This window comes from Excalfactoria chinensis, chromosome 18, assembly GCF_039878825.1.
Source record: "Excalfactoria chinensis isolate bCotChi1 chromosome 18, bCotChi1.hap2, whole genome shotgun sequence".
NCBI lineage: Eukaryota > Metazoa > Chordata > Aves > Galliformes > Phasianidae > Excalfactoria > Excalfactoria chinensis.
The window spans coordinates 2,622,919-2,695,007 of NC_092842.1; positions in this window are offsets into that span (position 1 = coordinate 2,622,919).

A 72,089-nucleotide genomic window follows, 5' to 3' on the forward strand; every position below is an offset into this window, starting at 1 on the left:
GCTTGGCAAGCAGGCCCCTGACTTCTGCTTTCTGTAAACATCCGATCTTGAAGGACTCACTGTCCTTCCTCCTCCTCTTCACCCCTCTCACCCCCTTTCCCCCCCGCCTTCCTCCGCACACCTTATCTATTATGGCTGTAAATCCTTTGCAGCCAACCCCGCTGTCTCTCTGTTTGCACAGCACCTTGTGCAGCGGGTCTTACAGGTGCTGCTGGAATATCAACAGCAATACAACTTTAATTATAAACCCTGCCAGGAGATGGACAGCACAAGCGTCCAGGTTTGTGTCTCAATCAAGAGACTCCACAGGGGCCACCTTCTCGGTGCAACCCCATTTTAGTGTCTCAATCGGGCAGCTGGTAAGAGTGGCTGGTTATGCTCCTCTCTTTCTGCTGTCAGTAATTATAGGTCTCCCAGGAAAACTGGCCTGAGAGTGGAAATTTCATAAAGGTTTTAAAAGATTTTATTAGGAGGGATTTGGTTCCTGTGCAATTATTAGTTTAACAAGGCACTTTGCTCACCTTCTGCGATAGAACTGTTATTGATCACACTGCAAAAGGAAGACCTAGTGCAAAATCACAGAGAGAGAAGCATGCTCTCTATATAGATGAGAGGTATAGCAGTCTGTATTTATAGATAGTCACTGGAAATGACCTGAATGTTTGCACAGATATACCCAGCTCTATATGCACATACACACATACATACCATGAGTGGAAAAAACTAATAGGTATTGATTATATTGATGTGTCTGTCCTATTGGGATATATTCATCTTATTCACTGTCAGCAATTAATAACATGGGCTGATAATCTGAGGATCGAAGGTACCTGCAGGCATCAGACAGCCTGGAAACCAACAGCTTTCTACTGCTTTCTGTCCTTTTTGCACTTTTCAGCCACCTAAAAAGACCGAGTGGCACAGTGTGGGCTTAGGGCTGCGGTCATGTAGAAAGGGAGGCTCACATTCATGGTCAGAGGCTGCTGTGAACCCAGAGGCAGGGAGAGCAGAGCTGCAGAGAGTCAGAGGGTGAGGTGCTTGAAGTCTTCCCATGACAAATGTCACGTACAGAAATTATGATTATTCCTTTTCATTTGCAAATTTTGCTGATGCTCGTGATCCAGAATTTGATCAGAAAGGATTCTGGAGGAAGGGTTTGGTAGGGCCTGGAAAACAGCTGCAAACATCTGACTCTCTTCAGAACCCCTTCTTGCTTTAGCTGCAAATTCCTGCTCTGATTTCCTGACCTGGGCTGTCCCTTCTGTGTACCTTCCCCATCCAGCAAGTGCCTGGTGCTCCCAGCTCCACATCTTTCCCCTCTGGATGGCAGCCTGGTACCAGCAGCCCTCTGCAAAGGCTCTGACTCATGGCTGTGCTGAGCACCTGCTTGGTAAAGGCAGGAGGGGATAAAGCAACTTAGAAAGGAAGAGATAGAAATCTTTGCTGCTTGCTGATGCTAAACTAGCTCCATTTGCAGAACAGCAGGACTGGGTCCAGGTAGGCTGTATCAGTCTTATGGTCTTTCTCACGTGAAAACTGGAGTAATGGAAAGATAGAAGAAGCAAAATGCTATTGAAAACTGTGCTGGTACAGAGGGGAGGGGATGGCTGCAGCTGCTGCCCAGCCTGATATCCATGCCCATGTATCCCAGCAGGCAATGCCTCATGACATGTGGGGATGGAGGCAGTTCTTTGGCCAGCAAATCCATCCCCACTCATTCCCATGGCACTGGGCTTTTCCCCTTTCACCTGAGCCTTTTTTCCTCCCTGCTCCTGCACATCTCTCCTGCAGCAAACAACTCAGTCTGTTTACAGAGCAGGAAAGCTAATAGAAACCAGGCAGAATTCGAGCCTCCCTGGGACTGCTTTACACACTGACAAAATCATTCTTTCCTCCCTGCGTTAAATATTCATGGCACTCAGATTTTTAGATATAAGGTACATTTTGTTTCTAAATGCATTCATCCAAAATAGGCTCCTCAGCACTGAAGTTTTCCACCCACCTTCAGAGAAGAAAAAATAATAGGGTTTGTGCCCCAAAAGTAATACAGTCTGACTTCATTTCCATCATGTCTCTTTTGGGGGTTGTTTTGATCTGGGAGCAATTTTGCTGTGATATTTATGGCCTGAACTGCTATTTGTACAATGTCAGCTTCTGTGTACACGTGAGTGTGTGTCCCTTGTACAAATAACACGTCAACATCTCCATGCTTCCCAGCCCGTAGTTAAACCCATAAAACAAGATGCTTGAACAAAAGCCCCATATATTGCTGCCATTCCGAATATTTGTAATTTTGAGACAATATTTACATAGACTGTTCAGGCTAAGCTCCTGGGCCCACTGACAGATCACAGGCAGCTGAAAGCACGATCTGTGTGCTGCATTTTAGTACTAAGCAGGGAAAGAAAAGGTGGGGAAAAAAAAAAAAGCCAAAAATACAAGCCAGATGAAAAAGAGCAGGATTATGTATTAACAGACACATAAAGCAAACAGCAGAGAGAGAACCGAGTGAAAAACCATTTTATACAAAGCCATGCTGGAAGAGAACTGCATTTAGGCAGGAGATTCCAGGGAGGTGTTTGCAAGTGGGGCATCATCTGTGTCCATATCCCCACCTTTTTATTGCAAAGTAATGGCTAGATTTTTCAAAGACCTCAACTCCAGAGCTGAGATATGATCAATTCCTCCTTCATGAAAACGTCAATAACAAACTATCAGAAATGTGGCGCTCTGCTCAGATTTGCTGTTCATTGTGGTCTTGTTGTTGTTTAAAAGCCCGGCAATGTTACGAGTTCACGTTGGTTTCATTCTCTGGAATTGATCTGTGCGTACACAGTGGACAAATTGAGATATTGCAAAAATCTGGGGGGGCAGAAAAAAAGACATCCAACCACTGCTCTTTGCTTTTGGAAGAAGAAAGCGGTTTGGAACTACAGCTATGGCTCAGGAAAGCTGACAGTATCGCATGGTGCCAGCCTTGTCTTAGCCTGCCCATGTTCTTGTCTCATCCACCTCTACTTCTAATGTATCAAACAAGGGTGGCATGAGGGCTGGGAGATAATCTCCTGTGCTGACAAACAACTAGGGAAGTTCCCACCTCTTGCTCCTTGCAGACATCTCCTTCTGTGGCTCTGAGCAGAGGGGCTGGTTCCCATGGCAGGAGCCTTAGTCAGTGTACAAAACCAGGAAGAACAATGTGATTGTGATTTCAGGGTTTGGATACAGAAGCAAAGAGGGAAGAGATGTCAACCCGAGCACCTTAAGAACTAGGCTATCCAGCAGCTGGGTCCAAACAAAACAACAGGAGAAATTTGGTGGTGTCTCTGCCCACTGGGCAAGATCCATCAAATTGCAATGCAGGATCAGTGGGGTATAAAAAGTCATCATGATCCATACCACAGCAACCACAATCAAATTAGCACTAATTGTAAATTGCAGCTGAGAGACCTAAGACTGACTGGGGCATGAAGACTGTACTCCACGTTCTCCTCAGGGCTCTCAAATCAGCACTAAAATAACTTACATTAAAAAGAGAGTAACTCTTCTCTCCAAGTTCTTCCATATTTTAAAATCCGAGAGGCAGTCGTATCACACCCCCATGCAGGGAATGGTGTTTCATCAATATTATGCATCTGCAGTGTTAGAAAGCCCCAGCCTGAAGTCTCACTGAAGTAGGTGCTGTACGAAGTCATCATTTCTTTCCAAATAAGCTCACAGCCCACACACAGAACCAACTGCACCACGCATCAGCGGTGTTTCTTTTTGACTTTTCATGGTTTTCATCAGATTTGGTTTAAAGCAAAATGCTCCCGGTGTGCAAGGCCACAAAAGGAGTTGTGTAGCTTCCAGTACATCTGACCTCCTCCTCGTAGTCCCCAAGCTTATAAAAGGAGGGAATGACCCCTATTAAAGACACATCATTCCAGAGACAAAAGGCTTTGGAGGACAAGGCAATTTGATTTAAGCTTGCTTCCTGTTCAGGGCAGTCCTCACCATTTTCCTGGGTTATTTACTGGCAGTAAACCATCACCTGGTGTTTGATGCCTATCTTCCATGAGGCTCTGAGTCCTGCTGTGATTTCCACCTACGCATCCCTTCATTGGAAGCCACTCAGTATTTCCTTTCAGTGGGCTGACATCACCGGCAAATAAAGTGGATCTTATTTCTACTTTGAGTTTCTCTGCTCTGTCTCCTAACCCTTTGTTCTCTGTGTACCTTTTTTTTGTGACAACAAGGAGGTTGGCCAGTTACCAGACTGGATTTGCTCCCTATGACGATGCTCACACACTAAAATCTACAATTCCACTTCCTTCATGTTTCAGATCATCCTCGTAGGAGGCCAAATCCCCTCTAATGTGTACAGCTTTTATGGCCCTCATCCCAGGCTATTTGTCTACCTTTCCTCTAATGCCAACTCATCTCAAACATTGGGAAAGGTTGCCTATTTCCTTTCTTCCCTGGTTCTGCAATAGCACCACACTCACTCTTCTGCTGGATACCCTGCTGGCACTCTCATGGTGTGGAATCTGCCTTATATACTAATGTAAAACCTGCTAAGCTCCAAGTTACACTCATGGACATCATTGATGTGTCTGTTTCCAGAGGGAAAAGCCGTAGGTCTGTTCTAACTTACAGAGATAGCAATGAAACTGGCTTCTATATGAGGCAGGTTTCACCGTAAGAGGGAGCAGAGGCAAAATGAACTCATTACTGCTTTCACCAGTGCTGGGCATTAAAAGAATTTAACTGTTTTAGTGCAATTGGCCTTTTTCGTTATGTATACAGCCTCCATGATGGACGAGTCGTTAAAAAATAAATACAGAAGTAATGATGGTAGCAATCACAGAAAGCAATTTTCAGATATAATAAAGAGTCTCCTGGATGCGTACAGCCTGTGCTGCGCTATTGATTTCTTCTTTTCTTTATTGCACTTCACTCCTCTCAGTTCACCGAAGCCCCAACCCTGGTGCTGCCTCGCCTGCCCGCCAACAGCTCTGACGAGCAGCCATGAATTATTAACATGCAGGAGCCCTTTAATTGGATGAGCTGTAATTAATAATTTATTGGAGGTGCTTGTAGAGGGAAGGAGGGAGGGAAAATGAGGAAGATGCTGTTGCTGAAAGTCGGGCCTGGGAGCAAGTGAGAAGCGGAGATATTCTAGTTGCGGTTCCCAGGGTGATCGCTGTGTGCTTGCTTGCAAGAAAACTGAGGATCAGTTAGCAAAGATCAGCCCAGGAGAATGTGACAGGCTTGGGGAAGTGTGACCCAAAACTTGCAGTGCTCTCAACCTGTGGAATATATGGCACCATGTCTGGAGCTTGCAGCATGGGGAGCTCACAGCAGGGCAGAGCTCCACAATGTGCCTATCTCCTCCTGTGTTCTCAGCCCTGGCACCTCCTTCCTGCTGTGACTTCCCTCCCTGTGAAGGATACTGGAGCAAAGAGGAGTAAGCATGAGGGAGTGAAACTGCTGGGCTCCCATACTACCTCTCATACAGCTTTCGGGACTCAACAACAAATGAATACCATTCTGCTGTGTACTGCCTTGCTGGCTTCCAGCTGACAGGCAAGGCCACAGACCATTAATGTTAATTAATATTTACATTACGGTTGTGCCTGGAGGGCTCAATCAGATTCAGGTCCCCAATGTGTGACACATCCTACAAACATATTGAGGATCGGGTCCCCTCTTGTGCTTCTTGCTACACAAGCATATACAAAGACACATTCCTCTGCCTATAAAGAATCTTTGGCTTTTCATACCTTGTGTTTTTATGGCTTCACTAAAGAAGGTTGGAAAGCTATTAAAAAACAAAACAATGTGAAAAAAATAGGAAATGCAAAGCAAGATTGGGCGCACTGGGAGTTGCAGGAATTTCTGATCATTTTCTTTACTGAGCCCCTAATGTGCAGATAAAACAAGCATAACAACCCCGGCACACAGAGACCCTTGCTGGATGTGAGGCAGGGACAGGTTACTGGGTCATTTAGCCACTTCAGAATACACATGATTGACAAATTGCTCATGACTGTCCCTGCTGTGACCCTATAAAGTATGTGACCAAAACTGCTCTTCCTGAAACTCATCCCATGCCTTCATGATTTCAGGATGCCCAAAGACCTGAAAATCTGCCACACCATTTGTGGAGAACGAGGCTGTTTTGCCCTCTGTGACTCATTGACACCCTTTCTTTGGGAAAGAACACACAAAGAGTTCATCAAATTTGTGCCAGTTTTCCCATATGTAGGAAGCCGTGGGACCAACCAGCATCGACAGTGCCCGTTCTAATTTCATAGGCTCCTAGAATCACATAGAGCTTTGGCCTGGAAGGGACCTTGAAGGAGCACCCACCACAGGCATGGACACACAGCCCCACATCAGCTTGCTCTGCTCCATACTTGGATGCTGTGCTTTCCCTCTCAGAAATAAAACAGCCAAGCTGGTGCGTGGTGTCAGTTTTCTCTCCCCACATCCACCTGGGACATCTTTCCTCAGCATTTGCCACACCACTCTTGCTTCATCCAATCTGTGCATCTTCCACCTACTCTCCCGTGTCTTTAATTAACCTATATTGTACCTCTAAGCACAGGCTTGGAGCCAGAGTAATAAGTAATTTGCATAGCCTTGTGAGTGTAGATCTGCTCTAAATCTCAAACCTCCTTCTCCTCCAGGTTTCCTCTGTGAAATAAAGGTAAGCATGGCAACATCTGTATTCTGGCTCAGCTGCTTCCATTAGCAAGCTGGGCAGGTGGGGCCAGGCTTTCACCCTCTCCCATCTGCTACAGGGATGTAACAAGGCTTTGATTCACTGAAGGGCTCGTTCTCCAATGAAAAATACCTGAAAGTTAGCACATCTACCAGGAGCCTTAAAGATAAACAGGGCCTTAAATCCTTTGCTGAACTAAAGCGTAAACAAATGCGTGGACCTCCAGGCTCTAAGGATCAGGTCTGGCAGAGAGGTTCGAGGGAGATTAGTTCTTATCTGTCCCAAACGGTCTAAGTAATAATACAGCTCTTATATTATAAGCTGCTCCCAAGGGTAGGCCAGCCAATATTACATGAATGCAAGACACGAGCAATACCTTGCTCTTTCATTGCCTCTGATTTTCCCGCACCTCCAAATATCATTGCATCAAAAGATACTCTCATTTTATTTGTTCTAGAATTATTGACCACACAGATTAACAATTTGGCTGGAAGAGATCCAAGTTCTTTAAAGTTTCCCAATTCTGTGTTGTTGTTTTGGTTTTTATTGTGTTTGTTTTTTGAAGGTTTAATCCCACAGATTCCACTGTGGGGGAAACCTGACTGAGATTTGAACAAGGGGCTGAGGGTGAGGAATCTGAGTTGGATTCCATCTTCGCAGTGGGAGTCCGAACCTTAATGAAGAGGTTCCATGCCCTGCAAATGAGAACCACTATACGGCCACTCAGAGCCTTAATGTTATTATTGGAATACCAGGGGGACCAGTTCAGATCAGAGTATCATCTTTAAGAGAGTGATGTGGAATCCCTCTGCTCCTGCAGGTTAACAGCTGACCTTTTAATGCTACATCTGCACAGTTTGATGCAGTGCAAATGTGTTGATCATTTAATATGGTAAACACAGGATGAGTTTGGTAGAAAATGATGTTCTTTTAGCTGTGACCCAATGTCTATTCCCCTCCTTTCCTTTTTAGCAGTAAGCAGGCTCAGGCTATGCAAGGCTGGGTTAAGGATTCCCCTGAGCCAAAAGTGTGGCCACACAAACACTTTCTCCTGTGTAAAAGCTAATTAAAAAACTCTTGCCTCTGGCTGCCCTCTGGTTGCAACTCTTCACCCCCTCACCTGTACATTTATCTGGGGGTTACACTGCAAACCACTTCACAGAAACGATCCCTGCTTAAAAACCACCAAACCTCCATCACTCACACTCTGGTTGTTTCAGGAAAGAAACCCTTTGTAAAAAGGACATTGCCAATGCACAGCATGGATCTAAATGCTCTCGTCTAGAGTCCTGCCTGCCCCTTGTTCTGCTATTGGTTGGGAAATGTGCCCAGACAAAGCAGATCTTCTTGATATTTGTGTGCAGATAGGCAGCTCGCCTCCAGAAGTAAATTTCAGACTGCTCATGCAAAAAGAAGTTCCTGCAGGCATCTGCAAATGAACAGCAGGAGATGAATGCCCCAGGAGTGCTTCTGCTTTGCGGGGTGATATGTAATCCATTACACAGGCTTCTTTCATGGACATTTTCCCCATCCACATACAGTGTTGATGTTACTCGGTAGCTTATGGCAACGAGGGATGCACTAGCTGATAAAAGATAGAGTTTTCCTCCAGGTGATGATGTACAGGATCTATTCCTCCTTTCATAAGATAGGAGCTATAATGAATGGGTTTGGCATGGCTGATCCATCACTGGGCAGAGTGTGACACTAGCTCTGGGGCAGCAGTCAGTCTGACACAGGAGAGTCTGTGTGGCTCTGGGCCCTGTTGCTGCCCACTGGGACAGGTCTCATCAGTTACATTCAGCTTGGGAATGGGAGATCACCAGTGATGTCCACAGCTGAGGCCAAACTTACTTCGTGACAAGAGCCACAGTCCCCAGATTGCAAGTTCAAGGGGACGGATCTGAATCTCAGCCCCCAAAGCAGTTTTAACTGAGCCATGCCTAAGCCAGGTGTCATTGCTCTGATCTAAATTTCACCTACCTTGGTCCAAACAGCTTGGTTCCCATCCCAGCAGACCCCTTTCAAAGGGAAGCAACGTGGTCCCAAATCACTCCTTGGAAATTAGGAGGGAATTGCTCACATGCATGCATATGAGGAAGAAGTTTCAGCAGCTCATCATAACACCAAATGCAGAAGAGAGAAAAACCTGATCCAGTGAAGCTTCAGTAGCAGGAACAGAGTTCATTTCTCTTCAGCCCTGGGGAGTGAAATGTATTCTGCTCACACAGGCCACTTCAGCATCTCTTTTTTGTTTTTTATCTTTCCAACGTAGGAGAACAAATTTAACAATGAGATTCCGTTTCTGTTTCCTACATGTGGAATAATTAAATTTGCATCTCACTCTGTAGTTGGATCTGCTGTTTGAAGAGGAATGTATCAATTGGACATGAGCCCAATGTGTTCTGCTCTGCAAATAAGGCAGTCTGCAAAAAAACAAGGCATAATCTCTCACCCAGGCAATAATCACAGGAAAATCATCCCTCACTGACAACTCTCTTCGGGGCTTGATTCATATTCTTGCTGGTCCAAGAGCATGAAGGAGAGGGTGTAAAAGGAGCAAACTTTTGCCATCTCCTTGTGGCAACCTTCAACAGAAAAGATGTGGGTTCCAGATACGGGACTGAATGTTACAGCTGCAGTCATCAGGCAGAGTTCTGATCTCCTGCAGGCAGGTTTCACAGTACAAAATCCCTCACCCGCTGACATAAGACCCTTTCAAAGCCCATAGAAACCATGGGAAACATTCCCAATGATTTCGATCGAGTTTGCACGAGGCCAATGGAGATAGATTTTCAGTAAAACTACAGGTCTCGTTATCAGCAGTTTGTTACCTGTAGAAGGCCTTGATGCTCAGCACTGTGTGCTAAATCATTCAGGAAGAAAAAAAAAAACAACCATTTTTGCCATCCTCCATTCGCTAACAGATATCCACTCACTTCCCACGATCATCAGGCTTTCAAGTAAGCCTCCCTATCATTTCCTCCCTTCCCCATACATAGTGCAATTCTTCCTTTGCTTTCTCCACACCAGACACTTTCTGAGGCCATTCTTTTGTCCAGGAGGGAAGGAAAATGTCGGAGCTGGAAGAGTAGACACAAACTGTTGAAGACATTTTGGATCTGGTGCGGCTGGAAATGAATAGAAGTTTAATTCAATCAATCAGAGAGTCAAACTGCACCTGCCCCGGTTCATCTGAAACTCTTCAGATTAAATACCTTATTCTAAGTGGAAATTAATTGAGTTTGTTGAATGCTTCCTACTGCATTAAACACACTCTAGGTCAGGAAAAGAACAGAAATAAAGACAATAACAATCTTTTATAATTGAAAGGCTTTTAGCGAAGCTGGCTGAAGCTTTTGATTTTCCTCTCTCTAATGCCCTTCTGTATAAGCCTCCATCTGAAATGCATCTCGCTGGAGACAGCTTTGATTTGCCTGTCACAGGTACATGGACAGACAGCTGTAGTGGGCTGCAGGTCCAGCTCAGCCGGCCCAGCAGGCTGCCACCTGACTGACAAGTGAGCTTCTCCTTTTGAAAGCAGAGGTTTGCCTTTCTCCAAATGGAAGGATAACAAACTTCCAACCCATCCTGCAGTGCTGGTCATGAACCTTGTGAGATGTTCTTCAGGTCAGGTGTCCCTGTTGCTTTCCAGGTTAGCATGGATTGTCTCTTGAATTCTTTAATTAAAAATAAATCATCTGACTGAATCTAAAGTGGCCGTTCAGATAGGCTGCAAGGTGGGGATGGGTCGGTTGTTGGACTTGGTGATCTAAGAGGTCTTTTCCAACTGTAATGACTCTGTGATTCTGTAGCATTTGTTAGAAGTGCCACCCAGGACAGCTGCAGCTATATGGAGCAGTGGAATGCTGCATTGGCTCTGCATGCACAGAGTCATGCATGGGAAGTAATAGTTGTAAATCTCAGGTGGGAGCTCCCTCTCACATGCTCCCTCCCTTCCTTTCTCTTGCACACTCATTCTTCCTCCTCTCTCCTCCCTTCTTTATCTCTCCCGTTCTCTTGCATACCTGAGCTGAATCTAATGAAGATGCATAAAAAATGTTTCCATTCTCTGAAATGCAATCCATCAACACACACTTCATATATATTGTGCAGAAATGAATCCATTTCAGCCAGGAAGGCTGATAAATCAATTTAAGTGGAAGATTTTTGACAGTTTAATTCAAATTAAGTCCACTTTGTTCAATTAGAGGGTAGCTGGAGGGGCGGTGGAGGAAACAAACAGGATTGCTAAAACAAAAACTGCGTTTTTTTTTCTCAGGCTGAAGCCATCTGTGGACCATTTTACTTGAAGCAGGGACAGAAACATACTAATTAAGACACAATCAGTGACCAGCAAATTACTTGTTTTTAAAGTCTAATCCTTGTTTTGCACAATATCCCTACCTGCTTCTGGGCAAGTTGCAACAGTGCTGGCAGTGTTTAAGAGGAAATGCGAGGAGGAGATAGAAGAGATGGGCAAGGTCCTTCTGCAGTCAGGCTGGTGGTTGCTGCAATGTCCCTGCAGGTCTGCTGCAAGCATCAGTACCCAGCATTTCCTGGAAGGATATCTTGGAATCTTGGAAGACATCATGGGTATCTCTGAAGATAACATTTCTTGGCAAGTATCTTGAGAGAACTGCAGTAAAATGAGCTGTAAAAAAGCCCCTCCCCAGTGCTAGACCACCATGTGTCTCAGAGATACACTCCAGTGGGTCAAACTCTCACGCAGCTTTTGTTTGGCACACAGGCACAGATGCTACAGGCGACCACCAGGGAGTGCCAACTCCTTAATTGCCCACACAGATTTTCCCTACGCTACCGTAGACAAGCATGCAACCACAGTTTGTTTGGATATCCCGTCTGTTTTGTGGTATGTTCCTGAAAAACACCGACTTGCTCACAGCTGAGATGCTTGCTGACAGCTTGGATCTATTAAGGCTCATGAGATGTGGACATTCCGCTAACGGGATTCAATTCAGCCAAGTTACCTCTTGTGTTCCCTACAGCTTGGTGAGTCAGCTCTGAATTCCCAGTGATCTGGGTTAAGAGAGATGTCGAATCCCAGATGTTTCAACACCTGAGAAAGCTGTGTTTTACTGATTATTGAGCAATACATTTAAAAAGTGAATGACAGACCTGGAAAGCAGCATCTGCTTTTTCACTTCCGAACATATTTTCTTAGCCAAACTGAGGTTTTCAAGTTCACAGTGCAAAATGAAACTGAATTTCATCCAAGTTTGCAGACTCTCTAATGCTTTTCACGTTCAGATTGGCAAAAGAAAAAAAAAAAAAAGCCCAATTCTTCTATTTTTCAACAGTTTTGCAAATCTGAGTCCTTGTCACCAACAGATGGAAAAACAAAGATTTCACAATTACAAAGATAAAGGAATCCATGGGATTTCGGTGGGTTTTTCTTCCACTATCCTGCTCAGAAGTGGGGAGAGGCGAGGAAATGTGCTTTTTCTCCTGCTGAATGATCTCTTCAAAGAAAAGAGACCTCTGGCACATGGCAGGGTCCATATTTCCATGTGTATCTGTCTTTCAGCCCAGGCTGGCAGAGCAGCAGGACAGGCTGTACATCATGTTGCCATCCCCAGGTTGGAGGGCATCCCTCCTCACCCCTGGAGAAGAGCCACTCTCTGGAGCTTCAGTTTCACTTCCAGACCTCTGCAGTACAACCCAACCTGGGTTTGATGCACTTCTTTCGAATGAATTTATGGCCCTATAAATGGTGAATCATTGTGCATAATGAAGAGCAGAACAGATTTGACTGGTATCCAATTTAATAATTACTTGAGTAACTCAATCATTTTCAGATACGTGGTCTCAGTGTCTGTAGACCTTGAGGACCTGCTTGGAGCATTGAGCAAACAGCATTTTTTACTGCTCAGTTGCTGAACTCGTCCTTCCCAGGCTGCACACAACTCAGGCATGTCTCAAAACTTCATGAAGACTTTGTTCAACTTTGAACTATTTGTGTCAACCTGGATGTGGAGAAGGATGAACAAAGGCCGTGCACCTGCACTTTCCCATCTTTGGAGCCCTCCCCTCTGGCCAGTTATGAGAAAAGCCTGTTGCTGTGCTCTGATAAATAATTCATTTAAAACCCCCACTAATGCCAGCAACCACACAACTCAGCTCCCAGATGTTTCAAGGTCCACAGTATCTCTTGATGAGCACTTTAAATAGTTCTCCTCCAGTTTACATCCTTAAGTTTGTTTTTAACAAGGCTGTGCTGAGCAAAAGCAAAAGCAAAGTAAGATTCAATGATTATTATTTTTTGCCCTGTCTCTAAGATGAACAACAATCAGAGCCTACCAGAACATCCTTGCTGGCCTGGGCAGGCTGTCCATTCACCACCTAGGGAACCTTTCACTCAGTTATGTCATGGTTTTGTGCTGTCAATATTCTACTTCATGACATCATGTGCGGTATGAATCATTAACTGGGGGTACAAATAACTGCAAGCTGACTTTAAGCTGAGCAAGCAAAGTGGATAATTAGACCCTAAGCACAGTCTTTTCAGAACTCTTCCTACCCTAGAATAAAATAGAGCATCCTGGGGACTCTGTAAATCAAATCCAAGGGAGCAGTGTGCTGTGCAGGACTCTGGGCATTAGGAAACATGGACGTCACATCCTCTAACCCAGGGACCCAGTGAGGTTGTTGTGAAGCTCACCTCATCTCTGAGAGCAGTGAGAGCTGCCCATGAGCCATCCCAACCACCTGCGTGCATGTGCCCTTCACACCTGCACCACAATTTGCAGTGCAAATTCCAGTTCCTCATTACAGGACTGTCAAAATTTGCTCTGTCTTGAAATTCATCACCCAGCAATTAGCCTTAGGACAAGACCAGGGATCTGGTTATCCGCAGCACGTCACAGCCTGCCCAAGGGCATTGCAGGAGAAGGCCAATCTCCCTCGGAAAGCTTACTTTGCTGGTGCAGAATTCACACCTGCACTGTGGTCTCTGCCACTGAACAATGCTTATTTAAATACTCTTTTTTTTTTTTCTCTTTTTTTTTCCCACCAAGTTTGACAGAGGTTAAAAACCAAGTCAGTAAAAACAAATGAACCACCATTCTTTCATAGCATCACGTATAAACCGAAAATTAATATTTTAGGTGAATCTATTTCAAGGAAGAGTTTTTTTCTAACCAGAAAATGTTGTTTTCTCTATTTATCTATGTGTTCTATTGAGTGTGTGATGAATGACCAAGTGTTTCTTATCTGTGCATGGAACTTTTGGTTGGAAGAATGAGCTGTGATAGCAGTTTCTGCTATCTGCTGTGCATACCATCAGAGAATGCTGTTTTATATCCATGTATTAAATCTCTGATCTTCGGTACCCATAAATTTTCATAAAAATGAAATCAGGAGGAGAAGAACCGTGTCCTACTAGTTGCACATGGTATGTTTAACTAAGCGTCGGGAAGATTTTTCAATACACAGACTTAAATTCTCTGCTAGATCTGGGAAAGGCACATGCATAACTTAAAACCTTTACGCAGTGGCACTGCAGCCAGCACTCCAAGCCACTGGAAAAAAGCTGGCAAAGTCCTTTTGTCATGAACTCCCATGAAACCCAAGGACAAAGGGAGCTGCCCACTAATGCACACAAACTGAGTGCAGATTTTGTGTCTGTGAGGGCCCACTTAGCAAACAAATGGGAAAGTAAACTTTGAATGGTCAGAGCTTCTGCTGGTGTGAATTGATGTCCACAGTGTTTTGGGACAGTTGAGGATGCAGCTCAAAAGCTTAGGACTGTTCTGATCCGTACAGTGAGCAGTATTTCAGTCTGCTTTGAACCAAAGAGAAACCCATTGGCTTTCAAAGCAACACCACATACATGTGCAGTATAAATCAGGGTAGGCAGGCGGGTTATCAGGACATGTGCTGAGGTATTTCACCTTGTCAAAGATGCATTGGACACCTGTAGGGCAAGGCTTGGTGGGAGGTAGTGATGGGAGAGGTGGGGGAGAGGTGGTTTTCCATAGGGAATATTTTTCACAGAGTAAGGACTTTTGAGGAAATTAATGTGAAACATTAAAAATGTTCCTTTTTAAAAGGAAATCCATTTTTTAGGCACAATGAGACACTTCAGGTGGTGTGGCAGTGTTGAGTAATGCACACTGGAGATATTTAACTTCATCTCATGCCTCACTGTTCCCCAGGGGCACCCATTAATCAGCGTTACTAGGCAGTTTGTCATGTCCTTTTGCTTAAATAATATCCATACCAAAATACCAGTAATGTATGCACCTGGAAGACAGCGGGAGATCTGCCTGTGTCAGGACAGAAGGATCAGTACTGGAGGGCACAGGAAAGCTGAAGGACTCCAGCTGTCCTCCATAGGATGTGAGTGGGTACCGCAGCAGACTAAGTTAGCACCTATACCAAAACAGGTGAACCTACCAACCACCACCACTGACATAGGAACTTTACGGACAATAAGGAGGAAGCTGTGAGCAATAAAACCATAAATAAGCTCACTTGAAGATGAGACCGCAGCCTGCAGGCATTGCAGTGCTATGGAGCACAACTCTTCTGATGGAGACAGAGAGGTTTTGGTTGTGTGTGAATGTGCAGGCATGGGGACCCACAGTCATCACTCCCTACCTCCTTATTGCCCAAGAAGCTGTTTGTGGGAGGATGGCTGCCTTGGCTTTTGGCTGTCATGGCTGGCACTTGCTGATAGCTGGCACCAAGAAATTCCCCATACCTGAGGATCAGTGAGGAGCCTTCCTGTCCCTGAGCTGTGGAGCCCAACTTACCAAAGCAAAGACCTTAGCTGATCTTCATCTCATTGCCATCCTTGCATGTCAGATTTGGGTTTAATCTGGATACCTGAAGGTTAAACCACTGCAGGCCTTCCTCAAATGGGTAAATCCCCTAATTCCCCTCCTCCTCCTGCCAAAAGTTTTCTCTAACTTGTTAAGAATAACACAGACAGCTCGGCCTCCCATTCCTGCAGAACTTGCTGGCCTTCTGACGCCCAAAATAACTGGCAGAGCTGTCAAAAATGACCTTCTTACGATAACATCTCTCTCTTTTTTATTCCCCCCCTCCAGGTAGGGGGTGGGGAGGTTGGAAAACTGTAAAGATCAAGTCACAGCTGCATGCGGTACCTAATTAAACAAGTGTAAGAAAGCAGAGAAAGGTCAGGTTGTCAAAAATCATTGCTGTATCTTTACTGGCTTGTATTTAGAGACTGATAGCAGCAAAGAAAATAACTCAATAACACGAATGAGACCAGAATAACAAACTGACTCCTGGCACAGACTGGTTTTGAAACACAAAGGGCTGAGGCTTCAAGATTTATGTACGTGTGTATATATGGATATGTATGTGTGGATCTCCACGCAGGAGACACAAATCCGAGGGAAACAAGCCCTGGAAATGAAAGGAAAAGTGTTTGCAAAGAGCAAAGTAAGCAGACAACATTAAGGTGGGAAAGGAAATTGAACAGGAGAAGTTCAAACAGGAAATGTGGCAGAAATTAGAGGCTGGAGACACACAGGCTGAAGGAGATAAAAGCAGATGGAACTGAGAAAATAAATTAAGGAGTGGATAGGAAGGGAAAAAGTGTAAATAAATAGAAAATGCATCCACAGAGGAGGAGGAGAGAGCTGTGTATTCAATGCTGCTGTGGCTGCAGGTGCTGGTGCCATGCAGATGAGGTGCCTGAGGTCTGTGGGATGTGTAGGTCTGTGGGAGACTCTTAGGAGCTGAAAAGGGAACAGCGAAAAGAAAATCTCCCCGTGGGAGAGGAACACAAAGCGGAACACATCTCACTGCTGTGTAATTCTGTGCCACGGTTCAACAGCAATCTAAACAAGACAACAGAATCAGAGGGGCTTTGGAATCTTTCTGCTATTAAGCACATCTCTTCATTCGTTCTGCCAGGGATGAGCTCCAACGACGTGCTCCTGCTAGTTGCATCTGCCTTCCTGTGACAGCACTTAGCATTTGTATAAAGCCTGCCATGATAGCACTGGTAGTCTGGAAGGAGCTGGATGGGGGTGAAGGGGAGGAGAAGAAGATTTTTCTCTTTTTGATGGCTAAGAATTTTTCCTCCTCTGTTCCTTCACAAGCAACCTGGAAAAAGATAAACACGGTGTCTTGCATTTAACAAATTGCATTTAAATGGTGTACCACTGCAAGTATAATTGCAATTTGTTGTAATTTCTCCCCCAAATTCCTCCCTGACACAGTTGATTTATTTTGCAAATCAGTGCATCTGGAGCGTGTGCCGTGTCACATTATGGGCCTTTGATACAGAACCTTTGTTTTATAACAGGGAAAATAATTAGCTTTCGGACAAGCTTGAGCTGTGATGTCAGAAGCTATCCATGGCTGCTGAAAGAAGTTATTAGTGCTGATCTAATGAAGGCTCCCTGGCAAAGCTCTGCCTCTTTACTAATTTGTCTCTCTGGGATTTTAGCAAAAATTAAAGAAAGGAGCTAAGTGTTAAAAAAAAAAAAAGTATTTACTTATCTATTAAAAATATCTGTGTTTGTACAGTATAAACCTCAGCGATGCTTCTTGCCTAAGATCTACAGAGAGCTGAGAAACAAACCAAACAAAAGGCACTGCTTTGTTCCAGTACAAACAACTCTTTCCTCCAAGCAGAGGGAAACATTTGGGCTTTTTTTTTATTATTATTATTAATTAACTTTTCTTTTACCCGCCCTTCTGCCCATCTCCTCAAATGTCACAGCACTCACTGGCAAGCCTGGGAAGGATCAGTTATTAGCAGTATCAGCTTTCCTTGCAGTGTCGTCAGCAGAACCTTCCTTTGGCGTCACTCTGCGTGGGGATGGATCCTTTCCCTGCTGTCCCTGGGTGACACCAGGAGTAACCACACTGAACTCAAAGCTGTTGCTCCTGACAACATGAGAACAAGCCCAGGGAGAATCAGGCCCCATCGCCTCCGCTGCAACGCCGAGTCCCTAAAGCGATTGTACGACGCGATGGTAAACATTATGGGAAGATATGGAGTGGGATGAATTAAAAGCGCCTGGCTGGATCTACGGAGGGTTTGATTTCACCCAGGAGGAATGAACGAATGCAGATCACTCCAAGTTTTCAATGTCCGAGGCGTAATCTAATTTCTCAATGTAGTCAACCAGTTGAAATGTGCAAAATATGGACTCTACTGGGAATCTGGCGGAGCTTGTCTGATTAGCGTGTGCAACTGTTCAGTGGCAGGTTTTTGTGAGCGTGTAGTCTCTGCTTCAAACAGAATCATCACCAGCTGGTTATTTTTTACTGTTATTAGGTTAGAAAATATCACTGAGGTATACAACAGTAATCATGAAGCTGTGATGCCAGGAAAAAAATAATCACGTTAAATTGACCTTCATGAATAAAGAGTGAGGTTCCATTTCGTCTCATTTCTGTTCATTTTAAAACCAGCATTAGCTTTTCTGGCACATAATTTTTCATTGTTTGCTGAGCATGGCTCGATTAGAATGATTCACTATCTTTAATATTAGTGATTATGGTCCATTTCAATTACACAATGTGTTATAGTTTGTTGTATTACTCTCCTGTCATCCCTCTGTTCTGACTTCCTTTGGGTGAGGCAAGAAGAGAGAAAGACTTGGATGCTGAAGGCAGGAGATGGGGAAACCAGCCCCTTTCATGAACAGAATCCCAGCGGACACAGCGCTGTCTGTTGTCTGTGTGCAACATTGAGATGAAGAGCTCTAAACCCTGACTAAGTTGCATTTTCCAACCCACCACTTGAGATTCTGCCTGTTGGCTGCCGATCTGTCTTTTCTGTGTATTTAAACAGAAAAAGCAAGCAAGTCAATGAATCCAGTGTGCTCTAAGCACACAGTTTGGATTAAAGTAGGATTTAGAAGATTTATGTGAGTGACAGATTAAGGGTTGCTCTATTATGGTGTGGATGTTTGGCAAACCATGGAGTTCAGAGCAGATCGTGTTGCACACCCATGGGTTGTGTCGCAGCTCTAGCAGAAGCTCTCAGTGCCCAGTTAAACCAGTGAGGATTTGATGTTACCAGGGCAGAGGGGCCATAGTTCATGCTGTTGCACTCCACCAGTGGATGGTGAGCAATCTGTGGGCTGCTCTGGCTTGCCCCTTCCAGTGCCCAGATTCAGAGCACTTCCTGAGCATTTGTAAAATGGAGCTGGGATGCAAAGAGAAATGATTTTGAAAGCTTGGGCTTTCAAAAGTGCTTTTAACTTGAGTTTGACCATTAAGCTTCCAGAAATATGGGGTGATGTATGAAGACAGGCGTTGCGGATCTCCTGAGCCCTGAAGTATGAGGTGTCTCTGTAGATGCAGTTCAGATCTTCTTCATGTCATCATCCTTTAGCTATGGAGATATTTCCAGTCACAAACAGAACGGGGTCCTCCATGCTACCAAACAGAACATGTTCAATGCGGATCAGAATGCTCCCAGAAGTGCCCCTCCTTTCCAGCTGCTTTGCCACGAGTCCAGCTGCACTTCATTCAGTGCAGCTTCACTGGATCTGGTAGCTGCAAAAGAGGGAGAAGACTTGATTTCCTCTTCTCAGGACAGAATCCACTGTGTTTAAAACATCATTACTGAGTACACCTTCCTCATTCAAGCATGAGAATTTGAATGATGGGGGAAAGCATGCCCTCTTCGTACAACATCTCTCTTTTCACCTTTTGATTTGGTTCCACTTTCTCACTTGCCAAGGAAATTGCATGCATGTGGATGAAAGGAGGAAGGGATTTGACACATTTAATGGACACTTACAAGGGCTGCAAAGCATTTATTAAAGTAGTAAACGAATTAACTAATTATAGGTGACCATTAAATTGTGGCTGCACTCCGAGGAGAAACCTTGCTAAATTAGTTCAGTTTTATTGCACTGATCTGCAGTCTTGACCAAGCTGTGTTTCCAAGCCTGTTGAGTAAATCCAGAGTAATTAGTCTGACTTGGTGAAATTAGTCTACTTGTTCATTGGGGTAACCCTCTCTGGCCACTTCCATGCCTTCAGACCCCAAATGCTTGCCTTCCCAATGAAAACAGGAGGTTGTTCTCTTAGTCCCACATGGCTGATGAGTTTGTGAGCAGAGTTGGAGTCAGTTTATCTTTTTAATCAACAACAAAGTTATCAATTATATTCTAGCTGTAAAAGCTTAATTACTGAGCATGATGAAAGTGTGCACATTCCAGATGGAGAGTGCAGTTCTGGACCTAAGGGGAAAAAAAAACAATGATAGTTTTAGCTTGGAAATTGTTTCCAAAGACTATGTAGGGAGAGCTCCTGGCAGCAAGTGCCTTCAGTGGCTTTCCTTGGATATCACAGGTCTTTACTACAGGAGATTGTAACTCATCCAGAGTGGAGATCTTAAACTGCTGAAGATTAGAAAGAGAGATAAAGGTGATTAATACAGGTGTTTTAGGAAGGTTGGAATCTGGAACTATTAACTCTAAAACAATGAGTTTCTGTACTGCTGAAGCAATAGAAAAAATTCCACACAATGACATCCATAAGAAGACACCTGCCTTTGATACAGTGCAGCTTGTGCAGGTAGGCTCCTGTAGGCACAGCCCTCACAATGTAAGAGTCTGAGCATACCTATACCACTGCTTCTCCACTGAAAAGGAGACAAAACGAGACATTATAGAAGTACATTCTTAAAAACTGCAATAAAAAAGAAAAACCCAAATCGATAAAGAACATGGCCAGAATGCAAACAGGAAGAACATGTCTGAGACAGTGTTTGTGAGCAATGGGGAGAAATGAAAGGAGACAGAGGGATTATGACTGAGAATTAATAAATGTTGGTTTCAAGTGAGTTCTTCAGTTCAACAGCAGAAAAGACAAACCCATGGTTCTCAGTAGAAACATCTTGCTGTGGTCCTGCATACAACAGAATCCTGGTAAAGCATGTATAAGTTGTTTCAATGGGAATGAGATGAGTGCTGTTGATGAGCAGTCTGATGTCAACAGAGCTCGTGCTTGGTAGGGGGATATGTGTCTGCCATAACGCTCTGAAGTCATTTCCTTGGAGCAGGGCTGTCTGTTCAGAAACAAAAATAAAGTGGGGATCATTTAGGGTAGGGAAATGCCCACCGTCTCTGATTTAAATCTATTTTCGCCTTGTGAAGAATATCTTAATTTTCACTTATATTCCATGCCTGTAGCTAAGGGCCATTAAAACTAATAAAAGTAAATCATTTGTGACAGATCTTAGAAAACAGTTTCTGCAATGCACTACACTCTCAAATGCTCATTAGAAATAGTGGTTTTCTTTTCGGAAGAATGCTTGCTGAATGCTTAAAACGTGTTGCTTCCAACTTTTGACAACTAGCACAGGCTATGAGAAGCTTTGAAGCAAATGTTTGACATAAAAAAGATGGTCTGATGCTATATCAAATAAGATTGGGGAGGAAGCATCAAAGCAGAAAGCATTAGGATGAAATGCAGTTGGAGAAAAGAAAATCAACACTCTCATTTCTGATTTTACATTTTCTGGCATTGGTATAAACAACTGATTTACATTTGCTGAGGACACTAGATTCAATTCTTAACAAATTAGCATTAAGCAGAGCCTCCTCCCCCAAATCCCTTCCAGCAGCATAAGGCAAGGCCAGGAAAATATTTGTTCCTTACACCGTATTCATTCCCAGGAAGGAAGGAGTATCTCTGGCTTTGAGATGGTGCCTGTTTTCCTCCTGCAGCCTCCATCTTGACTGAGATATAGAAAGGTGCCTTTTTAATGCAGTCCTATGGACTGCTCTGGACAAAATCCTTGTAGGAACCCAGCTTGGGTTGAAAATAAAACCAAGCATACTGTAAAATAACAAGCATGTCAAGTACCTTGTTTGGTGTAACTCCTTAGAGGGTTGGTGAAGTGAATGTTTCATTTGTTTTACATGATATTTTTGTTAAATGCTCTTTGAAGTGTCTTGTACATTGATCTAACCAGAGTACTGTGATCTTAACCTCTGGAACAGAGGTGACCGACTGTCAATAAAAACTGGATTACCTGAAATGCCCATTAATGTGAGCAAGGTTTCATCCAGCATTTCTGCTAAAGGGACAGTCAACTTGTTGGAACAGAAAACATGAAAACCAGGTTCTATATAAATGTTTTCTCACAGGGGGAGGCATAAGTACAGGATTTATAGCTTCAGTGCTAGGGTGGGCTCCCAGGAGAGGTGCCCTTCATCTGCCCATTGCAGACACTCATTTGCACAGACACTGCAGCACTTGGATGTGGCTCAGGGGAGAAACTCCAGATGGTCATTCATTTAGCCACTGCACTTATGTTTCAAAGGAGGATTTAGAGTTGGTTCCTAAACGCGGGATTGTGAGAAATGGGCAGGAGGGTCATAACTGGAAATGTTAAAAGAGCATGAAAGAATAGTTCCTTATAAATTCCGGGGAAAGGATGTCTATATACTAGCCTAGTCACAGAATCTAGATAAGCAGCCTTGTGCGACTGCAACTGCAAATGATTTGACCTTGTACTTTAAGTTATTCTGCTTTGACTACTCTGCACACAGCAAGCTCACGCAGCCAAGCTCCTAAGAAGTCTTGCATCTCATGTTTCCTGCCCATATTTTATTCCTTCAGCCTCCCCTTTGGCCCGCAGTCTCTCTCCATCGCTCGATCAGTTTTCATGGTCATTCAAGTCGTAGGGGTGATTTGTTCAGGTAAAATGGAAAATTGAAATGGAACGGGTGCTGGATACAACATCATCCGCTTTTTCTATTTTGTCAAAGTGCCGTGGCTGTTCATTTTTTCATGGTCATGAGTTGAAATAAATTAAACTTCCCAGAGGCGAAACTTCTCTAAGATCAAATTGGAATATATTGATTAGGCTCTTTGAGGGCTGATGGATTGGACTCTCATGCTTTATAAACACATTTACCAACACGCTCTCAGAAAGAGTTGCTTAGCACTGGGCAAACTGATCGTGTTTATTTAAAACTGTGACACCTGTAGCCCTCATTCTGGCCAATAAAGTCTCACTTCCTGATTGATGGAGACAAGTTGAGCTGTCTGGCTGCCTGACTCCTAGGACTGGTCCCAAAGGTTGCGAGGCTGATGGAGTCCAGCATAATGCATCAACGTCAGTAAAACAACTTAGCATGTCATTGAGAAGATCTGATCAGCAAGCACCCAGGAGACAGGATGAAAGCAGTAAACTGGAAGAATTTTTGAGTGCTTATTATGGTAAAGGGGACAGAGTCCCAGAACACGGGAGTTTTGAAAGAGCATGTCTACTAATAGCTTTAGATGCATGACGCTATAGATGAATGAATGCAGTTACCAGCCAAAAATATCCAGACATAAGAGTCCCAGATAGCAAAGCTTGGATGTAACTCACTCATATGAATAGCTGGGAATGGAATCATGGATTCCACATGATTAGAGAGAAATGCAGAGCTGAGAGTTACGTCCCATCAGCCAGGTCCGAGTCACGGGCAATGTGAGATCCGGAATGAGCCCAGCCTGCCTTTCATTTTCTGGTCTCAATCTGCAGTTGTGATTTTGGAAGTGTCTTCAGAATAAGAAATGTAAGAAAAACATAAGGAGAGGTTGGCAGTGAAGGACAAAGATACGAAGGTAAGAACTGTGAACTGGAACTTCACCAGATGGAGATGAGAAATTAGACACGGGATCTGCAGAGACAGCATCAGTAAGCCTAGTAATGTAGGGAGAAGAATTAGTTTTCTAGTTTGAAAGAAAAAAAAAAAAAAAAAAAAAGGATGGCTTTTTAACATAAAATCTCAATTAAATGTTATATCACAAGAAATAGTGAGAAGATTCAAAGAAAAAACCTTTAAATGAAAGGAGGAATCTTGCTTCCATCACTTTCCAAAGGTATCTGTAGCATTTCCAATATCAGTTGCTAGTCAGAATCAGAAAGTGTGGGTGGCACTTGAGCATTTTTCTTCCAGTCTCTCATTGAATCTGCGTGGATTAGACCATGTGGGATGCCAACCTGCTCAGGCATATCTCAATGACATCTAACAGGCTGCTTCGTGCCATCGCCCAGAGCAGCGTGGGAGAAAGCGCTAAGGGAGCATAAGTCAAAGAGCAGAATTTTGCCTTCAGGTTTCTGCCGACAAACAACTTGACAGGGTGTGTGCTTTCCAACTAGGAATAAGCAACCAGACTGGGGAAATAGTGATGCACATAGTTTCCCTGGGCTTGTGTTGTGTACCAGGCAGGATTTGTAGCCTGCTTTGGCACATCTCAGCTAACAGTCAGTATATACTGTACAAGAGCACACGGAATTATTCTCCAAATTATCAAGGCACAAGGAGTCAAAGTGGAAGAGTTTCAGCAGGTCAGCATCTTCTGTGCAGCCTAACAAGATGTTCTTTGCTCTATTATGGACTGAAGTGCTTCATTTCAGTCTAGCTTGAAATGACTCAAAGCCATACATTTTTCACCAACTGTCTTCAGAGACTGTCTCCCTAAATCATACATTTTGCTCTTTAAAGTTTACACCATCTCCCTTTGAGCCTATTCCCGAGGCTAATAGCTTTGGAGACAACTTCTCAGCCTAACAGTCTTTGCTCTTTTATTTCTGTTAGTTGGCCTAAATCTTCCCTTCACTTAATTCAACCCAATTATTTCCAGTGATACCCACTGGAGCACCCTTAACATTTTCTTTTTCCTTTATGGTGCTTTAGCTCTTCAAAGGCTTGCAGACATTTGTCCTAATGGAGAGAGGATAGAGAGTTATCTGACATGTCGGGGAGGAGAGGTTGCTCTGTTCTGATTCCATTACAGCAGGAAACACGCCGGATATCAAAGAGAAATTTATGTAATGTATTCCTGCATTGTTCACAATACAGCATCATGTTTTATGCAAGCAAAAGGAGCGTGAGGCGAGAGTGGAAGAAAACCCCGTTTAACTGGCAGTGAAATGACAATAAAACAACAAACGGGGAAACTGGCAGGAGATAAACCTTCGCTTTTATGGGCAGCTTCCTCAGCTGCTATCATGAGTGGAAGGCTATTGAGCACACTTATGGGTGGTGAGGAAGAGCAGTGATGCTGTGAGAGTGCAAAGGCTCTGGGATGGATGTGTCCATCATACACTGCAGATATGCACTCCACACTGTATGGATCCTTGGGATCACAGAGCTGGCTGTGAACACTACAGGACAGTGCCATTCATGCAGAGTTCTCAGTAATGACCTGGGCAAGATCCAGAATGGGCCATTATGAGATGGGAAAGTATATACAAATGCTATCTCAGGTTTTCTAAATAGCCTGATGTGGCATTTGGTTGCACTGGAAGCAGGATGAATACTGTAAAAATGATAACTGAGTACTCTTTAGAATCCATGCTTCTCACCTACCTACAGCTGTACTTTTACCCTGCACTACAATAAATTGCTCATCAGAAAGAGAAAATTGAGATACTTTGAGCGAAAGGGCAGGGTCTACTTACAGTGTGTTCAAATGGCCACCCTGTGTCTGAATAAAGACATTTACTCTTCTGGAATACTGTACATTCTGGGGGGAGCCTAGGGTTTTGATTACATGCTCCATTCCCAAGCCCCTTATGATCTGTGGTGAGACAGTAATAGATGAAGCAACAGATGCAAAGTCATCACAAACCGCAGGACAGGAAAGGTGATGCAGTCACAGAGAGACTTTGATTTGCTCTTTTGGGTCACCAGATCACTCACTGTTTGTCATGTGCCCAGTCTACTGGGACAACAGCATGTTAGTCCCCCCTGTTAAAAGGTTGTTAATTTGCTGGCCTACATAACCAATATTCAATTAAATCAAACCCTTGTGAAGCCTTCGCTTTGATACAGGAGTCTGGAGAATTAAGAGAAACTTCTGAGGGTGAGAAGGTGATTCAGTTTAAGGAACCTGCCATGAGATCTAATTCCCTCAATTATTTTTTGTTGCTGAATGAAATACACACACACACACACACACACACACGCACACACATATAAATAAGTGAACAGACTTGCAGAGACAAAAGAACATTTCCATTTTACAGCAATGATCACAATGTAAAAAGGCTCCATCTCCATGGAAACGGCCCTAAGCCTCATCATATCTAATGGTGATTTTCCAAAGAAGCCCTTGAAACATCTTTTGTTTCTTGCTTTGAAGTCAAAAGAAATGGTTGAGTGCCAAGAAGAGTGCTATCAGCTCCACATCTCCAATCACAAGCCCAGCCTCGCCTCTGCGGGCATCTCTCCTGTTCCACACACTGTAGACGGCTCACTTAAAATAATTGCAGCGTGCAAGTTAGCAGGGGGAGGAAAGCAAGGGGAAAAACAAGAAAAAATATGTACATGTATATATAGAACCCAGGTGGCTTACGGAGAGAAAAAGTATTCTCAACAAGTGGCAAACACTGGGTTTCCATTCCCCAGCCAGGAGGTTCCGCAGAGTGCTGCTATGTTTGCGCACAGTGGTTGAGATGCGACTGGTTCTGGTTCCCTGGGTCTGCTTATCCCCCATGGAGGGACACTTTGGTGTGCCTGATTTAGGAGTTAATGACCTAATTATGAGGTCTGGAGAGGGAGAAATAGGGGAAGGATGGAAAAGGAGATGCCACAGAGCATGCCAAAGAGCCTTGACACTGCTAATAGAGCTTCTTGCTGTTCGCAGACGACTCCAAGGGGTTTTAAGGGATGGGTCACAGCCCATGTTTGCAGCCACACTGCTTGGAAGAACATCAGCTTGCAGGGGAAAGAAGAAACTTACAGGTACTTACCCAACCCCTGCTCATGGCCCAGGTGCCTTGGTGTCATGGATAGCAAAGCTATTAAAAACAACTCTCCTGTCAGTAGGATGTACACTGCATGTACAGAAATAACTGGAATATTTGGCAATGGAAACAGCTCAGCAACACTGAGAATTAAGTGCCATGAATTCAACTTCACAGGGCACAGCAAAAATAGATGTTTACCATAAAAAAAACGTGACCTAAGCTCTACTCTCTCTGAAAAGCAACTTCTCAGAAGGTCTGTGGTGCCTGAGAGCTGGACCAGCCCCCAATCTTCAGTTATTTCCTTGCAGAAGTTAGTTTTTCTTTACACATTCGAGTGCAAAGGAACCTAGCCTGAGACAATTGTCACTGTTAACTTCTAAACCAACTCTTAGGAAAGCAAGAAGTATTTCTTTCTTTTTCATATGCATTTTTCTTCTCTTGTTTTTTGCTTTAGAGAAATCTTTGCAGTAAGACCAACCCTCATAGATACATCACTATCTATTGAAGTGTATATATCTACAGAATATAGGTATACACAGGGTGTTTGTTATTAGAGTTCTTAAATCCAAATACCCAGTGCCTCTGTTTCTTAATAAAGTACAAAAGAACTTATCTGTAAAATAAATCCCAGTTGATGACTCTTGGCTCAAAACCACAAAGAGTTTTCCATCCAAGAAATGAGGACTTCAAATCTCAGAGCCAGCACTTTAGCAGCGACTCTACGGGGAGCAAATGATAATAATAATAGTAATACAGAAATAAAAGATGTCAAGGTGCAGAACAGCAGGGACCTCGCAGACAGTTCCCAGGAAGCTTTTCTTTCAAGAAAAGAACAGATGCATGACGCACTCACATGAAAGCACATGCAGAAACCTCTGTTTTTCATTAGCTGAACGGGAACATCTTTCACCCATGACGTGGGATGCAGGGAGAAGGCTTTTGCACTGCTTCCATCCTTGAGATGCAATCTCCCATGTACTGTTCTGAAGTCTTCAAATGCTTGGCAGGCAGTCCCAGCCCTTTCACTTCACAGAGAGAACAGGCTGCCAAGGAAAGGATTCAGAACTGGAGAAACATTAAACAAATACTTTAGGGATCTTTATTTATAGCATTTATTTCAGTCATACATGTTTAGATTTTGCACCTAAACTTTTTCTTGTGGCAGATTAAACTTTGGATGTGCTTGTCCCTTCTTTCTCCTCCCTCTCCTCCTCCCCAGTGCTTCAGGTAACAGCTGTTAGACAGGGGCACCTTCATGGGGTGCCATAGGAGGTGTCAGTCCCTATGGGGTGTTGGGGAATTTCCATGCCCAGCAAGATGGAAAAACTACCCTCAGCTTTCCAGAAGCAGCTCAAATCTACAGTTTCTCCTCAGCGTGAGCAAGGATTGACGAGTCAAAAGGAAGCTGAGCTTTACATTGAGTTGGGAGAACAATTTAAGGGAACAATTGGCTGCTGAAGGACTGGAGCAATTGCTACTCTCATTAGTCATCAGAGACCATACATTGGTTTCCAAACACGGGAAGTTAGTGCCTAGGAAGCTCAGTCTTTTAACATTGATTATTCCAAGTCCCAAGTTTTTCCTGGTTTCTAATGCATCCCTTGATTTTCTGAGATGGAGGTGGTTGTGCTTAATTAAAGAGGATTAGCTGGAGCATCTGAGCAGTTGTGTCCAGAAGAGCACAGCTACCTGTGGGGCTGTTTGCTATTCACTTCACATTTACAAAAAGCCCAGACAGCAGTAGGGGGAAGATGGACATGAATAGAGAGTATGGGGAAGGGGGAACATAGAAGAACTAATGTATTTTCGGCTGTTGGGATTTTTTGTAGCTCTACTATTCGCTCTCACCTTGATGCCTCATTTCACCTGCTTGCTGCCACAGGCAATTGGACAGCATGGCTCAGCAGGAAACAATGAACGAGAAATTACAATAACAAAGTACGTCAGCAGCTTCCAGGCTCTGATCAGCTGTAGGATCCCAGGCAGCCACCAGCACAGGGGGAAGGAGATGCTGCACAAAAGGGGTGCATCTTAATGCCCTTGACCAGAGACAAAGTTAGAATCCAATAACTGCTAGGCTTGTTTACCTTGAGATTTACACAACCTGGTTCAATTTTTAAAGCTTCCCGTGTTCTTTGGCTGGGTATGAGGCAGGAGGATGTGCTACTGCACTGCAGAGATTGAAGCAAATTGAAGAGAACTGTGGCATCTGGAGCCCAGCTGTGTGTGTGAGGTCTCACCTGCCCTGCTCTGGAGTTTGGTTGCTCCTGAAGTCAGCAGCATCTTGACATTCATGTTCCCACATCACCCAGGAAAATAAGCTGGTGCCCTTCTGCGGGCAAAGCTCTGGCTCCAACAAGCACAAAGAGCACCCAGGGGTGACCAGCTCTGTTTTCATGTTACACACCCACTTTCACCACCCTTTTTTCCCTCCCCCCCACCCCCCTGTATTTTTCCATTCTGAGAAATGGAAGACAAATAAGCCAGGAGCTCTTCCAGCCTTTCATCTTCCTCCATGTCAGGATGGTTATAAATGTTTCTGCATCAGCTGTCTTAAACTTTGCAGGTGATGGAGCACTGCAGGATCCTCCCATGGGAGATCAGCCTTTTGCCCACTTGTTTTCCCTATCCATCCCCTCACTATGGTGGATCACTGAAGCACATCCTTCCCACCTCTGCTTTGATTTCCTGGCACAAACAAGCTCCTCTTAATAACCACCATTAGGATGGGAGAGATCACACTGGAGGCCACAGATTTCTGGTGTGTGAGAAGATCAGGCTGTTTCTGAGATTCTCAACTGCTGTCTTTTCCACTGTCTTGAAGTCCTGAAGTGGGCTCACTTCTAGGCAACAACCACATTGTGATAAGACCAAGAGATAACACCATGCTGTTGGGCAGCAAAGCGCCACTGCAGGCACTGCAGATGTTCTCACCTTTCGACCCTCCTGGCTCCAACACCTCTGTGGACATGCAGGCGCTTTCTAGATGCAGCCAGAAGACCAAACTAACTTGCAATTGATCTATAAATAAAATCAAAAGAAGACCAAGGAGAGCATAGGTACGTGCCACCTCCCAGGGGGCTCTGGAGCCTGCCCACTGCCACGGCACCAAGGGTCTATGTTAGAACATGGGAGCCTGGGACTGAGTTTTTCTGTTAGAAGTGTGTTAAAGTGACAGCAGGAATGCCTCTAATCACTCATTTGAGCTCTTTAAGATACTTCTGTAGAGATGGATTAGAAGAAGGACCCTTATAATGAACAGGAAGCTATATCCCATCGGAGCAAACTGACACAGTTAGTAGCGTGTGGAGGATCACATTGCAGATAGGTTGGTTTTGATCTCTGTAGGGAGTTTGTAAAATTAGACCCACAGGAACCATGATTCATCTGCAAAAGCAAAAGGAACACCTCTGTTACCTAATGTGATATCTGAACTAACTCCCATTGGGAATCTTTCTGATGCTTTTGATGGGGTTCTGCCACTTAGCATTGTATTAATTCAGAAATGGTCCTCTTTGGGATCAGTCCTGCTGCTCTTCCTCAGAGGAGCATCCCATTCAGGTCATTGGGCCTTTTTGTCATTTCCAAAGTCAGTGCAGGTACAAGAGAACAAGATCTCGGCACCCTGATCAGCTCAGCAGGGAAGGGACTGGATTTGCCTATTTCCAAAACATCAAAAGCTGTCCCAGGGCTCACTCTGGTCAATTCCTGTTTGTGCCAATGTGCTCTGAGTCAAACTGTAAGACAGAATTTAATCAGACTCGACATGAGCTGCTTAGAATCTGGTCAGCTTCGATACAGGCTGAGCAGCTGGACTCGTGGCAAAGCAGCTGCAAAGGAGGGGCACTTCTGGGAGCATTCTGATCTGCATTGAACGTGTTCTGTTTGGTAGCATGGTGGGATAAACCATCTAACTCTCCACTGGCTACAGGAAGAATCCAACTGCCTTAGACTAAGTACCTAACTTTTAGATGGGCTGAATATGATTAGTTCAATCCCACCTAAATTGTTTTATGTGGCCCTTGACAGTACAGCAGAAAGCGATCGATATCCATAGAGATCTTTGCCAGGAGAAGAACTAATAAATGCAGAATTTGATCCTTTATTACTTCCTTTTTTTTTCTGAAAGAATACTGCTATTTCTGCAGCTCTAACCGCAGCCTAACTTTAATAAGGCATGCTAATATGTTATGACTTCTGGGAGCTCTGGTGTGAACCCATGTTGATAACAGGCTCAGCTTCAGAAATGATGAATCACGGGGGGGGGTGGGGGGGGGTAGAAGAGAGATGAAAATTCTTTTCAGCCCTTGAAAATGAAAAGAAGATGTGATTGTAAAATATGTTTGGGATACAGGAATGGGGTTCCTATAATCCATCATTGCAAAAAAAACCATTTTACTTAGCAGCTGTTCAAAGGCAGACAGGCAGTCTAGGTATATGTCTTGTCCATGTAAGAATGCTTACAATCTTATGTCTGAATTTATCCATCTTAGATACTTTATACAAACCCTCACTTTATAGCATCTGAGTCCCCAGCAGGCTGCAGGGAGGCTTTAGGAATAACACCCAGAACAGAAAGTGCTGTTGGTTACAATTTACTGATTGAGCAAACAGACCTGTTCAAAAGCAAGACGTGGCGGAGCACACAAACCAACCACAGCACTCCTGCTTCCTAGCCAGCATCCCAGCCGCAGGAGCAGCGTCCCTGTACTGGCTCCCTAGATGGCTTTTCTTATCCTCATAAACTACCTTTAGTGCCCTGCTTATGGATGCTTTTGATAGGAAATTCTTCAAGGTGGCAAATTTCTCCTAATACTGTGGGATGGTTATTGGCATTTTACTTTGAGTTAATGCCTCCTAATAAATATCTAGCCAAGCCAAACAACCCCAATGACCACAAGAAGGAATAACATGACATAACCAGGGATAAGCAAGCTTGTTCTGCAATTAACCATTGCCACATTTTTGTTGTTGTTGTTGTTACTGGTTTTGTTTTTTCCTCCCATGGGTCTGTCTCCTCAGCATATTTCCCCTCCAGGTTCGATACACGGGTATAGATGTTGCACAGCTGAACAGGATCAGGCCCAGGATGCCCACTGATGGGAAGAGCTGCCACAACTCCCTTGCACAACATGTTCATCCTGCACTGTTCTGCACAACTCAGTCACCTTTTTTCCTCCTTTTGTTGTTTATTAATGGTGGAAGTTCTTGCTTTTGATATCTATAATATAGATACATTTCAGGAAAATGTATGTATATCCCTTATAATCCCTGCCAATCACACTTATAGAATCATATGATGACTTAAGTTGGAAGGGACCCTAAAGATGTGATAAATGTTCACCAGAGCCATATTTATTTTGTGCCAAGGAGTCTTAATCTGCAGGTATTTGCCTGGAAAGCTCTCACAGTCATTTTGCAGAGTGTCTGTGTTTTTCCTCTGCACATTCCCTCCCCAAGTTATCATCACTTTCTGCCAAGCTTCAATCTTCTTTATTTGCTTTTAAGTCCCGGGCAGCATCTGTAAAAGCCTGGAGAATTCACTCTTGCTAAAGGGCTGAGGTAGGGTCACTGTAAGAAGTGTAGTTTTTGACAGAAGCTCTGCACAACCCATGGGTGAGCGTGGATGCTACAGCACTGCCTGGATGTGATTTCAGCAGTGCTGATGTGAGCACTTTGGTTGATTGCAAGGTGTAAAACAAAGTCGCATGTGAGCACATCGAGTTTTCTCCCCTGTTCGAGTTCATCCGCTAGTTTAGCTGCAACTTCACACCCTATAACCTCACACTTCACAGCCCTACACTCAAGCTATTACATTTGCTGTGCTTGCTCACATTCAGCACAATCCCTACACCCGGAGATGTGCTGGGAGCATGAAGCCATCTAAGCAGCTGCTGCTATGCCCCAGCTCTGCCCAGCTCTGAGACTGCCATGCTCACCGCACCACTGGAAAGTACTTTGCAAATACAAGCATCTTAGTGTGTTATCTACACATTTACTAGCTGCAAAGCATATGCAAACCAGCCCTTTGAATTACACAATGCAGGCCAGAATGTGATCACAAAACCTGATTAAAGAGGTTGCATGAAAGAAGGATATATTGTATGCAAACAGGAAGAGTAGTTTCCTGTTCATTCCTAATGCTGAAGAGAGATTACTGTTTGACATCTCTGCCGTCTCCTCTGTTCTTTTGTGCCACAAAAAGGGAAATACAGATACATCCTGAAGATATTTATTATTTTTCAAGAGAATCAAAGCTTTCCAAGGCTTCGAGTCCCACCAGAATGGCCTCCAAATTAGCAGGGAACAACAAGAGAATCATCAATGAAACAGAAGGGTGGCAAATTTAAAACTGTTCCGATTTGCATATATACAAAGGCACACAGAACTCAGTGCCAAGGATGTGAGCAAGCAAGATTTGGATAAGAAACAGAGATCTGTGAGAACAGAAAAAGCTCTTCAGCAGGCAGCCGTCCCCACAGACTTCAAAGAGAACCTCTCAAGGGCACAAACCCAACTCTCACCAACTGGGAGCTCTCTTTCCTCTCATAGGGTCCCTCCCTGGGGTGGTTCTGAGGGCTACCTGCCTCCTGCTGTCAAGGCCCATTGGACCCTGGTCGAGGTGTGCAGTCTGGAGGAAGGATTCTGCAATGTCCTGACATGAGAAGGGCTCTGTTCTTCCATGAACACTCAATGTGCCTCTTCCTTCCCAGCCCTGACAGCTCCAAGCCTTCCTCCCCAGCAGAAATCTCAGCCAGCAAGCTCCACAGCGGGCTGATGCTCTGCTATAGAAGCTAAACTTGCTTTGTTTGCAGATCCTGGCCTCTAGCTTTTTTTTCTAAGAAATGAGGCCAACTCCTTCCGTGGTGGGATGGCAGAAACCCTCCCCTTCGCCAGGTTGGAGCTCACCCCTGTAGTGGGTGGCAGGGCTCGTGCCTTCCCTGTGCTCCATCACTTGCTGTGGGACTGAGAAAAGCTGAAAGGCACTGCAGGGGGCCCAGCCATGCACTGCAGGACTGCAGCTGCACTTTTGTAGAGCAGAGAACACCGTGCAGAGCCAGTTCCTCCCAACTGCTTCAGACTAGGGCCAGGTTTATCTTATATCTCCTTCTCTGTCACATTTAGGGCTGTAGTAAGACCTTTCTGGCTGCTTTCTTGCTGTGACACAGCAATACTGAAGTGACCTGGTAATATTGAGGTGACTCAGCTCTCTGCAGGCTCCGTGCACAACAGGAGATGCCAGGGGATCTGGGCAGTCCTGGGGCTGGAAGGAAGCTGGGGAGATGGCAGCTGGCACACTTGGAGACCATTGGGTTGCTTCAGCTTATGCCAGGTGCAACAACACTTGAGTATGTCAACCCTGTTGGCAGCCCTGCCCATGGCATGGGGGTTGAAACTGGATGATCTTTGAAGCCCCTTCTAACCCTGGCCATTCTGTGATTCTATGGTATGATTCTGTATGATAAGACTCAACTCAACAGAGTGGTAAAAGAGAGAACACAGGCTGCCTTCTTTTCCTTGCATTGCGTGGTCATATAAAAGTTTATTGGAGTCATTTGCAACTTTAAGCACCAACTCCTGAGCATTTCATGACATCCTCCATGAAAAGTATAAACAAGCCCAATGCCTGCCATATCTCTGTGTTTTTTTTTCCCCACATTTACACTAATAACTTAATCTATCTGCTATATTTACAAGGCATCTATCACCTCAATATCCCAGTGCTGCCACTGAATTACCTGTCACACAAGGCAAGAGTGGAGACAAATGGAGTACCAGATCCCCAGCAAATGGTCTATGGTGTGCACTGAGCTGCATCAGGTTTGATTTCACTGTGCACGCCTCTGGCAAGCAATACATGCAGCAGTGCTGGGGGGCTGGAGCCAGGCAGTGCCCCCTGGGGATGGCACCAGGCTCCTCCAGCTGTTCTGCCCTTCCCTTTCCTCCCCTTCCCTCCCCTTCTTTTCCTTTCCCTTCCTTTCCCTTCCCCTCTTTTCTCTTCCCTTCCTTTTCCTCCCCTTTCCTCTTTAATTTTGTTTTCCTTACAAGATCTTGGCTGCAAGATGAAAGTCTTTCAAGAAACCATTTCCAGGGGACTAAGTCTAGCTCTAGGCCTATTTCTAAGATATGCTTTGGGACTCCTTACAGGCAGAGCATAATGCAAGAAGTCTTTGCTGGATCTCACAAACACCACTATTTCAGTGCAGCCAGTCAAAAGGATGATGAAGGAACTGATGCACACAGGAGCTGCGTATCTGCAGCCAGGGTCAGTTTCAGTGACCCTCTGAGGCAAAGTGCTTTGTTCATGGTGACCAGCCACTTGTGTGGGATTTCTGAACACCACCTGAAGAAGAGATATCAGAAATGTGCTGTTTTGATTGCCTATTATTCAAAGTACATTTGGGGTTTTTTGGGGGGAAAGGGAATGCAGCAGAGTTAAAGCAATAGGCCACTGCCCTGCTCAGTATATCCAGCAGAGCAGAGCGAGAGGACGGCTTGAGTTTTATATCTTAAATAAATAAACCTTTCTGATCCTTCAGGCAGAATCTACAGTTCTGCAATGTATTCTTGTGAGCTGTTGGTTTACTGTAAATATCCTTTGTGATATTAAATCCTCTATCACTACCCTGCGTAGCTAATTTTCTATTCACGTTGACACTCGTGGGCAATCTCCTCGTGTCCCAATGTCCCATAAAGCACCCAAGCAGTGTTTCTCAGTCACGTCTCATTTGCATTGTCCCAGATGCTGTGGGTGAGCATCTTAGTGAAGGAAAGGAAGATGAAATATTTACTTTTTGCTCTAACACGCCAGCAGTGAGAAAGATATTGATGTGGTGAGGATAGGACATTAAAATCAAAATTATGTTGGGAATAAAAAAGCAAGGCATAAATTAGCACTGTTTGCTTCATCTATGTTTTAAGGGAGTTAGCTTTGCTCCGGCACCGTATAACATGCCAAGTGTATTTGGAGAAATCTGCAGCACTGTATTTCAAGAAAGCATTTGAGCCAAGATGACATTACTAAAGGCCACAGCAGAATTAATAAATGGCCACCAAAACGCCAAAGGCTGACTGCGAAGACGCCATGTGAGGAAGTGGAGAGGAAAAGAGAAAAGCGGTTCCTGACATTCTGTCAAGAAGAAAGAATAAAGACCAGGAGGAGAAGAAACGTGATTCATGCTTCTCTTCTGCTGACATCTATCAGGCACTCGTTTTCTCTGTAACACTATTATTATTTGCATTGGTTCCAGGGGATACTTCCCACTGTCTTGAAGACCTTGAACTTGGCTTGACACAAAGACGCTCAGGGCTTTGGGTTGTCTGCATCCATCCTAAATTGCAAACTGGAGAGGATTATCCACATTCTTGGTTAATCATTCGGTCCAACTGGACGAGGCTTTAACACATAAGGCAGCAGCAATGCCTGAGAGTTAATGACACTCTCTGTCTTCCAGATACGCTTCTTTAACAGTGGTCTAAATCAGCTGCCACCAAGGGCACCATCCTTACTTAATTCTGAGAAACACCAGGACAAAAAGGTGAAAGAAATCTCTTGTGTTGTCAAATCCAGTTCTCTGCCATCTCAGGCAATCACACACGTAACCCTGATCTGAAACACATCAAACACCAACTTAAAGGCAGCCTGATTTCTGTCCCCTTTCCATTATTTGAAGTTACTCCACTTGCTCTTATAATACTTCTTATAGTGTTTGGTCCTCCTGTGACATTTTATATCCAAGAACTCCTGAGCTCGTAACATTGCTTAACCTAAATAGCTTTTTGCTCTCCTGTATTTTTATACCTTTCCCATTTTATTCTGAGAATGCAATCGCATTTACTTTCTGGTTCACTGCCTTCTCTCAATCCTCAGTCCCTAGGAGGAAACATAGCGGGCGTAAAGGAGAAAGTAATTTTTATTTGGATAAAAAAACATGCATGTCTCCATGAAGGAGACTGAAAAGTCTCCACTTCGCAGTGCTCCTTTCAAGATAATGAAGGTGATGCAGTGCCAGGGAGAGAAGGATGTGTGCTGGATGTCTATGGTTCATAGGAGGTCTCCGTGCAGAACACACACACATAGAGATAAAAATTATCCGTGCCCAAACCTCATCCTGAAGTGCTCAGGAAAAGTGAAGCAGTGGGGGAAAAAAAAAGCACAAAATCAAACAATTCATGAAGCATAGGATGGCACAGCAACATCCATAGGTAGTACGGCAGGCAGAGGAACAAGCCCTGATGGAAGAGCACTCATTGCTACAGATGCACTTTGAAGCTAAATAGTGGGCTACTGAAGTTAATGGACCTACTCACACAAGTTAAGGCTACTGGATGAAACCATCAATTTTCTGTAGGTCATCAGACCGGACACAAATTCAGAAGGAATGAGAGCTCCAAGTAGAGCTATTAGCACAAAGCCTGTCACTTTTTTTCATTAAAATCAGAACTGATGCCAGAGGGCTGAAAAGTGGCCAGTGCTGTATCCATCTTTAAATAAAGGTGTGAAAGGAGATGAAGGAATTACAGGGCTGGCAAGCTTACTTCAATTGCAGAAAAGATAAGAGAAAAACCATTGAAGACAGAGTTACAATGCCTGCAGATGCTTGGGACAAACCAGCATGGAGGCTGTCAGGGTAAATCACTGTGCTTCTCCACCTATTTTAATGCATTTCCAAATGTTAACAAAAATAATAGATACCTCTGAACGAGCAGAGGTGATTTATTTAGGTTTTCAAAAGATTTTTTTTTTCTTTCTTTTTTTTTTTTTGAGAAAAACCCTCAAAAGGAGCTATTAAGGAAAGCTTCGTGGGTTACCTTGAGGTGAGAGGGAAAAGTTCTTTCATGGATTGAAAACAAGCCATGACATAAAAATCAAAGAGCTGTAATAAAAAGTCCAATTCTCAGCATGGATAGAGGTTAATAGTGGGAGGTGCTCCAGGGACTGCTCCTGGGACAAGCATTGTCACAGATACGCATTGAGAGCCTGAGGATGGGGTGGTGCAGTGAAGAAGGGCAATATTTGTTCAAAGAACAAAATTTCCCCCCCTCCCCTCCCCCTTTCCCTCGGGTCATTTGGGTCGGGAGGAGACAACAACGGGAAATTAATTTAAGATGGACTTCGGAGAAGAATGTAACGATGGCAAATAAAATCCTGCTGAGGCCACGGCGAGCATCAGATGCTGCGGGAAGAACAATTGGAGTTATTCATATACAAATGAATCGTGTCCTCCAGGGGACAAAAAGAGACGTAGGCTATTGCGGAGAGCTCAGTGTAAGATACAATGCACAGTGGTCATCAAAGACCCGAATGAAACGAAACGTAAAGCTGTTTTGAGAGAGAGAGTGTGTTATTTCCTGCCTTGTTTTGTACTGGAAAACAGGATCGTTTGGAGCAGGAACTTAAGGAAAGCACTGCAGGAACAGAAAGCAAGCAAAGGAGGAAATCAAAAAGGAGAATGAGGGATGCTTGGTTGTCACACATAGGAGGAGTGTCCAGGGCACATCCAGCTGGTAACCATGCGAAAGGCAGGGAAGGCAAAGCAGCAAGGAGTGCTCTTGTCTTTATTTAATGTTGTTTGTTTATGCTTTTATTTTATGTATGCTAAAATCCATTGAACTGCGTGTGAGCTTTTGGAGTTCAACGGAATAAAGGATCTCCAGGTCAGCCAGCTGCTCTGTTTGCTCTTTTCAGCACTAAATGGAGAAAAGGTCACTTCAGGAAATTAGGAAGAAAAAAAACCAAAAAACAGAGCAAATAAAAGGAAAATTTCTCTCTTTAAACATAACTAACCTGTGCCATTTCCAGCTGCTTGTTTGCTTGGAGGCAAATAACAACAATGATCTCCTGAGTTTCTCAGAGGAAGGAAGCATGGGCTGCAATGACAAACGTAAACCTCAGAAGAGCAGTAAATAAGGTCATTTCTTGTAGCGTTGGCTCTGTACCCACAGCACGGAAATGGAGCAATGTTTCCCTTAGATGGGACACAACCAAGTCCGACATTTTGCACTGCCTGGGTGTGGATGAGCTGAGGCTGCCCAAGGACTGACAAACAGCTGATCTCTGCCCACAGGGACTCTCACTGGTGGTGCTGGGCAACGTGGGGTGAAGCTACCAGCTTGCTATAGTTGTGGATATATATTCTAAAGCCTCAGCTACCCTCTAATTACCCTAAATTTGCTGTCTGGACCCAGGACAAGCATCTGAGCCATGCAGGGCTGAGACCCACACAGACCCACTGCTGCTAGTGCTGATCCAAACCTCCCCTATGCACCTCAGAACATCAATTTAACATGAGATATTGCCACGAGGAATATATATACCCGTGACGGAGTACTTGTTAAGTGAGCTATTAGAATTAAGCTACCAGCCAAGTGATTTAAGGGCCTGTTTCAAAGGCTGTAGGAGACCCCAGTGTGCCAGATGCCCAAAGCAGATAGAAAATAGATCCAGCAGATCTTTTTTTTTTAACTTTATTATTATTATTATTTTAAACCTTTGTTTGCTGAAAGCTTTTAAGTTGATGCAGGAGAAAGCACAAATCAATTAACCTGATGCTGATCTCACATCGACTCATGCAGGTATGAGGGGAGGATTACACGAACACAAAGCTATCAGAATCAGGCCCAATATATGAAACACGAATCAGTTACCATGGCGAAGCTGCTCCTGTTTATCACATGCTCTTCCAGGGCATAGTATATTGATTGTAGATACTGGTGTAATACACTTGCTAAAATTATAAACACACAAGAGGACCAGTTTCTTTTTTCTCTTTATGGGAGGAAAGCACACCCATGTGAATCCTCACATGCACAGGGCTGCTGGAACGCAGCCGTATGTTCAGAGATAGGGGTGCAGCTTTATGGCTTGCATCAAAACTTGGCCCAGGGGAGTGTTCCCTGATTCTGCTGTGGCAGGAACATGTCTGTGTAATCTCGATTGCTGTCAGCTGAATTCCAGGTGACAGACTGTTCTCTCCAGCATCACACGCCAAAGATCATGAAAATCTTAGCCAAAATTTGGGACTGTAACAGGAGTCAGAATAAAGCGAGGTACAAATCCCCGAATGAAGCCATTCCATGAAGTTATCTCTGAATACAAAGCAGGCGTGGGCTGGACACAGAGATGGGTCAGTGGGCATCTCCTGTTGGCTGCAGCCTGCCATCACAGAGCAAGGCACCTGATCTGGAACAGGTGGAGCAGCTCCCTGGGAAGCAGTTTGGACAGGGATGTCCCAGGAAAGAGATAAAACTGAATGCCTCAGCACAGCTCAGTACCTGGAGGCTGGTCATGTTGCACAGCCCTTCTCCATGGGATTCCTGGTTCTACCACCTCCTTGTCTGCCCCAGTCTCAGTCTGCTGCAGGGAAAGTCTCCAGAGCTCTGTGTAGCAGGGTGACTGTGCCTGACAGCTGCTATCAAGGTCAGACTTCTCTTGTATTTTCTTGAGAGTAGGAAAAGAGGAAAGGATCAGCAGGGAAATGTCAGCAACCATGTCCAGCTTTGCTTCTGTGAGCTGCTATCTCACTATGATAAGCAGGTGGGGCAAGGGGGTAAAAAACCTCTCATTTTCAAAGTTAGCATCCTTGCATCAATCCCACAGCACCCTCTCCCGTGAGCTCACTGCTGTCATTGGTACATTGCAATCTGCTTCCCAAGAGAAGCATCTTCCTCAGGGTGCACCACATCATGGGCAGGAGTTCAGAAGTGCTGTTAAATTGGATCCCTATGTAATTTTACATTAGGATTCAATACCGGATATTCCTTCCCTTTGACAGGGTGGTTTCTTTAATTCACTCCTCTCAAACTTTCTGTTTTTATTCTCCTATATCTCTATTTCTGTTGTAGCTCAACATCACTCCCTGGGCACCACCCAGCTCCTAATCACCCTTCCAGCAGGGAAAGTGAGCAGGAGAGTCATCAGCACACAGCAATCCGCCTTTACTGATGAATGGTGGATGAATTTCTCCACATTTGTAGCCTGAATCAGAGAAAATTCCTCTCCCTTCAACTACTTCCACAGAAATCCCAAAGCCTTTTACAAATATTAAGAGGCGGATTCCTAGCCTAGTCATGATGAGTAATATTTTATTCAACGTGATTGCACTCAAGTCAATGGGATTACTCACGAAAGAAATGCTACCAACTGTAAGTGCAGATATCCTGATACAATTCGTTAATTTTGCTTTACAGCATCTTTGTGAGGCTTAACAGATGGGAATATTGACATTAGAAGTTCATGTGATTGGCTCAAGGTCAGAAAGTGACAGGGCTGGGAACCTCGCCAAAGCCTTGATTTTCTCTCTCTCCTTTCAGTCATGAGATCAAAGATTTAAAATATAGAAGCCAGCAGCACCAGCAACTCGGGAACTCTTCAGCTTGCAAAAAGGAGCTGTCAGCCTGGAGCAGCAGCTCCTTGCACGGCAGCGCAGGCAACCGATTGGAGGATGTGCAGAGAATGGAGGAAATAGGTGTACACTGAGGAGCTGGGAAGAGGCAGGACAGAAAGCCAAGTGCTTATTTTTTCTCCTTTTTTCACTGCCAGTGCCTGAATCACGGTGCTGCAGCCTTTGCTTGCTTGCTTAAAAACTGTATTTTAAAGCAAATGTTGTGTTTTTTAATGCCGATGAAGGAACTGAGGATAGAACCCTGTTTGCACATACTGGGAGACATCACTCTCTCATGTATGACCCTTTAAGACTCAGAAGCAACTCCCAGATGGGCCAAAGCCCTCTTTGAGTCTGCTGGGCAATCCTCCTATTGCAGAGCTCTGCACGATCCCTTACGATCACATGTAGCTGCTTCCTATGATATCTTCTGGTTCAAGAAGGCATCGCTTCCTCATGCTCACTCCTCCCTCATCTCTCACCTTTCCTTCTTCATTTCTTGCTTCTAACAGGATAAAAATCTAATCTCTCAAATAACACTCTTATTCCACCTCTTGAAGGCTTTCTTGCACACCACTGATACTCCAGCTGTCTCCTGAATTCTGCTAAATGCCTGTATCTTAAAGGCTTTTGAAACTCAATAGCACCTTCTTAAATGGAGCTACTGCTGGGGAGAGCAGCCAAAGAATTAGCACCACTTTTCTAATGAGCAATTTGTAGCTTATGAGGCAAAGCAAACAGAGAAGGGATGGGGGTGTTCCCAAGCCCACACTGGAGCTATGGCTGCAAGCTTTGCCCTCAGCTGGATTTCCCGCGCATCCCTGGTTCACCAGCCACCTCCAAGCTCTTCATCCTCCCTTGCGAGACATGGAAGATCCTCTGCTTCCACCTTGTGCCAGGCTTTCTGCTCACCTCCAGTCACACCAGGGCCAGGCTGTCACTTCACTAAGCGGCAGCGAACAGAAGGACCTGAACGTAGCTCGGAAAATTCCTCAATCTGGCATTAATCACCTGCTTGGAGCTGCCAGCAGGCAGTGACATTTTCCAAGTGGCACAAAACCAGACATCTGCTGAACGATCCAGCAGCTTGATCCAAGGGCAGGCGGCTGCCGCCCTGTCTCCTCCTTGTAGGAAAGGAAAGGTCATGGCAGTCCCAGGGAAGTAGGGCTTGAGTCAGGATAGAAAGGTTATCTGAGGAGCCAGAACCCCTTGGCAGCCAGGGGTCATTTGCAGGGAGCCCTGTGTGAACCTCTTGCTGTGTGTGTTTGCAGATCAATGTCACCTCTGAGGCTGTTGCGAGAATGAGACTGAAATAAAGAAATGAAGAAGGATGAAGAACCTTCCTATGGGGGGAATGAGAACATTGCATTTATGGGATGATTCAGGACAGCTGTGGGATGGGCTGGGGATAGAATTCACCCAGAGCAGTGACTCCATCCCTGTGTTGCCAGCAATGGATTCTGGAATGACCTCTCTGCTGTACTGTCAAATGCAAAATACGAATCTAATCGAACTGTGGATCTGAGCCAACACAGTAATTCACCTGTTTGTGAGGCTGCCCAGCTAAAATACATTTCTCTGAAATATAATGCTGATCAGAAACAAAATAAGAATAGGCAGACGGATTTTCTATTGGAAAATGCTGATTGATTGAAACCAAACTGTTTAATAGGGATATATTGATTTCTTTAAAAAAGATAAATAAATAAAAAATGAAGACTTTCACTAAAAGTTACAAGATGGAATACAGGGCAAAACAAAAAGCCACATTTAACCCCTTAGTCTTGTTGAAGCTGATCTAGAAGAATAATATCTAAATTATGGCTTGAAAGTGCTGGTGGTTCATTTCCAAACCCAGATGACTCCATCACTCACATGCTGGCAAACCTGCCATCACAGCAACTTCTAGCACCTCTGCAGTGTCTTCTGCTGAAGACCTGGCAGGCTCCTTCCACCAGGAATAAAAAGACCACAGAAATCCTCCATTCCCATCTGCTCAATGGAAAACCTCTGCAGATTTGCTGCAGCTGCGAGAAGCCCCCGTAACCTCACTTTTCTTCCTTCAGCAGCTTCTCAGATGTGAGTTTTAGTCTTAAATCATCTTCAGTGAACATCCCGTCCTGCTTGGCCAACTGCCCATCTTAAATGTTGCCTTCCTGCATCTCTTCAGCACCTCGTGCTGCTTTAGGAGGTTCCTGGTGAGGCACATGCATGTCAGGGGATCAGTGCAGGACAGCATTACAACTGCTGACTGCCAGGGCTGGCTGGAAGGCTGTTGTTGCTTTGGAGGTGATGGTGTTGTGCAGGATCCTTAAGGCACTCAGCCTTCCCATCTTTTCACGCAGTGTCTCAGATGATCTGATGCCCTGCTAAGGATGGCTGCTTCGTGCTGCCTTCTGTTTTCCTACCATTCAATCTTAGCTTTGATTTTTCAGAGGGAACTCCTGTTGGTAATTTTTTTAATCACTTTCACATACAGATAAAGATCACACCAAATGTCAGCCTGAGCCAAAGGAAACCTTTCCATTGGCAGGGTTCATAGGATTCTATCACTCCCACTCTGCTGAACTGACCAGATTATATAGGATAGGGCCAAGATTTCTCCTGGCTGTAATACTTCCAAATCATTCAGCACACCGCTGGGGAAAGCAGTGTAAGGAGACAGGATGCAGAGCGTGCCAAATGAAAGCTGTTGTCTCTATAATGGCCTCAGGTGACTTTAATGAAAAGCCATGTCCCATGGGCTGGATGCAACCTTAGTGATCCCTACAGAAAGGGTTCTGTATTTATAGCATACCTGTCTTCCTCAAGGGGCTTTGCAAAATACAGACAGTGAGGTAATGTGGAGTTCTTCACATGCAGCCATCTCCAAGGGCAGAAGAGGAATGGGTAGCTGACAGGGACGCTGCATCAGGAGCTTGGGCACAAAAGGAAGAGTGGGGAAAAGGAGAGTGAGGTGACACTTAGAGGAGCAACAGACACATAACAATGCAACCTCCTATTCCTATCCATGAGAAACAGATGAATAAATAAGGACGTATCTATATTCAATATACATATCTATATGAATCAGAGAGGTGAAAACCTTGGATACATCTCAGACTCCTGGCTGCTTTCCAGCAGCACTTTAGAAGTACAGTACTCAATTTGCATTGGTTTCAGTAATGCAAGCCTGGAATTTCCCCCTGGAGATCCCATCTGCTCCTCACTTCCACGAATCCCCAAACTGGAGAACAACGGGGCGGACGCCACATTAAATCACTTGGTTTCATCATGCCCATTCAGTTTTCCTCTAGATCTGATCATCTGCCAGGGCAGAGCGCTGCCTCGTTTGCCTCATCAAAATGCACAACATGGCACACAGCAATGCAGCCAGCAGCGAGTTGCTGGGCTCTATCTCTGGCTGCTGGAGGATGCAAGCCCTGCAAACACTTGGCTGTTGAGTTCCTGGGAGATGACATCTTGGAGTGTCTGTCAGTGACAGCAGAGCAACAGCAAATGCACTAATAGTGGGAAGGGAGAGGGAGTTGCTCTGAACTTTGGATGGATTTTCTGAGCACAAGCTGCATTTAAGCTCCCATAAAAATGCTGCCTAGTTGGCACTGTGCATGGGAGCAAAGGATAACGGGTCAGGAAAGGGAAAATCATCGTGTGCACATCCTGGAGAGGAGGGCATGGAGCAGTGGGCACAGACACCAGTGAGCCTTCAAACCAGCTCTGCAGAACCTGCCCAGCAAGACGGGAGGACAGAGAGAACAGGAGTATGTCTTAAAATCCAAAACACTGAGAGTGGAAAGAACGAGGACATCCCCCAAACCTCGTTACCAAAGGTAGTTTCAATGCAGCAGAAGGACGGGGAGGTCAGAGGATGAGCAGTACGAACAATCCCTTCCCTGGGCTCAAGGGGGCATTTGTGATCTACAGCAGCTCTGCAGGTAGCGGCTGTGCCGATGGTGACCGCCCGGCTTCGCTCCGCCTGCAGCTCCTGCCAGCACCGAACCGAGTTCATCCCCTGGCAGTGCTTTACCTGAGGGTAAACGGAGACAAATTCCCCTCTGTGGATGCTTGCAGCTCCCCAGGTTTCTTGTCCAGCCTTCTAAAAGTTCCGTATGGCTCGCAAACAGCCGCAATAAACTGTCCTTCCAGCTTGTGTCCCTTTGCTGATTTCATTCCTTGCTCTGGCTGAGAACCCATCCCAGCTGCCCGAGGAAGCAGTGCAGGTCGGGTGTGAGGTGTGTCCATGAGTGGCAGAGTGACAGGAGGGCAGGTTAGTGCGGCCAAATGGCAATGGGACAGCTGAGAGAAGAGCTGCAGGCATCCTCCCTTCTCCTTGCAGGATCTGTACCCGACACAGAAGCAGTCTGCTCTGCAGCCAGGCTGACAGCACATTCTGGTTCCCAGTTCAAAGGTATCCAACACAGCAGCACCTTTGCCATTCTTGGACCTACTCACCTCTGCAGCACAGGTAAATGTCACAAATACCCCCCATTTTACAGGCAGAAAACTGTGGCATAGAGAGCAAAAGTCTTTCAGACAAGGTTTGGGGCAAAACACGGATTTTAATCCATACAAAAGCTGTAGACATTCTCCCTTCCCCATCTCAGAAGGTATCAGCTGATCCTGCCCTCCTGAACACCAGCAATAACCACAACCACCCTCCAAGGAATGGGAGCCAAGACAGGCAGCCAAGTGCCACATAAATCACAGCAAAGGAGGAACAGATCTCTGAAACCCTGCCAGTTGGTGCCCACCTCCAATTGCAGTCACACACTGATGGACAATTCTTTCCCCATGCATGCAAATGTATTTCCCTTGTCACACCTGTTAGTAAAATCCATAACGTTGCCTGAAATGATCCAAAGGCAGAGTAACGAGCAATATAATGTTATGAGAGGTGATGTATAGGAAGAGCACAGAGCCCCTGTATGTGTGCCTGGCCCTGCTGCCCATCCTGCTACACGTTGATGCCTGACCTTGAACAAGTTGCTTAACTTCCCCGTGCCTTCAATAAAATTTGTCTTGTAAAACCCAGGTAATAGCATTAAACTTATCTACATCAGATGAAGGTTTTGATGCTTAATCAATAAAGATTTGTAAAAAAGCTTCGAGATTGTCTAAAGAAAAGAGATGTCCCCAAAATGTTTCAGCACTGGCCAAGGCTGGCAGATGAGAGCAGTACAAGGTGCCCTGCTGAGATGTCTGTGCTGATGTGAGGCCAGGGGCTGCAGCACACTGCAAGAAGAACCACGGTCACATTATGGGACAGGACTGCGTGCCTGGGCTGCAAAGGCCTGGGGTGGAACTGGCTGTCAAACTGCAAGTGCCTTACATCAAACAAGAGCTTCTACTTCTGACAGGTTTTGGATCAGCTGCATCTAATTTCAGAGATAGCAAAGAGTGTTTATTTCTGAGTGCACGTTTCACCCCTTCTTTCCTCGCCTTTGCCCCCTCAAGCTGTAGCAATTCGCTGCTGTTCAGTAGGGCGGAAAGAATTATTTCTTTGGCATTATTATAAACCATCAAAGCTTGATGTAGCGCCGGGTGATCAATATAATACAAGGTACATAAGAATGTATTAATATTATGATTACCCAAGCACATTCTGAGAGCTGCTCCTAACTTTTTAACTTTGAAAATAGCAAGGAACTGAAGAAATGGAAGCACTTTTAGATCTCAAATCTAAGCAGAAAAGACCTCGTGTGCAGAAGGAATAAAAAGACTAATTCTTATGGTGTTTCTTGTCTGAGCAGAATTAGGAGATGCCAGGGGAGATACCATCCATCTGAGAGCAATTTCAATTCATTCTGTGTTAACTCTGCTGAATTTATAGCACGGATGGATTCTGAGAAAATAATCTGAGTTAAACTTAATCTTCCCAACCTCGCTTTGAGATGCACAACACTGTATGTGGATGTTCTCCCTGGAGAGGCTGTGCTGGTTGGGTCAGTCGTCTCCCTTGGGCTCACCTCCAGCCTTAGGAGCTCCAGCCCTGTCAGTCCAAGAACAATTTGCTTCTGCAATTTTTAACTCCAGAATTTTCTTGTAGCTGTAGGAAAACAGGCAGGTGATGTCCTTTCATTCTTCAAACAAATGAGTCCTAGGTCTGTGTAACCTTCCTGACAGCAGCCAAGTAAGCTCTGCACACTTTAATTCCCAAAGATGAGCTGGGGATTCGCATGTTACTTACTGAGGTATTACATGGAATTTTAATAGGCCTTTAACAGGACTCCTGTGAGTTCAACAGCTGATCCAAACAAGATCTCCGTTCCAAGGCCTAATCCCATTATAGCCTGAAAGGTTCTCCTTCAGAGGAATTGTTTTGTCTTCAGGCGATGCTGAAAAGAAAGAGGCAGAAAGGGATGGATGGAAAGAAAAGAGAATGTGAGACAGGTTTAAAGAAAGAGCTATCTGAAAAGAGAAAAGCGATGCTGACACAGGTAGAGAACTCTCAAAAAGAAAAGTACACAGCTTTATTTCCCTGACTAGTTAGCACTTAATGTCAAAATCCCCTCAGCTTAACAATCACTGGGACTAAGTCAATAATTTAAAGGGAATAATTTATTCAAAGAAGTGGCACACCGATGCATATTCATGTATTGTCTGAAAAGATCACAAAGTTCCCCAAATTTCCAAACATCATTCAGCTCTATTTGCCAATTCCTTCAGCTGACAGTTCTTTGCTTCGGACAGGTTATGGCCAAACCCATAAAGGTTTATACTCTGGGGTATATCTGCTCTGTGATGTGCACTGGTTTCCCATGTGATACAAAACAGGAGTTGGGCTCGATGATCCTTACTGGTCCTTTCCAACTTGGAATGTCCTGTGATTCTAGGCACAAACTGATCTTCTTTTGTTTATTTACAAAGCCTTCAAAAATAAATCATTATTTCGATAGCCATTCGAGTGATGCTGCTGTACAGACATGAGTGCCTTAAAGGCACTCTTGTCTTTTTTCTCTTCCAGAAGTTAAGAGTACTCTATAGGAGTACATGCATGCATTTACTTGCTGACGTGCCTATCAAGCCAATGGCCCCTGTTTGTTGACTCCTACAGGAATGAACAGAGCTGCCCCCTTTTCATCCATGGAGCTCCCAGATCTAGCCAAGGATTTGGACATAATGTGTCATGGATGATTAAAGATGGCACGAGCATAAGCATGAATTAGGAGATAGCAAGGAGCAGGCAGGAGCGAGCTGTGCTAATGCCTGCTGATTCTTCATGGTTCTTAGCCAACCTGATGAAGCCAGTGTGGCATCAGGGCAACCATTCAGAGCTGATGAACATATGCCTTTCCCACACTTCCAAGAGCTGGGAGCTCTGCTCTGATGATCAGGCCAGTTGTCCAGTAAGCAGTCCAGACAGCTTAGGCGTAACACTGTCTTCCTGTAATGAAAATGAAGGCATTTTATTAAAGAGAAAGGATTAGAACAACAATAATAGGCCTGAACACTTAGGAAAAGTCTTGGACCTGGATACAGATTCACATATGGCTCAGGTCGGCAAGTGATGTCCTGCACCCTTTGCATTCCCTGCTTTCATTGCTCCATAAATAAGCAAATGACATCCATAACCGATGGCCATCTGAGCTGCCTTCCTGGCTGGTGCAGCTCCAGTGAGTTGGAGACATACAGGTCATAGACTGAAAGCTATTAAGAAACACTTTGCTTCCACTGATCTGTTTGGGGCCTTCACTGCATGGTCCTTAATCAGTGCTTTTCACCAAGTGAGCACACTTCACCTCCTATGGGGCAGAGGTAATTACCCCTAGTGGATTCGCCCCTAAATCACTGCTCTGGAGAAACCTGGTGGGACTAAATATATATATATATATATATATATATATATACACATATAAAAGTCACATCAGTAATTGGAGATGCATTATGAATTTCTCATAGAATCCTTCTCCCCTGCCTTTTTGCCCTCCTTGCAATATGTTTCAGTTTCACAGTGTTCACTAAATTAGCACTTATGGAAGTATTTCCCTTTTTTTTCTGCATCATGGGCAATTGCTTTCCAAGCCCGTCTTTACGGGGGTTGCTGAGCATCAATTGCATTAGCCCTGTGGGGAAATATTCCACAAGACTGCATATGCCCAAAGTACAGAGCAGAACAACCCTTCTCTTTCCTTTTTTTCTGGCTGCCTGCATCCTCGGTCCATGAGATCTCACAGATCATCTCACATGATGAAAGCCAACTTTTGCTTCCCTCTCCATAGCTGTACTCCCCAGTGAGTGCCTTCAGCTGGGACCTTCCAACCAAGGTCACAAGAAGCAGGAGATGCTCTGAGATGGTGCTGAAGAAAGACGCTCCAATGCTTTGCGCTCAGAGAGATCCTGCTGCAAAGCACACAGCCTGCTCACATCCCCAGAATACGGTCCCGTAATTGAGATTCACGTAGGGATCATTCCATGTATCCATAACCATTACACACCGAATGTCTTGGCTTTCTGGGTTAAACCACTCACAAAGCACTGGAGGAAGGTTCAGGCTTAGTGGAGCAGGAGCCAAACTGAGTGCATCTGTCCAGATTTCTGCCTGCAGCAGGAGAGACACTAAGCCATCCAAATGAGCCTCGCTGTGGTTCTTTTTGTTCTCTATATTCTTCATCAAAAATAAGCTGAGAAGTTCACTGGTGTCACATGAGAGGTGTGGTTTTCTTTTGCAGGGAGGTGAGAGATTCAGGAGCCTGTGAATTGAGTAACAGATGGACTTTTCATTAAGTGGAGCTCCAAAACCTAATGAAATCAGTCAGAACCCTTTTTACTGGCTTTCGTGGACTTTGGAGGAGGCCCTAATTTAGGCACTGAGCTGCAGGGATACAATTACAGCCCTTGATCTCAGTGGTGGATGTTAACAAGCACTTCTGTCACTTACAGGCACTGACAGAATTTTGGGCATCATTTCTGAGCTGATTTTTGTTCTGGGATTGGCTTGAGCTTTGAACTCCAGCCTGGGGGTGATGCATACACATAATGGATTTCCCTTCATCTGATATATAGATATTGCTTCTCATTTAGTAGCTGCTGTGGTATTTGGTTGCTGCAGTGTCCAACCATAATGTTTACAGATTGCAGCTGGTGCTGAACACGACCAGAAAGTCCTTGTCTAGGCTGTTTGTAGTGTGACTATGATCTGTAGGCTTTATTTTGTTTGGCTAGAGCAAAAACCAGTAGTAAAACTTGCTTGGCTTCCTGAATAACCGCATTAAAGTATAAGTGAATTTAAGAAAGTGCCGAAAAAGCTCCATCATTGTCATAGTATTCCCACTGGCATTTCTGAACAAAAGTGGATTTACACTTTGAGTTTTGAAATTGCAGCTTCTAACACCATAACAATAATAATACACACACATGTATATATAAAACAACAAAAAGCAAAAGAGGATAAAGCTCAATATTGATGTGAAATGCAAAATATCATACATCTTGATCAACTCTAAGCTCTCTCCCCATCCACTTTGGGCTTCTTGCTCATGATAATGGTTGAAGTTTTCCAATTTTCATTTGCAGTAATTTTTCTTTAAAAGAATTTCCTAGAAATCGCAATAGGATTTCCATGCTATCCTGACACAGATATTACTTGACATCTCCTCATCCTCACATCCTGAAGTCTTGGAGTGGAATTCTGTTCTACAACCGTTGCTGTTGTGGAGATGAAGACGGCCATCTGAAGGGCGAGGGGAGAAAAGCAACAGGACTATAGACTGATGGGCTTTGTTAGAAATATGGCTTATGATATCTTCATAAAAGTCACAGCATCTATAGACACCAGACTTGGTTTCTATTGACATGCAGGCAGACTGGAGAGCAAAACCAAACCAAAAAGCTGACAAACCACAGCAACAAAGGAAGCGGTTAGTGTAAAACACTGCTTGAGAAGAAAATCAGCAGTAGCAGCAGAGAGGAGGAAGTTGTCCCTTGTTCCTCCTGTTCAGTCATCCACTAAAAAGAGAGAGAGAGAGAAAAAACAACCTACCCAAAACCAATAAAATGTCCCCAAACTGCCAACACATTCCACTAAGCACAATTTCTTGCCTGAAGTTAACACAAGATGGATATTCAGTGCATGTCATCACCTCCTCATCAGCCCTTCCTCCGTCTGGCATAATATCTCAGGGCCTGGGGACCAGGAGTGACATGTCCCAACAGTTGTTGTATTGATTTTAATTCTAAGTCAAGCTCTCTCTTACATACCTGAGTCTACTGTAATATTAATTACAAAGCCTCCCTCTGCTCTGGGCCTGCTATGTCATTTGTTATAAAAATGCAGCCACTCAAGTGACTGTCGCCTCAAATCCATTTTTCATTAACACGAGTGACCAGTCCCTATGTTAAGCATCTCTGGGTTTTGGATGACATTCGTTAAACACTGCCTGGTAAATCGTAAATCACTGTAGTGTTAAAAGAATTCCTCCACTGAGCAGCAGGGAGCTAATCTGTGTCTGCAGGTTTTTAATTGAGTGAAACAAACGACGATGAAACCCTCTTTAGATGCACTTGAGCCCTTTCCATTGGATTAAAACAAGCTGAAGCCTTTGGGACCACGTGCTGGTTAACATGGGAGGGTGAGAGCAGCTACATGGGAGCATTCTGCAATAATCCTCCTTCTCTCTCCATCACCTCTGCCTGTTCAAAGGAGCAGAGATGGTTAGGGATTAGAGAATCATAGAACCAACAAGGTTGAGAAAGATCTCCAAGATCATCCATTCCAACCATTCACCTACCACTGGTATGTCCCCACTAAACCATGTTTAGAAGAAATTGCTGAAGAGTTGTAATGGCTGTAGGAGGACAAGGTTTAGGTGAAAGGAGAGATAGACAGAGCTTGGCTCAAGTGAAGATGGGGATGAAGCCCTTATAAACAACTTTACCAAGCAGACTGCTCTGTTCTACACTTTCAAGATGATATTTAAAGCAGAAATTAAAATTACATCCCTCACTGTTATTCTGCATTCCCAGAGCAGCCACGTTACTAGTCATAACATGGCCTGGAAGACTCAAACTCCTTCAAAGTCAGATAAAAAGAGAAAAGCATCGAGGCCAACAGGCAAAAATATATATTCCATGCATTGGGAGAAACACCCAGAAGAAAATGAGTTGGATCTCTCAAAGAGTATGAATTATTAAGTTGAGTAGGGCGAAAGACTTATTAGTTGGTAGACCAAGGAGAATAGCATCACCACAGCAGCTTGGATGATGGTCCAGTCCCTGAGACAAGGATTTGATGAAAGAAACTCAGAACAAGGATTTTAGAAAGAAGTGTAGGTGCAGTTCCCTGTTGTGTACAACACAACGTCGCCATGTGTTGATGTGTAGTTGGGAAACCTCCCTTCCATCCATTCTAAAAGGAGATACTCATGTAATGAAATCAAAAGTCAAGTTTGCTAGATTTCACACTAGAGATGTTGCATCTTCATAATATACAGCAAGAGGTCCTATAAGAACAAAGACTGTTTGGCTTCCTCAATATCTTGCTCATATAAAAGTGGACTCGAATAATCCCAGATGAGGAACACTGAACATATTTCCCAACTGGAACGGATGAAGTTTTAAGGCAGGAAATTACGACGGTAGGTTGTTGTTTTATTTTAAGTTTCAAATCCCATGCTCGGAGATGTGCAGCACAGCTCCTTTTTATGATATAATTAATCATCATTCCATTCAATGTAGTAAGAGGATCTAATGGGATATATTGTCCCATTTTAATGATAAGCACGTCAGATAACATAAATAGGTCAATTGACGTAATTGCAGTAAATACAGAAAAAAAAAATCCTCAATATTTCAAGATGAATTATGCAATTTACATAATTACGTCTAAAAATGGCATGTCACCACCAAGTGTGCTCATCTAGCCCTACCCTCTGCTTTCTTCCTTCCCGTTGCTAGACATTGTCATACGTGACTGGAAATTTCTCCAGGTTCTCTAGCTTTGTCAGAGAGGCTTAATATTGTTTGGTCAGAGCATGAGCTTGACTCACGGGATGTAGGGAGGCAGCAGCCTCACAGTCAGGGCTCTCCTTCGTCCTGCATTGCATCGGGGGTCCATGCACAGGTGGAGGCTTTCTGGAGCACAAATGTGTCATGTTGGAAAGCAATAATGGGGGATGGCACCGGGCTCAGCCCCTCCCAGGCGATGTGGCATTAATGTGCAAGAACTGATCTCCTTATAGCACCTGAAACAGCAGAGCGCTTGTAACATTTTATTTTTCCAAGTGATGTCACTTATGCTGATGGGGGATGAAAGAAGGTGATGCCAGGGAGGCACAGAGCAGCCTTTTAGCCTCTGGCTCAGCCCTGCAGTGGGACTCACTGTCTTCTGCAGCAAGTACAGTCATGGCAGCCCTGGGCATAGGAGTCCCCTTTCACAGGGCAAAGGTTTCTGCAGGAAAAATACTGCAGTCATGTTAAAACATTCATTTGCTGTAAAAGAAAAAGAAAAGAAAGGGAAGGAAAGAAAATGACTGATCCCAAGGTGCCCAACAGGAAAGATTTCATCAAGTCCACTTTCTGCTGAAAGGCACACTGCTCAGTGCAGCCATCAGCAAGAACCAAGTGCTGCAAGACCGGCCCTCTCAGCCCCATTTGTTCCTTCTTGCTGTGTGATTTGCAGCTACTTACAGGAAAACATCTGCCCCAGACTTCAGTGATTCTTGTCTCCATCCGGATGAATCTACCTTGCGCAGGATAAGGAGAAAAAGGGTGACAAAGTGTCTCCAGATTTGCTTTTCTTTTTTTCTTCCATCTTAATAACACAAAACCAATGAGTTTTTCCTCCCAGCTTTCAGTTGAATAGTACTGGATACAACACCTGTATAGGACACCAATAGACTGGGTTTGTCTCCTTCCTTTGCCTGGGATATGAAACCCCACAGATCTCTTCCAGATCAAGTACATTCAAAAGTCCAAGATTTCATCTTAATGGGAGACACTAATGGGGGAAAAGAGTAGGAGAATCTGTAGGACAATCAGATCTAGATTGTTGGGAGAATTGGTGGAGGAGGGGGCAGGGGGAACAGATCTGAGCTGTGCTCAAAATTTAAGCAGACAGGCTGAGACAACTTCACTCTTGTAGCATGTACAGCTGAAGTCTCAGGGTGGGGGGAGAGGGAGGTAAATGAACCCTGTGTGTGCTCCCTCCTCCCCCCGACCATGCTGTTCCTTTTCACTTCCCCTTTCTCCCGACATCCCTGGGCTTGTCCTTGCTCAGTTAGCTGTGCAGAGAAAGCCATTCTCATTGCCTCTGTGCATTTTACCATCCATGTCTGAAAATCAGGCGAGAGAACTCCAGCTGCTGAAGTGCACAATTTGCTCTTAGCTACAGCCCAATAATTGAAAACTGTCATTCTGCAGGAAAATGGCAATTCCGGGCAAGAGCAAGAGCAAGCTGGAGTTTGTCACACAGCATCTTGAGATCTTGTAACTAGTTTCAGCTAAACTTTACCCCTCTGGGTTCTGATTGCCTGCCTGCTATTTACCAGCCTCTAGGAGAACTGCTTTGGTTATTTTGCTATTTAAATACTTCAGTAGTTCTTATGTTTGTTTACACTTCTTGTTTCCAGGCATAAGGCAGAGAGACAGAGATGAAACTGGATTTGAAGGTGGTATTTGGGCCAGTTCAAGATCGCCATGACCTTCACCTTTTGTTTCTAAGAACAGAAACACTGGGAAGCTGCAGGACCAGCAAGTTACAGTACTTAAGTTCCAATCACCTTTGTTTTCTCGTTCATGTGACATAGGTTGCCTAACAACCCTGGCATAATAAAGGTAGGGAAGCTGAGCACTCTGGGCAGTGCAGCAGCACCAGGCAATGTGAGAGATGGAGACACAGGTCCTGCACTTTGGGGGCTGAGAAGCCCCATCCTCTCTGCTCAACTGAAACGTCTTTCCTACCATTGCAGATAAGCAGCTACCTGTCTGGATAACTGCCAAGCTAAGGCATCAAATGCCAGCTGATGTCTGTTCCATTCCACGCAACACTCACGATAATGCCACTTCTCCTGGTTGAAGTATTGATCACAACTGACATTTCTTGCAACTTTTCGTCCTTTTGGTGATTAAGAAGCAGAAATTTATGAGATCCGCATTTTTGCACCCTTCCCCTCCACCCCCTTTTCATTAGAAGTCTAGGAAGTGAGCAGTGAATAATTCTATCTATCTCCTGTGTTATTCTGAAGCAGGCTCAGTCCTTGTTTATGACAGCATCGTGTTGTGGTTTTTTTTTCACTCAAATACTCTGGCTGGTCACCTCTGTCATGAGAATTTGTCTCAGTCCCAAATATTGGGAAAAGCATGGCAAATATTTTAAGTAAGTAATGAATAGTCAATATTGACCTTCTGGAATCTCTTCTCACATGAATACTCATTGCATTCTATGCAGCCACAGCTTGTCCATACTGGTGCTGCCTGTGAGGCTCAAAATCCCTTTGAGATAGAACCATCTGCCCTGCTTTTGGCAGAGGCACCCTTGCAAAACGCACAGAAGCAACCCAAAGAGCCCCTCACAAGAAGAGATGAGCAGGCTGAAGGCTTGGTGGACCGTGAACATTACTGTGTCACCTTGAAAGCTTCTGTTCTTTCCCTAAAAAGGAAGGAAACCCTTGGGCTGAAACTCTCCTCTTCAGTCCCTTCAGAACCTTTTGTGGAGGAAGAAGGAAACTGAGGATGTGTTCCTATTTAAGAAGCCAAGGTTAGATCCAAGAATGAGGGTAAGACAGTAACGTAAGCCTGATGTTCACAAAGCCCTCAAAACCCTGTGGTCTGCCAGTTGATTATCAGTAACACGAGTCAGCTTGAACTTCTGGCCTGCAGAAGGAACAGATCTCAGCTACTCGGGCTGTGCAGGGCTGGGACCATGATGGAGTGATGCAGCTTTGGGTTCACCACAAATATTCCTTCTCAATGAGCTTTATCAAAATGCAGGCTGTCGCAACACCTTGCATATTTTCCCCCAAAGCTGAACAGCTGTTTTCTCCTCACATTAATCAAAGTATGCATCTCATAGCAGACACATGGCAGACAGGACGAGGACCAACAGGTTGCTTTCTGAAGTGTCATTCACCATGGAGGAGAGATGTGGCTGGCTGATGTGTGATACCTCTTCTGTGATAGAAGAAAAAGACTTTGCTGCCTTGCTCTGCAAGGATCAGGCAGAAGTGGTTTTGCAAAGCACTACACGTTAAAAACTCCCTATCTTGAGATTTAAAGGGGTCCTGGCTGCCTTCTACGCTGCTGCCTTCGCTGTCCCCTCGATCTTCCAGCTGTGGGTAAGGATTACTTGTATCGATGCTGTTTCTGTCTGCATGCAGGTGAGTGCTTCTGCTTCTGTACACACTTCCTCTCCTGCCAGCCTGAAGTGTCCCTTTTGTTCTCCAGTGGGAGAGGAAGTAAATTCAGTAATTAGGGGAAGGAGGCAAGACAAAAAGTAAAGCTCCTCAGAGAAACACAAGGCAATGTATTGCAGCAGATGCCTTTTGTTCAGCGCCTCTTTCTGTTCCTGCACCAAGGCCTGTCCCTGGGCAGATGAAGGTACCTGCAACCAAAGCAGAGCTGCAGATGAAGGCACAAGCAGCTCTCTGTCCTCCTTCCTGCTATGGGGAACACAAAGGAAAACGCCCATTGTGGCTGTCACCAAGGCAGATGGCAGTACTGAAACTAAGAGCATTAATTACTACTATTATTTTTAGCAGAACCATATTGCAAGCAGCATGACTCAGAGCTGCCCCTGCAAGAGGCTGAGTGCTCAGCGCTGTGCAGGAGGCAGCTAAGAAAGAGCAGGGAGAAGGCAGTGGCTGCTCCTCTGAATCTTTGGGACACCGTTATTTGTTTTATTCTGCACCCCCAGGGAATTTCCAGCAATGAATGTGCATGAGATCTGAATTCAAAATGGGAAAGCTCTGAATTTCCCACTGTTAGAAATCAAAGCTTGCGTGGGATCGCACTGTTGCTTCCACTGGCATGTTTCTGTGGGCATCATCAACGTTCCTTTAGATGTACGGCTTTGGTGCTGTAAGTGGGAGACAAATCAGTTCGTGTATTTTAATCTCTAACATTTTATCGGCTTCATAAAACACGGTATGAGGTGCTGTATGAACAAGAAGTGAGCAGCAGCCTTGGCTTAAAGAATTTACAACCCAAAAGATAAGACAACAGTTGGAAGAGAAGGGAATACTTCTCATTTTATAGCTTGGGAGCTAAGATGGGCTGGGGATGCTTCAAAGACACTTGAGTGGCTCCTAACTGCAGGAAACATGGAAATCAAATGCAACTTGTGCCTCTAATATATATGTACTATTGGAAAGGTCATAAAGAGTCAAGAGCAGAACAGGTAACTGCAAGTAAACCACAAGTGCATTGATTTAAGCACAAGGTTAACCTACTGCTAAAGCCCATGATCCAGCACAGTATCTGAGCTAAGATCTAAACGTGGGCTTAAAGCAAACACTTGTTCAAGTGTCTTCCTAAACAGAGATGGATTTAAACCTATTGTCAAAGGTGAGTGTGCTCTTCAAGGGTCTGCTAAATTGAGTCACAGAGTAGGAGTCAAATAGGGGAGTGAAAGAAAATACTTAACTACATTATACTAAGAATTCTGTGTTCACTCATTAAATCATTTACTAATGACTCCCGGGGAGAAAAAAGAAAATAATCACCAGATAAGTTATTTAACAAAACCCCACAAATCCTGCATGTAACACATTCATCACAATCTATTCAGGCAGCTTCAATGCTTGGACAAAACCCTGTTTTTTTTGTCTAATTTCTTAGGCAGGAAGACTGCCAAAAAGTGCAAGTGATGCTGTAAGAAGGAAGAGAGTCTTTTCAACGGCCAAATACCTAAATGATGTTTACATGGACACTAAGCATCTCACTCCCTACAAGACACATTCCTACCTGTCATTTGGACATAGGATTTATTTTTTTAATGCTTCTTTTGGAGCTGAGGCTGACTGGATATATCTGTCCATAGGACCAAGCATATCACGCTGGATTCATTACAGAGGGATGGGTTGGAGGCAGCAGCTCCTCTGTGCTCAGCTATTGAAAGTGAAATGGGATAATTGCCACGGTTACAACTAGACTGATCAAGCTGAGAGAAACAAGTTTCAAATTGTACCAATCAGCCCTAATCTGAAGGAGTTATTAACACAGCTCTACCCTGGTGAGTCCGCATCTGCTAACTTGAGATAATGATTTATATCACCCTTTATGAAAGTTCCAATTTATCCTAATTCAATAAGTGAAAGACAGCAAGCTCGGAGGGAGCCACAGACAAGGATTCAGTGCAGGTCCCTCAGCTGCTCTGCTCCGCTGGGGAAAGTCGTGGGGACAAAAGAAGGAAATACAGCTTGGGGAGGCTTTTAGAAAATGTTCTAAGTGGATGCACAGATATCAGCATGATGATGTGTCCTTCCTATGCTTAAATAGGAGCAACGGTGAGGATGGGGCATGGAAAGGGCATCTGATATCTCCACGTGGACAAAAACAGCAATCCTACATAACTGCACGAGGGAAGTTTTGTCACAGCTTTCAGAATTACACACAAAAGCACACACAGCTTCACAGGCAATAGGCACAGGCACACTTTACATTAGCATGCATGTATTTGTTCACACAAGTGTGGCTGGGCTATTGCAGATCTACTTGGGATGTCCTTGGAACAGCGTCAAGGACAGAAGATAGATATTTGTGTGAGAAGTTACTCCCTTGTAATAACAATGCATGGGATTTTCTGGGTTTTTAGTACATGGGGACATTGGAGCCCCAGCTATCTTACAGTACACTGCAATGATCCCTGGCTCTTTGATGAAATTCTTATTACAGACCAATTCAGAGCTGCCACAGGGCTGCTCTATCTCATAGAAGCCAAATGTCACAACTGACTGACTCTCACGTGTCCCGTCCTACCTTGCACACTACACAATGACTGATGAATTAAAGGGTGTATAATGGTAGGACACGACCATTGTCAGTCCCCTGCTAAGTGAACTAAAGTATCAAGACTTCTGCATATTGTTCTTCTCCTGAGGGGAAGCTTCGTGTTATTTGCTGTGTTTGCACAGTTCTGGTACCTGCAATGTTTGCTTGGCTTTCTTTTATTCAAACACATTTGTTCCAGTTGCATTTCTGACCTATTTTATCATTTATCACTTACTGAGATCGTTTTTGCCTCTTTAAAGAACGTTTCAGGAAAGTGAAGATAGGGCAAGCTCTTAAATGACTATTTTGCAAGGGTTCACAGGAAAAAGTTGTTTGTTTGTTTGTTGTTTGTTTGTTTGTTTGTTTTCCTTCTTTATGTATAGGGATACCTTAGCATTTGACTGACTTTCTCCTATACTTTGGGCGTCCAATTAGCAAAAAGCCCCAAACAATCCACTTGGCAGCTGAAATGGCCAGTGATGTTCTGTCAGAAGTGGCTGTTGCATAGCTGGGTACAGGGGGATGCTTGCAAACAGGCTAGGAAATGAGATTTCTGTTCAGACTTATGTTCCTGAAGTGTTTACTGAACAATTTTTTTATGGCAGACACTGCTGATGCCCATTTATAGGTCACTTCCAAAGAGTTCCTGCCAACTCCCACAAAAAAAAAGGGGGGGAAAAAAAGGTCATGATTTGATAGATAAGCTCCAGGTCTAGGTTTTCTGATACTGCTCTGATGACAATAACACCCACCTTGAACCACCCTGAGGTCACTGCCCTGGTACCATATGCGATCATTAGCTGCTGAGCAGGGGCTGTGCTGCCTTTCTGGCACAGTACAAGTTTGCAGTGCTAACACGTCTCAGCAGCCAGTTGAAATATTGCCAGAAGACTATTTCCCATCACAGTCAAAACCAAGTCTTCCTTTTTTTTGTTAAGGACTTTAAGCAATGTTTGAGTGACTCTTCAACTGCCATTGATGCTTACCCTGTTTGTGTCAGGCTATTTGGGAGCATGATGTGCTACCCCAATACTGACATCTCTTAAACTCATATGTAGAGCCAGTTCTGGATTCTATCTGAATCTGAATTTCTGCCAGTTTTTACATTGTGAAGCCTCTAAAATAGGGTGATAAAGCTGCAACAAAAGGAAAGGGGAAAAAAAAAAGAAGGAATGTAGCCAAGGAGAGGGAAAGGAGTCACTACCAAATGTTAATGATATGTTCCTTGCAATGAGAATGAGATGATGGTTGGGTTGGGGCAGGAAGGGAGGAGCATGGCTGAGATTTTAGACGCGAAGGTTGAAAGGAAAAGAGTGAAAAAAAAAAGCCATGTTCCAGCTGAAAGAATACAGGAAAATTATTTGTGCCAAGACCAGTTTCTATTTAGGGCAGAAATAGCATCCTGAAGGGTCTTTAGGCTGCTGGAACAGGGATCTAAATCCCTGAGCTGTCCTGTCCAAACCAGGACTGATTGCTCCCATGCAAAACGGGTGATGCATAGCCAGGCCACGCTGCTGGCATTTCTCATCTGCTGTATGAAGACTCAGGGCATGTAAAGCAGCGAGTGTGGAGTTGGATTCCCTTCCTTTTGTCACACTGACTCATTTTGTATCTAGGGTCATTAGTTCTTCCATGCGGAGATCCATTATTGCCAGGGATTCCCAAAGCCCAGTCAAATGATTCATACAGGATCACCATATTGTAAAGATGATATTGAGACCTCGTGTGCACAGCCTTATATAGTTCACAGTGGGTAAGATGTATTCCTTTTTCTCAACAAACCATTTGCAGGGCACGCTGAGTTTCCCATTGATCACAATGAATTAATGCACGGACAAACTGAATAACTCCCACAGTATATTAAGTATTCATCTGCTGTGCAAAGACAGATGATTTCTTACCAGCTACCATGAGGAAGTACACAGTTTGCTTAATTGCTGAGCAATCCCCTAAAAGCACAGCTTGCATTTGCTCTGCTGTAACTACTTGGCTGGTTGATAGGAGGACCCTGAAGTCAACAATGTTATTGCCACAAGTTTCATTTAACCTCCCCATGATAGGCTTTAACCTGAAAAAAGTCTGGCAAGGACCCACTGAGGCAGAAATCTGTCTCTAGTTCAATGACAAACACACTGAACCAAAGAACTCCACCTCTAGAGAGTGAGTGCCCACAGTGACCCCAAACTGTGAACCAGGGCACATGTAATGCATCTCTGTGCAGATGGCCCTTAATGAGAATTACCTGAGGGAGAGATGAGGGAACCCGGAGTCCTGATGCTGTGATTTACCAGATTCCTCACAAAACCCCACTGAAGAATAAAGACGAGTCTGCACTGCTGTTGGAAGCAGTTGTTCAGAGCCAGCACCAGGCAGGCTGTGCAGGGCTGCTGGAGCTTGCCATGCTGGTAGCAGCAGGCTCCATGGAAGCTGGCCCCCTGTGCAGGTGAGGCTGGATGTGCTTCCTTCCAGCTCCGTGTGCACCAGATGTCACAAGTGTTAGACATTCAATCCATAACAATAAGGGAGATGTAAAAACAGTAACTATTAAATATTTATCAAGATTATCTGTTTGACCTTTATTTTTACAACTATTTGCACGCTAGCAAGGAACTGCAGAGGCTGGCTGCAAAGCTGGAGCTGGAGAAACAGCTGTGCCTGGCACTACATTCTGGCACTCATTTCCTACCTTCCCATCCTCCTCCTCCTCTCACCTTCCCTCTTTCCTCTGCAGGCACTGGGAATAAGCCCACAGGCCTGATAAAAGCCTGAAATGGCCAGTGTGGTGGGCACAGAGCAGATGGCAGCAGGAAAGCTAAGGGACATTTAATTATTACTACTGGATCCAGCCAAAGCACGTCTCAAGTCATCCAATAAGAAGCCACTGCCCAGGCTTTCTGAATCTTAAGGAGGCAGCACAAGAGATGTCAGGTCTGAGAAAAGATTCACCCCACTCCCAGATGTCCATTCCCCTTTCATCCTTTCTTCAGGGGGCACCAAAGTGGGCATTTCCTACATAGACAGCATCCTTCCTTCATTCTTACCCACTAAAACCTTCCAAAGATAGGGCTGAACTTTTGTCCTTAGGTTTCAGGATGAAAATAAACAGCAAGAAGGGGGGGGAAAAAAAAAGACTTCAATTGACCCTCAGTTTCTGTTTGACCGTCACAGCTAATTGAATTGCCTTCAGTCAGTGCCGGACTTTGATGGCTGCCTTAAGAATAGGGCTGGCAGAGTAACAGAGGATGACAGCTGCTTTCTGCAGCTGGTTCCAAACCAAGGAGCGGGTCAATGTGCACGGATGAACTGGGGCTTGCAAGCAAGCAAGGACATGTGTACTCGTCTCCACAACACGGGGTGAGCAATGGGATAAACTGCAATTTCTCTCTTTTTCTCCAGTTCAGCATCAAGTGTCTGAACAAATGTCACTGTGTTATCGCTGGTGTTGAGTTTTTGTGTACTTGTTTTTCTTTTTTTCTTCTCCTTTTCCTATTATTTCCCTAAGCCCATTTCTCTGCCCAGTGGTTGGGATGGAATCAGTAATCGAAAAGCAGCACTGCTGAAATCAATTGAAAAAGTCATTAAGCAGCTGTGGTGTAAGAAAGCCTTTCCTACACCGAACTCTGGAGCTGGCCCCATTCATTCACTTCTCCCCACCTTCCTGTGCTGGTGCTGGCTGCCCGGTTGGGATGCTGTTTCCCGAAGATCCATTGACTGCAGCCAGGCATGGAGGAACCAGTCACCTGTTAAATTTAGATTTCTTGAATCTGCCAGCAGCCTGACACATTGATAAACAGCCACGATTTTTAGCAAAGGTTGGGAACGCTCACTCACTTGCTGTTAATTGCTTTGTGGTACTGAACCATAAAACCTGTAGTGACTCAAGACTGAGCAAGCACCCAGCAATGCAAGCGGTGGGGACCAAGCATACTGAGATCAAGGTCCCTCCATCACTCTCTGGACTGTGGGCCAGTTGATTGCACTCAGAATAAAAACCTCCCAAATTTACGACCAGCACAGATGCTGCGTCAATAGGAACTAGAAGCTATGGCCACCCAGCTGTCGCTATCAGAGATGGACCTCCCAGCAAGCAGTCGCTCCATGCAGTGATTCATTGTGGCAAGGAGCAAAGGTGCCCCATGCTCAGGGTGTACTTGCAGTTCTGCATGATTAGAAAGGAGAGAGTTGCAGATATGCTTTGTGCACAGAGCAGGGTCGGATGCCTTGAGAAGTCCTTGCTCAGGCATCTTAAAAATGACGGAGTTTGTACAAGCACAGGGATGTAATGAATTAAATGATGTAGCAATGGTGACTGTGTTTGTTAAAAGAAATAAAGCCTACCCCTTGAAAACGCTGATCTGAACTCTGGCCCTCAATACTGAGAAATCAGACTGGGATTTTTGGAAATCTGGCTGTAGATACTTTGTTAGGTTACGTGAAGGCTCTAAAAGGGAGCAGAATGGTCTATTAGGCGATGATCAAATACTTCCAAGAAAACAGAGGCATCAAATATAGCTAACAGTGATACCCAAAGGAGGAAGATGACTTAACTTGCCAGTGAAAGTTATCATTGTCTTTTCCCCCAATGAGTGCTTCTTTCTAGCTTGTATGAAAAAAAAAGAACAAGAGCAGATTTATTCTTAAAGAAGAAAGCTTCCATTTTTCTTTATTTTAAATGGGATATACCACAGATTATTTCTGATGGAGCCAGCCTAATCCTCAGATGGAAGAAATTAGCGTGACCGTCAGTGACTTCTCTATAAATAGAGCAATTATCAGGAGAAAAATAAGGTCAAAATGTATTTACCACTAATTCAAAATCTTAGTGGGCCACTGAACAAGCGATTTGCTAGAACACGGAAATGTCCTGAGGGTATGAGTTAAGAAGTAGAGCTTTACATGCTGCTTCTTGCAACTTTATAAAGTCAGAGTAGTTGGAAATACTGTCTTTGGAGGCTGCAGGAATAAGGCCAACTATTTTTCTGGCAGGTAAATGATACATGTATCTAAACTTTGCAACTTAATGGCACCCTGCTCATAAGGGGAGAACTGATTTGTGGGAGAGAAAAGACTGGGCAACAAGAGAATGTAGGAATGTAAACTGAAGGGTCTTGAGGTCATGTGCAACATTGATTTTCTGGAGTTGCTGTGACAGCTTCTATAATGTTTCAGCAGTGGATGGTGTCTAGGAAAAGTTTACTATTATGATGTGGGGAGACATGGGGCTAAGCAGTACCTTTTCACAATGAAACAGATGAGATGTCCTTACTTATGCCAAAAGACACCCCCTGAAATATCTCATGCAGCTCTGTAATTGCAGGCTTTTGTCCATCCCATGTGCCTACACGGCTTCTTTGAGCCTCCAGGATCTGATGGGATGCTCAAGTCCTCAGGGTCTCCACTGGTTTCTGGATGGGGTCTGACTCCATACTCAGGACAAAGCCTGCAGTTCCACCATAGTGTTCACGTAAGGGATGGCACCTCATCTCCCCTCTGTCCTCCCTGTCACCATGCCAGCTCAGAGACTGCAGAGCCCCTGTAATTAAACCAGATAAATAAAACCACATTGCTCATAATGACTGTGGACAATTTGGTGTAATTAGATGTTAAGTGTGGTATCTACTCTCCTTTATGGCCCTGGATAAATACCTGCACCTTGACTTAGAAGAAGTCTGATAGGAAATATAACTGCTTTGTTGCTCTCTGTGTAATTAACTACCATTAAAGCCACTAATTAGATCATAAGTTTTAAATAAGATGCCCTAATTATCTTTGGTACATAGTGAATTGATTTCCAAAATGAAAAAAAAAAAAATACCTTTTGGCAGCTCTAAGGGTTATTTTAATTTTATTACTTTTCTATATCTCATATATGAGAACATGTTATAGGTGCACCACACACTCACCAGTGAAGATACAAATCTGGTACCCACTTGTTCCTATCACATGGAAGGACCCAGCCTTGGGGCAGGAAGAAAAAGGAGCTGATGTCCCCAGAACACACAGGACCTGCAAAGAGCTGTGAGTATGAGCACAATTCGGGGACATTTTTACTTCTAGAAAATATCTTCATTTTGTTGTGATGAAGGACATGTTCAGAGCATTTAAACGTTGTCATTGTTCCCGTTTTATGGAAATAAGGGAAAGGTGTCAAGCCTCAAGGACATAAAAATTATAGTACCACGTATCAATTGCCCTCTTCCAAATACTCGATGAGGCTGGGAAAAGAGCAAGCAGAATAGTGTAAAGGCAATTTGCAACAACACCTTCATATTAGTAAAGCAATTTGTTTCTCCTTCATTCTTATTTGTTTTAGGCTGCTTTCTGTGACTTTTCCAGCTACCAAGCTCTTTGATCTCCTGGGCCCTAGAAGCAGAGAACACAGTATGTGTAAAGAGAATGTAATCTAGCAAACACCTGCATCTGAATCCTGGTTATAAAAGAAGTTGTGTCCAGTTGAGGAACAAATATGTCAAATGGTTTGGTGTTCAAAGCTATCTGACTTTGTATTGCATGAGCTTCTGATGTTTGAGCAAAGGTGAACCAAAGCCAAGGCAATTCTCAGGGCAAAGACCTACAAAGAGACTTCACGGTGTAAATATAAGATATGGAATCAACAAATACTCTCTGAGCTTTTCATTCATTCTAATTGCAAGAACAACTTATGCTAGTCTGGCACTTCAGTGTTAGCTCTGGGTTATAGGTTCAGTTCTATCCTAGATTTTGATGAATGGCAACTGCAAAATAAAATAAAATAAAATAAAAATAAAAATAAAAAAAATAGAGAAAGCTGAAGAATAAGGCTAAAAAAGCACAGAAAGGCAGAATGAAGCAGGAAGAATCACTGAAGACCAAGAGAGAAAAACTGCATTTATCCCATAGCCTGTTTTCTCATTTCCCCTGGGTGAGGGGAAGCTGAGAACTACTTGGGATGGAACTGACTCAGGGCAGAATACAGCTGCTCTGATAAAAAGCATGTGGCAGTGGAGTCTTTACTAGAAACTAAGATACAGAGACAAGTCTAAATTGTTTCATTATTTTGTGCTTGTAATACTAACCCTCTGCTTGGACACAGGTGATAAGAGAAGAAACATGCTTTTATACAAGCATTTTCTCTACGGCAGGAAAACCGAAAGTTGTTAAGCCCTTATCCTAGTCATTCAGCAAGGGAGCTGAGGAGCTGCATTCTTCTGCAATCCTTTAAGTGAGCCCCAAATTTTGCAGATCTCTGTCCTCTGACCCTTTCTCAAAAGCTCTTCCCCTCCTACAGGGCATCCCAGATGAGAAATGATCCTTTGTTCTCAGAAAATCCAGGAAGTTACTCTCACTTCTCATCACATCTCAGGAGAGAACTAAACTCTGTTATTTATACAACCTGTGTAACGTAAGATTTTGTTCCTGTCATAACTTGAGGTTGCCCTGAATAATAGAAACACGAGTTTATTTTCCTCTTCATCTGATGCATTACTCGATGCCTTTGCAGGTATGATGCACTGTCAATATACCTGAAACTTAAAGCTGATTGAAAGATGATTGAGGAAGGTGGAACCATTTTAAGAGAAATCAGTCTTTCACTCCTGGATTCCATAGACTTGCACATGTCCATTGTAGAATTCCTTGCATTTAATAAGTTCATATTGAATTAAAAGGAAAGGAGAGGGTTTTGATTTCAGAGAGGTTCTGTGATTCACAGTCACTTCTGAGAGGCCTGGGTATTATCTGCCATTGCTTCCCATCACTGCCAGATCCTTTCAGAGGTCTGAACCAAGCACCTAGGCTGTAATTCTATATTTTACTCCTACAAATACCTTAGGCTCCCAGAAACATTTCAAAAAGTCAAAGGGACCTTTAAGCAGTCCCCTGCTTTTTTGCTGCATCCAAATACAAAATACAAGAATAAAAAGAAACACTCTGCAGGTAAAGATACCCAGTCATGTCCCAAAGGCAAGGCACAGAGCACATTGTGCTCTTTCCGGAGAAGCCATAGATTTCCTTGTTTCCATTGAGATAGCTCTGATGAGTACAGAGGTCTAGGACAGTGCTGACCCTGTACCGTTAAGGTAACTCCAATAAAGCACAAGTCAGTCCTAACAACTCTGTAAACAGAATATTCTTCCACACCATTCCTTGTTTTACTTAATGCCTAACTATAACAAGACAGCCTGATCTGTGGCCACTCTTCTTAGCTGTCCTGACCCTTTTGCTGCCTCTCTTCCCTGCTCTCTCTTACTTCTTCAGCCTGAGGCTGCAAACAAAGCAAGATTTAGGAGGCAGCCTGCTGTGCAAGCTGAGAAGCACCAGGTGCTCCTGCACCTTCTCAACTTCGGGTTGCAGCAAGGCTGCAGTTTCAGCTAAAAACACTGTGGAGGTAAGTGCGATTGCAGACTACGTACTTATCTGCTCTTTAATAGCACTGACATGATTGTATGCACTCATATCTTTCTGATCCCCACTGAATTTATGGGAAGACTGCCTTCCTCTTGCTTCCTGTCCCCATGAACAAAGCAGTGGCCTGGACACACTTTGTAGAGAGCAAGCATCCGTGCCTCAGTTTTTACCTGTTGGCTGAGCACAGAACAAGTACAAGCAAGGAAACACACTGAATGGAAGGAAAGCTGTGTATGCAAGATTCTCAACTGCTCTCTTTCTGGTAGGACATACCATCTCTCTATGTTATTTTATGCCTATAAATCCTAGATGAATCAAGAGAAAAACAGTTCTACATTCTTACCTCTGGTACCATGGTACTGCTCAGCCACCCAACCCCAGCAGTTTCATCTCTTTCATACAGAGCCAAAATAATGCAAGTGATAATGATGAGCTCACAAATAACCAACAGGTGGCTGTACCAAAGCACACAAGACAATAGGAACAATTATGGCCCTTTCTTCATGACTCACTGCAGGAACTGCTGCTAAAGAAAAACCTTTCCACACCCTCTCCCATTCTGTGCCCACACGCTTTCCTCTTAGAATTTCAACATGAGATTAAGTTTGAAATGTGTAATTAATTGGCTAAAAAAAATCCCTTCCTCTACAATAAACACCCTTTGGCTCAAGCATTCACAGGATGCACCCTTTTTTCTTTCTTCCTTTTTATTTGCCACAGCTCCAATAGCCCTTCTGCAATTGGAGATATGCTTTTAAGGTCCCATTAAGTAGATGCTTTTCCAATATCCTTATGCGTTACTAAAAGGCATTGCATTATAGTGCACTGTCTGGATGGGACTTCCAGGGAGACTGGCTTCTACGGGGAGAAGAAATCAGGAAGTGGCCTCAGAAATCCATCTGAAATCCAAAGAAATCCAAAGTCTGCCACTTTGTAAGACTTCTATATCAAACCAACCGCTTCGTTTTTGTTGCAAATAAGGTGAAAATCAGAACAAGAAGAAAACAAGAAGTCAGTTGCTTGAGAAACTGCATGGTGCAAAACCCTGAATTGTATGTACACCCATAGGCCATCTGCAGCTGCAGGGCCAGGCATCAGTCACCATTTCCAACCTTCTTTTCCTGTCCTGGCCATATCTGTGCTGGCTGCACCTACTGGGGGCTGAACTAATCTCTTTCAAGTTTACTTACAAGACTCCCATTGAGCTCAAATAGGTATCAGACCAAACTTCATTGACTCCTGGTGCCACGGAGGCAATCACTCAGCAGGAATGAAGGGAGGTGATCCTTGTACATGCAGTTTACAACTCTCTGAGGGAGAGAGCAATTACACATGGTCCAGCCTGGTACAAGCCTGGGCAGTGAACCTACCACCAATCGCTTGTGTCTGAATATCCTTGAACAACTTCTCCTATGCTATTAAACGCACAGCTTCCCCAGTGCCCAAGGCAGATAAGGATGTAGATTTTGCCTTCAGCATGCCCTGCTGTTAGACGGTCTGTCAGCTCCGGAGCACTCCCGCTCACTGGAGCGGCCCATGTAATTATAAAGGAAGGGTAATTGAAATAAGGAGAAAGCAACACTTGAAAAGGAAGCAAATGATTCAGAACATGCAGAGCCATCCACCCACATCAGCAGGGTCAGGAGGTCTACCAAGCTTGGAAGCAGAAATGCTTTTGTCTGGAAGGGAAGAAAAAGAAACCCTAATAGGATATATTTATAATCTTAAGTACTGGAACTTCTGGTTTTCTTTTTTTTTCTTAAAGCAACCCCCCTCACACTGCAACATGAGGAGTAATGAATGCATTCCAATGAGGGACGAAGCTCAACCAGCAGTTGACAGATGTTGCTGGTCAAAATATGAGACCAAGGCAGGGGGGCTCAAAGTGTCTGCCTCTGCACAGAGCAAATACTAACTGAATCCCACTTTCTCCCTCCAACCACGTAAAGCCTGGCCAAGAACACATCCTTCCTTCTGCAGCCCCACCAGTCAAGAACATACAAGGAAATCTATTCCTTCAGGTTTGATTTCTGGCCCAGGTCTGCAGACTAAGCAAGAGCCTCAGAAGCTGTAAATTGACGCTGCTCCATTGACTTCAGCAGCACTGAAACCATTTGCACGAGCAGACCATCTGATCTGCTGTTTTATATACCCATTTCCACCCCCTCCCCTCCTTCCTTTGCTTTCTTACTCCCACCCATGCCAACAATATTGAAGCTTCCGGGTCTTATGACAAAGAACAGGGATAGAAACAGGAGAGAAACTCAGTAATTCCACAGATCTCTGCGGAATTTCAACCTAAAGTTCGAGTTTTTTTTCTGATTGGAATGAATGAAAGAGAGATGCAGAAGGGGCAGCTCCCCTATCCCGGGGGAATCCCGTCAAATCTCACGAGACGGGATGGCGTGGCGTGGGGTGTTGCCGAGGCAACGACGACCGCGCTCCAGTGCCTCAGTGAGGAGACAGTGCGTGCGCATCGCGCGGGCTGTTCAAACGTGGAGAAGCACTAAGCTGTCTATTCGCGTTTTAACGCAGCGAGGAGGAGCTGGTGGCTCGGTAAGTCTGCGGTAGAGGGTTAGGCTGGGTCTGTTCTACACGAGAGGGGTGTGATGGGGGGTGTTTTGGAGCTACCGCGGGTCACATAGTGAGCAGGCCGCAGCTATCTGGATGGCCGGGCCCAAAGAGTTGTGGTCAGTGGAGTTAAAATCAGTTGGTGGCCAGTCATGAGCGGTGTCCTCCATGGCCACCCATATTTAGTGTCTTTATCAGTGATCATGATGAGAGGATTGAGTGCACACTCATTAAGTTTGCAGATGACACCAAGTTGGGAGGGAGTTTTGATCTGCCAGAGGGGTGAAAGGCGCTACAGAGGGACCTGGATAGACTGGATCAATGGGCCAAGGCAAACTGTATGAGGATCAACACGGCCAAGTGCTGGTTCCAGTATTTTGGTCACAACAACCCCAGGCAACCCTACAGGCTTGGGGAGGAGTGGCTGGAAAGCTGCCTGATAGAAAGGGACCTTGGTGCACTGATGGACAGTCATCTGAATGTGAGCCAGAAGTGCGCCCAGGTGGCCAAAAAGGCCAATGGCATCCAGGCTTGTATCAGGAATGGTGTGCTGAGCAGGACTAGGGTACCACGTGCAGCCTTTGGGCCGTAGATCTGGGTGTTCGCCTCACAGTTTTGGTTTTGTTATTTAATGTGTCCTCTTTTTAAAAAAAAATAAATAAAAAAAGAAAGGATTTAGTGCTCTCTGTAAGCTGGACTTAAAGATTTTTCTTGACGTTCTTTCTGTGCCTTTTGAGAAGAGTTAAGCCAGGTATTTTTAAGTTCACTTCTTTTACATTAAAGAGCTGTGGGTTTTTTGATCAGCTTTTAGCCTGCAGCTGAGAGGAGTTTCATAAAGCTTCTCCTTCTGAAGCCCGCAGAAATCTGGGATTCTCTAGAAGAAGGCACAAAGAAGCAGGCTGTTTGGAACAGCGGTGTGTGGTGGGAGAGCTATTGCTAGCTGAGACCCAAGAGGTCTGGTTGAGAAGCTCACCCAAGCAGAAGGCAGAGTCCTTTGGATCCATCGTAGAGGGGAAGAGAGGGATGCCTGACATGGCACTGCGCCCCTGAGGACTGCATGCGTGGTTGTTAACATGAGGATGGTTCTCCTCACTGCTTCCTGAAGCAGGATATCTGTCTTCATGTTCCATACTCTGTATGGACACCCTAACAAATACAAGAAGGTGAGCAGGTGTTTTATTAATTAGTTAGTAGGCATCTCCTGCAGCATCCCTCTAGATGAGGGACTTTACCCATCTCTACACTGAGCCCAGCCATGGCATGCAGAGGCCCCGTCCTTGCTCAGCTCTGGGGTACATTACCATTGGCTTTGATTTCTTTGGGTGGTTGAGCTGTGTACCCCAAACACATGGAGAGGTAATAACCTCCCCCCAGAGCTGCTCTTCCTCTGTGAGAGGCATCTGGCAGTTTGCTGCCAGGCAGCACTGTGGGTGGGTACATGAATCCAAATGCCTATCTCAGTGCTGTGCCTTGTTAATTACTTTCTGGGGCCTTTCAAGAAAGGTCAAGATTGTTTTGAGATGCATGTCACACAAAGTCCCTGCCCCAAAGAGCTGATGTTTGAGAAAACTCTCTCAAAACTGTAATGAAGAGAGGAGGCGGCTGAGGCACAATCTAGCCAAATTATATTGATAATATGTAGTAATTATATAGCACTTCACATGATCAGAGCACTTTACAAACATTAACTAATTTACAGCATTTACTGAAAACAGATGTGCTTTTTTTTTTCTGGGAAAAAAAGAGAAATGCTGAGCTTGCTGGCATTAGAGAGCAGCGGTCAGGTTGCGGTCTCTGGTTTGTGGGGGAGCTAGAGGTGGCTCCAAGGACCTTCCACAGGTCTTATAATTGCACCACTTGCACTAGTGAAACCGCATCAGAATGGAGAAGTGCCTTCCTGTCCTTTGGTAGTACTTAAGTCTGTTTGTTAATCTCTTGCCAGGTGAATTTTAATGTCTGAGAAGAACATGGAATGTATATGAAGGCAGGGAACCTGCTCTGTTGCTGTCATCATCGACCTCTGATATCACTTGGAGCAAGACAACCAACGATAGCAGTGATCTGACTCTGGAGTGGCAAGAAAGGTATGCTTGCCTTAGAGACCTAAGGCTGCGTTCAGGCTTATGAATCTTCCTTTTCATTTCTTCTTGGCCTTCCTTTTAATGTCATCTGAATATATGTCTATCCTCATATGCTTGTAACTTCTCCAGTTCATCTCATGTGGTACGTTGTATGAAGCACCACGAGTCTATACATTTTTTTATTACATTTGATATTCTTTCGAGGCACAATAAGGATATAACTTTGACCTTTCTCCAAGTGTAGCCTGTTTGATGACCAAAACTAATAATTTCTGCAATGAGCTTCTCAGAAAGTATGAGAAGAAAACTTTCTACAA